At 40.3% G+C, this 65,576-nt stretch overlaps 1 protein-coding gene across 4 annotated transcripts; it reads right to left on the bottom strand.

Moving 5' to 3' along the window:
• Positions 1 to 26,417: 26,417 nt before the first annotated feature.
• On the bottom strand, positions 26,418 to 46,070 carry LOC108702612 (transcription factor AP-2 gamma). 4 transcript variants are annotated; one of them, XM_018238201.2, is made up of 7 exons: positions 45,916 to 46,070; positions 37,949 to 38,416; positions 36,887 to 36,938; positions 33,707 to 33,929; positions 31,688 to 31,806; positions 30,866 to 31,007; positions 26,418 to 27,038 (listed from the first exon to the last, which is right to left on the bottom strand). In XM_018238201.2, exons 1-7 carry the CDS (start codon positions 45,943 to 45,945, stop codon positions 26,756 to 26,758), a joined length of 1,317 nt encoding a protein of 438 aa, XP_018093690.1. In that variant the 5' UTR covers positions 45,946 to 46,070; the 3' UTR covers positions 26,418 to 26,755. The 4 variants fall into 4 exon arrangements, with proteins under 4 accessions (XP_018093690.1, XP_018093691.1, XP_018093687.1 ...); XM_018238202.2 differs by having other exon boundaries at positions 37,955 to 38,416; XM_018238198.2 differs by lacking the exon at positions 45,916 to 46,070 and adding an exon at positions 40,113 to 40,269.
• Positions 46,071 to 65,576: the final 19,506 nt, after the last annotated feature.

Below are 65,576 nucleotides of genomic sequence, written 5' to 3'. Positions count from 1 at the left end.
TAGTAATAATAATAATAATAATACACATGGATGAGCATATAAATACAGAGGACTGATGGAAACAGAACAGACAGATCACTGAGAAGTAGAGCAGATACACTGACACACAAACTCAAAGGCACAAAATAACGTGGTTCTTATAGAGATACTCAGATACGAGAGGATACATTTGATAAGTGATATACTGTGACACCTCCCAAACAATGTTCAGTTATAAAAAGTAGCCACTTTCCCGTCCCTTCTGCGCTCGGCTCAGTGACACTGACAGCTGTATTTCAGATGCCAATGGGCACATAAGCAGAGCCAGGCAGCCATAGATTGGAGCTGTCACCCCCAGAATGATTGGCATCCCCTGTAAGTTCCCTTTCACTCAAAGCTTTAGGATGTCAGGAGCTGTCAGAGCCAAACACACTGCCAGCGTGCCATGTAAATTCTCCTTGATGGCCGCCTCTCCACAGCCTTTTCTGTTATTCCTGTTTGGCTCGGCCTGTCGGCTCCACTTAGACACAGCCGAGGTACCTGGGGCAAAGCTGAGAGCCAAAGCCCTTTTTATTCTTAGTATTGGAATGTCTTGCCAGCTTCTACTAAGATCCCTGTTAATCCCTCCCTCCCCAAAATCTCCCAAGGTCTCCTACATATTTTGGTTGTGTTTGTGAACCAACAAATCTGTCCCTCCACTTCCTACATAACTTCAGTGGCTGGGGCTCAGCGTAGAACCCCCAAAATATACTGTAGCTCTATGGGTACAAGTTCATAAGTGACTAATACATGACTATGTTTAATTTTTAAACATTTTTACATGATTCTACCTTCAGAAATGTCAAACAAAATTCCAGGGCATTTTTTCAAACTATGATGCTTAATTATAGTGAGACTCTTGCACGCGGATTAGTAACCTGAACATTTCTGTCATCTGACAGTAAATAGGCTATTTTTCAAATATACACAAATTGTGTGCAACATGTAATAAGAGGAATACTGGTATAACCTGACATTTTCTACCCCAGCACTGTGTGGGTTTTCAACAATAATATAAATGACTGTATGAAATGTGAAATAGAAAAGTGTTTTATATGGACACGGATATACAATCTTCCCCCCAGCCCCAACTACTGTCACCCCATATCATATATGCACATAATGTAACTGTATAATATATAGGCACAGATATACCCCCATCTTTCCTCCAACCACTGTCACAGTGTAACCCCCATATCATATATGCACATAATGTAACTGTATAATATATAGGCACAGATATACCCCTATCTTTCCCCCAACCACTGTCACAGTGTAACCCCCATATCATATATGCATATAATGTAACTGTATAATATATAGGCACAGATATACCCCCATCTTTCCTCCAACCACTGTCACAGTGTAACCCCCATATCATATATGCACATAATGTAACTGTATAATATATAGGCACAGATATACCCCCATCTTTCCCCAACCACTGTCACAGTGTAACCCCCATATCATATATGCACATAATGTAACTGTATAATATATAGGCACAGATATACCCCTATCTTTCCCCCAACCACTGTCACAGTGTAACCCCCATATCATATATGCACATAATGTAACTGTATAATATATAGGCACAGATATACCCCCATCTTTCCTCCAACCACTGTCACAGTGTAACCCCCATATCATATATACACATAATGTAACTGTATAATATATAGGCACAGATATACCCCCCATCTTTCCTCCAACCACTGTCACAGTGTAACCCCCATATCATATATGCAAATAATGTAACTGAATAATATATAGGCACAGATATACCCCCATCTTTCCTCCAACCACTGTCACAGTGTAACCCCCATATCATATATGCACATAATGTAACTGTATAATATATAGGCACAGATATACCCCCATCTTTCCCCAACCACTGTCACAGTGTAACCCCCATATCATATATGCACATAATGTAACTGTATAATATATAGGCACAGATATACCCCCATCTTTTCCTCCAACCACTGTCACAATGTAACCCCCATATCATATATGCACATAATGTAACTGTATAATATATAGGCACAGATATACCCCCATCTTTCCTCCAACCACTGTCACAGTGTAACCCCCATATCATATATGCACATAATGTAACGTATAATATATAGGCCACAGATATACCCCCATCTTTCCCCAACCACTGTCACAATGTAACCCCCAATATCATATATGCACATAATGTAACTGTATAATATATTAGGCACAGATATACCCCCATCTTTCCTCCAACCACTTGTCACAGTGTAACCCCCATAATCATATATGCACATAATGTAACTGTATAATATATAGGCACAGATATACCCCCCATCTTTCCCTCCAACCACTGTCACAGTGTAACCCCCATATCATATATGCACATAATGTAACTGTATAATATATAGGCACAGATATACCCCCCATCTTTCCTCCAACCACTGTCACAGTGTAACCCCCATATCATATATGCACATAATGTAACTGTATAATATATAGGCACAGATATACCCCCATCTTTCCCCAACCACTGTCACAATGTAACCCCCATATCATATATGCACATAATGTAACTGTATAATATATAGGCACAGATATACCCCCATCTTTCCTCCAACCACTGTCACAGTGTAACCCCCATATCATATATGCACATAATGTAACTGTATAATATATAGGCACAGATATACCCCATCTTTCCCCAACCACTGTCACAGTGTAACCCCCATATCATATATGCACATAATGTAACTGTATAATATATAGGCACAGATATACCCCCCATCTTTCCTCCAACCACTGTCACAGTGTAACCCCCATATCATATATGCACATAATGTAACTGTATAATATATAGGCACAGATATACCCCCATCTTTCCCTAATCACTGTCACAGTGTAACCCCCATATCATATATGCACATAATGTAACTGTATAATATATAGGCACAGATATACCCCCATCTTTCCCCCAACCACTGTCACAGTGTAACCCCCATATCATATATGCACATAATGTAACTGTATAATATATAGGCACAGATATAGATACTGTAAGTGCTTTTTAACATTTTGGTGGAGGAATTAGGGAGCGTTTCATAACACGGCTGATGATTAATCACTTGCAGACAAGTACTCACAGCTGCATGGCTAATTCTTGTTTAAACCAAACGATAACTTAAGCACCTAACCCAATTATGATAATAAACACGCCGGCCACATACAGGCAGGGATCCAATACCATCATCTTAAATCCGTTGTCTTTCAACGGATCAACTCTGCTTTTTTTTTCATTCTTTTTTCATTTTTTTCAATGACTGAAAGCCACCGAACCTCATGTACAAAATAATTACTTTTTTTACTCAGTGATTCACAATTTATTCCCCTGAGTCTAGTTCATATTTGAGAATGAGGTTTGGGGGGGGGGAGAAAGGAAACATTGAAGGATACGTTTCCGACGTTGGTTTTACTGTCACTTTTGGGGAAAACACAGTCTCGGTATTTAGTGTCAGAGGTGGAAGAACTTCCAGCACATGGTCATTAACATTCTACACTGCAATTCGTATGCTTATTGCCTGCTGCAGCCTGTAATCATTTTTATGTTGATGAAAATCTGCATGTCTGTGGCCATCTTAAGAAACAGGTCAGTGGCACACGAGGCTACTGGAGGAGATTAGTCGCCCAGCGACAAATTGCCTCTTCTTCGGGCGACTAATCTCCCCTAAATGCCTTTGAAAAGCGGAAGCGATCCGAGTGCCATCCCGCAGCGATTTACATTCTAGCCGGCGGGGTGGCACTCAGATCGCTTAAGCTTTCCAAAGTCGCCTGAAGTTTCTTCGCAGTGTCGGACTGGCCCACTGGGATACCAGGAAAACTCCCGGTGGGCCCAGGTATAAGTGGGCCCTTCTGCTCACCCAATTATTTGCCTTGTATGTCTATACCACAGCCATTACCCATATTTCTAAAAGAGAAACAAGGAAATTGAGGGAAGAATGATAATATGTAAGGAGAAGTGAATAATAAAGAAAGAAAAGAAGAAAAGTGAAGAAGAAGAAAAAAAAAAGCAAAAATAATTTGGAGAGTGGGCCCGCACTCAAATGTTTTCTGGTGGGCTCCAGGCATCCCAGTCCGACACTGTTTCCTTGTGAGGCAACTTCAGGCGACTTCGGAAAACAAAGTAGCCTCATGTACGGCCACAGTTAGCGAATCTCCCAAGACAGCACAGATCAACTGATGGGTATAACTAATAATAACACTATGGCTTATGTGTGTGTGTATATATATAAATATATATATATATATATATATATATATATATATATATATATATATATATATATATATATATATATATATATATATATATATATATATATAAACATATATAATGTATAAGCTCTAAGTGTATTTAAATGGCCCTAAATATTGAAGATTTGTCATAGGAATCCTTACTTGCTGTAATGTTATGTCACATGGAGTTAGCCCCATAAAGAGCAGTATCTCATTGTGCTTTGTGTGCCGCTCCAAGCACAAACATAAAGCTCAATACACAATAAAACAAGAGCCGGCACGACTGTTTGCCATGCCAACGGCTTATAACACACACTAAACATTGTACCAAGTGTAACTGGGCTCAGTTCAGAATGAGAAAAGCTGAGAACGACGGTACAGTTGCCGTCATAATATATAGATAATGGGAAAACCAGAACCTGTGTCTGGCCCAAACCTGATGTAGATGCACAGGCTGCATTCCAAACTCTCCTGACCCACCCAGACCATCACTAGTGCAGATTGAAACGCATGTATATAAGGGTCCTGCAGGTTTGATTGATCAGATATTGAAGCACCATGCTACATGGCTAATTAGCGATTTAGTAAGATGTATTCTGTATGGCTACATGGACCTGAATCGATTGCTGGTATGATGATGGAAGAGTAGAGGTAAGGTGGCAAGTCAAGGTATCAGCTCCAGTTGAACTACAACTCGACATTTATAACTTCTATCCTTCTTATAAGCACATGTGCTGGCAACTAGATTTTCTCATGTGTCTTCCTGTAACAGAAGCCAAAAAGACAGGCAGACTCCAATATTAGCAGTAATAGCAGCACATCCACCTCTTCATGTTTAACTTCAGACTGACTTGGCTTCCTGTAGCCGTTGTGGCACATGCTTGCCTCCCTGTCTAGATAATTATCAGACATGAAGCTGAGCTGATTATTAGCACCACATGTGCTGAGACAACAGATCACAAAAAGACAGATTATTCGGCATTATTGATCATCTCGACCATTACGTGCAACCGGTTACATCAATGGCCTTCCAATTAATGCCTTTATATGGTCACAGAACTTCTAATATCCTTATCATTTACAGTAGGGGGTACATTATCCTTTATAATACACGAGTGATACTTCAAGTTCCATGTATAACTCAGCCTGCAGCCTTGTGCCTTTATATGGTCACAGAACAACCCCTCAGTGAGGTTCATTTATAAACACTGGGCAAATTTGCACCTGGGCAGTTTCCCACAGCAACCAATCAGATGTTTGCTTTCATTGTTCTCCTTGTAGCTGGCTGGAAAAATCTAATCACTGATTGGTCGCTATGGGTTACTGCCCAGGTGCAAATTTGCCCAGTGTTTATAAATGAGCCCCAGTGACTTCTAATATCCTTATCATTTACAGTAGGGGGTACATTATCCCTTATAATACATGAGTGATACTCAGAGTTCCCTGTATAACTCAGCCTGCAGCCTTATGCCTTTATATGGTCACAGAACCCCTCAGTGACTTCTAATATCCTTATCATTTACAGTAGGAGGTACATTATTCCTTATAATACATGAGTGATACTCAGAGCTCCCTGTATAACTCAGCCTGCAGCCTTGTGCCTTTATATGGTCACAGAGCAACCCCTCAGTGACTTCTAATATCCTTATCATTTACAGTAGGGGGTACATTATCCCTTTTAATTCATGAGTGATACTCAGAGTTCCCTGTATAACTCAGCCTGTAGCCTTGTGCCTTTATATGGGCACAGAACCCCTCAGTGACTTCTAATATCCTTATCATTTACAGTAGGGGGTACATTATCCCTTATAATACACGAGTGATACTCAGAGTTCCCTGTATAACTCAGCCTGCAGCCTTGTGCCTTTATATGGTCACAGAACAACCCCTCAGTGACTTCTAATATCCTTATCATTTACAGTAGGGGGTACAATCTATGCCTGGCGAAGTGTTGCGATGTGAGCAAAGCCATCACTGGCGAATTTTCGGAGGTTAGTGAGTTTGCCCCTATGTGTGTTTGGTTTTTATCTGTAGATTTCCGGAAAAGCAATACAAAAACTCTGTACCTGATTCCAGCTGCAAATATTAGTGGTTCCCCACAATGAGAAACAAATGGTAACGTCTCAGGGGTTCAGGCTCTACCTAACGAATATGCCGGGAAATGAGTTGAGCGAATATTAAATTGCATAATGCACCTGGTGTTTTATTATTTAATGCTGTCAGTCCCAATAGAAATCAATTTTGCTTGGGACACACGGAGGAGAATAAATTCTATGAATGCCACTTTAATGCTCTCTCTGCCGAGTGGGCGCCCATAATATCCACCTTTTTAAATAACTGACATTTAGTTTTGTTGTATGTCTTACTGAAATTCATTTAGCCATGTTTCAGGAGCCTAAATTATTCCCCAATAACTAAAAACGATATGATGACAGTCTCCGTTTAATCCACAGTCTTTTAGCGAGTGGGTGGTGGAATAGACACGTGTTTATCTCTCCTGGGCATAGTGATGCTCATCCCCAACCCTTGCCAAGCGCTGGGCACCTAGGGCTGCCACCTCCACAAACAGGAAACAAATATTTTGAATGTTTCTTTGTGATCCAGAAACAAGTTTCCCGATAAGTCCCATTTGTTGCATCATCTTATTGTTACAGAATTCAACAGCCAATCGGAGGGAGCGGAGAAATGTAACACAGTTGTACCACAGTTCCGTTTATTGTCCCTAAAACCTATGCAAATTAGGGGTGGGAAGGGGAAAATATTTTTTACTTCCTTGTTTTGTGACAAAAAGTCATGCGATTTCCCTCCCTGCCCCTAATTTACATATGCAAAATAGGATTCCGATTCGGTTCGGCCGGGCAGAAGGTTTCGGCCGAATCCGAAACCTGCTAAAAAAAGGCAGAATCCTGGATTCGGTGCATCCCTAATACTGACCCAATCTAAACAGCGAAATTTCTGTAAGGCTACACATTTATTGTTATAAATCATCTTTTTTTCATCTCCTATTTACATTCCAGTCTTTTATTCAAATCAATGCATGGTTGCTAGAGAAATTTGGACCCTAGCAACCAGATTGCTGACATTGCAAGCTGGAGAGCTGCTGAATTAAAAGCTAAATAGTTCGAAAAACACAAATAAATAATAAAAACAAAAAGGTAAAACCAAATTGACTCAGAATATCACTCTCTACATCATACTGAAAATTAAAGGGATACTGTCATGGGAAAAAAATGTTCGTTTTTCAAAATGCATCAGTTAATAGTGCTGCTCCAGCCCACTGCATTGAAATCAGTTTCTCAAAAGAGCAAACAGATTTTTTTATATTTAATTTTGAATTCTGACGTGGGCCTAGACATATTATTTGTTTTTCAGCTGCCCCCAGGCATGTGACTTATGCTCTGATAAACTTCAGTCACTCTTTACTGATGTACTGCAAGTTAGAGTGATATCACCCCCACGTCCCCCACCAGGAGCCTAACAACAGAACAATGGGAAGGTAACCAGATAGCAGCTCCCTAACACAAGATAACAGCTGCCTGGTAGATCTAAGAACAGCACTCAATAGTAAAAGCCAAGTCCCACTGTGACACATTCAGTTACATTGAGTAGGAGAAACAACAGCCTCCCAGAAAGCAGTTCCATCCTAAAGTGCTGGCTCTTTCTGAAAGCACATGACCAGGCAAAATGACCTGAGATGCACCTACACACCAATATTACAACTAAAAAATATACACTTGCTGGTTCAGGAATGACATTTTATATTGTAGAGTGAATTATTTGCAGTGCAAATAGTGTAATTTAGAAATAAAAATTGCATCATAAAAATCATGACAATCCCTTTAATTTAAAGGTGAACGACCCATTTAATAGGAAAGAAAAATGAACACTGTTGGGGTTGCCTGTGATCTAACAATGGAGCTTAGCTAAGGCAGAGCAAACAAAACACAGAACTTTTTTAAAAAAACAAAAAATCTATGAAACAAGAGCCTCTGCTGTAACATAACCAACAGCAGCACTAATCCTTTTTATTGATGGGGGCTGTGTTTCATTAAAAGCATGAGAAATTGTTTCTAATAAGCTCGCTCCTTACAGAGACACAATATTATGACACATGGATGCCCAATTTGCAACGTGTTGGGTTCCCTGGCTCATTACTGTGCCGGGGCCGCTGTGCAGTGAGTATTATACGAGATATAACCTGGATGTGTCTCAGCACAGGGGTAATTATGACTGTGAGAAGGAGCATATGGGAAGGCCAGGAGACATAACCCAGATGTAGGGAAATGCTGCTCTATTCTTGCAGAGGCTGCTTGGTGCCTTAGTTCTCAGGGATGGATATTACACATATAAATATATATATATATATATATATATATATATATATATATATATATATATATATATATATATATATATATATATATATATATATACAGATATTCAGATTGCTCTCAAGAAAGCCGTAGAGATAGGCATTGAGTAGAGCATGGATTTCTGATAACTAGGTCAGCGCTAAAGCTACCAAAGCATTACAATGTACACATGTTACTCTACACCCTCACGAATGAACGCACTTTAGATTGCGTGGATGGGTTTCATCTGCCACCTGTTACACAACAAAGTTGTATTGTTATATAACATGTGTCGGACTTTCATCATTAGAAAAACACCTTAAATCTGGGAAAGACCCTACTAGGCAGCAGTTCTCTCAGTGTAACTGAGCCTTTCTAATACAGAGTTAACCATCCCAGCTGTGTCTTGCAAGAATATATATTACCTAGGATCCCTGCCACAAAGCAAGGTGGGACTGCTGTTTTCTGCCAGAAAAGAAGTAGAGGGAGTCAGAAGTGCCAAAAAGCTTGTCTAGAGGATCAGAACTAGATTGTGATGAAATGTGCCAGTTATACTTCTTTGGTTGGACATGAATTCCCAGTTACCAGGCCTCAGCCCTGTGATACTCCCTGAGTGCCCTCTCCTGACATTTATCTTCCATTATTCTGGATAATTCTGCCGTCCTGTAATATTTGCCCAGTGCTGAAATGTAAGACAAAGATGGATGACTGACTCATGGTTCCTAGCAGCTGGGATGGATGGGGGACGGTGGAATTACAGCTTTGTGCCATGAACAGAGACAAAATTAACCATTTATACCTGATTCTGTATTTAAAGGTAAGTAAAACTTGGCAAATGCCTTGCTTGGGTATCACTACATAAGGCTGTATTACAGAAGCCCAATAATGGCTGTGTAGAGAAAAATCTGCTCAACTGGTCTTATCATCCAGGGCTTTAAAGGTGAAGGAAAGTTAGTGAGGCAGTTTATTACCTAAAGATTAGCCCCAATAGTACAAGCAAGAACGGTATATTTATTCTGTAGAAGGCTGTACCATACCCGCATAAACAGCTTTAGAAGCTCCCTGTTTGCTTAGGATAGCAGCTGCCATATTGGCTCTATGTGACGTCACTTCCTGCCTGAGTCTCTCCCTGCTCACTCATAGCTCTGGGCTCACATTACAGCAGGGAGGGGAGGAGGGAGAAGAAAGGAGGCGAAGAGAGGAGCAAACTGAGCATGCTCAAGCCCTAGCCCTGGAGGTTTAAACTGAAAGAAGGAAGGCTGATACAGAAGCCCATGTGTAAACAATGGAAGGAAATAAATTAGGTGTTTCTTTTGGCAGAGGACTCAGAGCATTCAATCCACAATTGCACCTGTGAGAGCAGCCAATTTCAATACATATTAATGAGGGGCAATTATGAGCAGCCTGTGAGCTAAGAATCGTCCCCTGTGCAATCGCCCTTGATCACAAGGCTATTTCCCTATTCTGGTTTATTATAAATGGATTATCACCAGACAGGTAGACTCTGAGAATCAATAATGAGAATGATGTGTAAAAGGCACAGAAGACAATGGGTCACAAAATAAAAAGATATGGAAATAATCTTCCATAGTTTCCCATGAAGTGTAATAAAAATATAGTTAATAGGCAAGGATATATTTCCAGTGTATAAGTTCCATAAATTGATTTTTTATCCCATGGGAGAGATTGAGGGGAGGGAGGAGGAGGCGAAGCACAAACAGAGCAAGGCGATGTCACAATGGAGGCACACAAGATGTCAGAACGTATCTGCTCTCCTTTCTCAGGACGCGCTCTTCCCTGAGCTGCAGGGCACGCTTACAATTCTCATATCTCTCCCTCAGCTGTTCCACTTGTTAGTTCTGCATAAATGCCCAATCACTGTACCCACAGGGCTTCGCCCTTAGCTGTGTCTGTTCAGCCTTTAGGCAGATGTCTTGGTGTTTGTGCAGATCTCATAGCGAGTGGCCAAATAACATTGGATTATCCACTGCAGCGAAGCTTTTATGGTAGAACATCTCTGTGTGAGAGACTCCCAGCGAGCTCTTGTTACGGGCCGTGGGTAATCAAGCAGCAACGGGCAGAGAAAAAGCACTGGCAACACACAGTATAAACCCATGGCACTGGTGTACAAACAATTTAAATCCATGGCACTGACATACACCGAATAGACAGATTAGATAGATAGATAGATAGATAGATAGATAGATAGATAGATAGATAGATAGATAGATAGATAGATGATAGATAGATAGATAGATAGATAGATAGATAGATAGATAGATAGATAGATAGATAGATAGATGATAGATAGATAGATAGATAGATAGATAATAGATAGATAGATAGATAGATAGATAGATAGATAGATAATAGATAGATAGATAGATAGATAGATAGATAGATAGATAGATAGATGATAGATAGATAGATAGATAGATAGATAGATAGATAGATAGATAGATAGATAGATAATAGATAGATAGATAGATAGATAGATAGATAGATAGATAGATAGATAGATAGATGATAGATAGATAGATAGATAGATAGAATATAAAGAATAGATAGATGATAGATGATAGACAGACAGACAGACAGACAGACAGACAGACAGATAGATAGATAGAGAATAGATAAATGGAGAGATAGATAGATAGATAGATAGATAGATAGATAGATAGATAGATAGATAGATAGATAGATAGATAGATAGAAATATAGATAGATAGATGATAGATTGATTGACCATGAATAAAAATGAGGATAGGAGACTGCGGTTGCTATGAGTCCCTTATCATGGCTACAGATTAATTGCTGAAACTTTGGCTTCATCTTTAAACAATTTGTTTGTCTAGGACCCGGTCCCTTTGAAGGCTAGCAAATTGCCTGCCTGATCGGAGCTGCCCAATGGATATTCTCCTCCCGATGACAATTCCTGACCTAATTTCTGTACAGTGGTGGCAATGCCTGTGAAACTGACTCAGAGCTGGAACATCTGCTGTGACGTGCAGCCTCGTTAGCTTTTCCCAGGCTAATAAAGCGCTTACAGTAACGGGGCCTCAGAATAAACCCGCAGTTGCAACACAGAGCATATGAGAGCGTTTAATGGCTCCCGTGGAGTTAACATGGGCAGGATGGGAAAACAATGTGGGAAACAGGAATATCTGCCTTGATGAGAAACCCCTGTTAATCAATTAGTGGAATTATGCATTCTTCTTAATAATATGATGCCATTTACTGTGTCCCATGGTAGAAGTGAATCAGTAAAGGCCAAATATACCTAGCTATAAAGAACACCTACCCATACCTCCCAACATTTTGGAAATAGAAAGATTTTTGACTACGCCCATTTTTGTGGCCACACCCCCTAATTACCATGTTCAAAATTTGGCAGGTTATGAAAGTTTGAACACATTTCTGTGATTTTTTTTTTCCAGTTATTCCAGTTTTGCTAATCACGGTAAATTGCCCTTTAAGCTGCAAGTCACAGTTTCCCCAAGAGACCTGCTTATCTTAAAACTGTTTCTTTGCTTATCGTAAATTGTTACTAAAGTATCTAAGTTTATCTGCCATGTATTCTGGGCTCTCTGCCGAAAGCCAATTAAGTTTCAGGAATCTTTTTGTGGCTGTTCAGTGCAGGAGATCAAAGAGAAAGTCGGGACATTTGAGTCACATTCCGGGACAGCAGGTTGAGCTGTCAAAATTGTGAATGTCCCGCGAAAAACGGGACAGTTGGGAGTTATGACCTAACTACTACAGGCTCCACCCACCTATCCAATGTTCTATTTGTATTTGTCACATGGTATGAGCCGGGCCTCCATCAGAAATCATGGGATCCCGTAGCTAACGTCCTCCAGAGGGCAGACTTTTGTGATTTCTGTTCCCCCTTTTTCTATGGGGTCCCTGGCTGGTGTACCCCTTTGTAGCTCCCTGGGTAGAAGGGACACCTCTTAAAAGTCATTACCTTGAACTTCTGGCCCTTTGAAGGGAGTTCAGCTATAGATAATAAACCAAACAACTCTAACTCGGCTCTATTCCTTATATACCATATAATGCTCTATAAATGATTAGAATTTAGCAAAAACTGCTCCGAAGATGTAGCGCATTACGCTCACCCTTTATCCACGATGACCCGGGTATATGTAAACGCCAGGTCCCATGTCTCTGGGTATCGCTAACCCTTTAAACAGGTTTGATTGTAGCCAAAGGAAATGCATTCACCGAATTGGACGAGTGGCCCAGGTGCATCGCCCCAAACCCGTAGCTAAAGGTGAGATGCACTTGAAGACGAGAAATCGGTTAAAAACATTTGAGAAATCCTGACGCGTTTCGATACGTAGTCATAGGCCTATGCCTATCACTCACTGATCCACTCATCTGACTATGGATCGTGGATACGAAACGCGTCAGGATTTTTCAAATGTTTTTAAACTTGCTGAAATAAAGATTTTTCGTTTTTACACATGAGTGGATCACTCAGTGCATGCCGATTTCTCGTCTCCAGCTATAGATAAATTCATTTTCCCTGGCATAGGGTGGTAAGTACAGAGCTTTGTTTCAATCTGCGGCCCATTGGCGGAGCAAGTGACTTACAAATTAGGGGGCAGGTATAGGTGGGATGTCGCCAAACGAGCGGATCTTTGCGTCTATGGCCACCTTTACTCTTGAATACAGTAGGCAGCGATGTATCCATGGGGCAGAGCCCTGCACCTATTTTTTTCCACTTTGCACCCTGCCCTGTGCATAGAAAATAACTCTACTGTGTTGGAGAAAAGAAGGGGCAGAAAGAATGCAGAGCTCAGAGACTATAAACAACCAGGCAGATACTGCATTCAGCAATTGCATTTACACCTAAGCGTCGTACAATCTCACCAAGCTGTGACTTGTTTCACTGCTCACATATTCACTTCAGCTTTGGGGTCTCAAATTGACTGGCTGGCCATGCTAGGGGGAATCCTGCCTTCCTGAATGGGAATTGGGACACCTGGGTGTATTCCTGTGAGAAGTGGCACGGCGGGGGGCACGGCTGAGCTGAGCTGCTGGCATATGGCTGTTTGTGTGAAAGAAGAGAATGAGCGAGGGATGGATGCTGTCCTGGTGGGGGGATTACATGCACTTTCATTAGCACTGGATTAAAGATGCCTGATTGCTAATCATTGGCTTTCCCTGTACTGGACAGTCATAGGATTAAGCCATTGCTCTGGGACAGAAAATGACTTTCATGTAAAACCGTATGTGAATCAAAGAGGCAGCCATGTTTAATGTTATATAGAAATATTGTTACACTTATAGATTTGCAGGAATTTCCTTCCGTACAGAGAAGTGTGAATAACGTTGGGAATGTAGCAATATTCTCATCTCGCAAACATTATTTGTCACTTTTAGGAACTAAGGCCTTGTTTATGATACACAGCTGGAAGTTAACCTTATACTATATAGGGAGCTTACATTATATTATACAGGGAACTTACCTTATGTTACACAGTAAGCTTAATGTACCATGTACAGGGAATTTACCTTATGTTGTACAGGAGGCTTACCTTATGCTTTATAGGGAGCTTACCTTATGTTGTACAGGGAGCTAAAGGTGGCCATACACAGGCCGATAAAAGCTGTCGACAGACCGAGTCGGCAGCTTATTGGCCCGTGTATGGGGGCCCCCGACGGGCTTCCCCGATCAAGATCTGGCCGAAAGTCGGGCAGATCTCGATCGGATGGGATTAAAAATCCCGTCGGATCGCGGCCACATCTGTTCGTTGATGTGGTCCCGCGATCCGACCGCCAGTTTGCGAACGCTAGGATCCGATCGTTGGGCCCTAGGGCCCACGATCCGATCAGCCCGATATTGCCCACCTTAAGGTGGGCATATCGGAGGGAGATCCGCTCGTTTGGCGACATCGCCAAACGAGCGGATCTATCCATGTATGGCCACCTTAACATTATGATGTACAGGGACCTTCCCTTATATTATATAGGGAGGTTACCTTATGTTATAGGGAGCTTACCTTATGTTATACAGGAGGCTTACCTTATGTTATATATGGACCTTCCCTTATATTATATAGGGAGCTTACCTTATGTTATAGGGAGCTTACCTTATGTTATACAGGAGGCTTACCTTATGTTATATATGGACCTTCCCTTATATTATACAGGAGGCTTACCTTATGCTATATAGGGAGCTTACCTTATGTTATACAGGAGGCTTACCTTATGTTATATAGGGACCTTCCCTTATGTTATTAGGGAGGATTACCTTATGTTATATATTAGGGAGCTTACCTAATGTTACAGAGCTGGGACCTTACTCTATGGAAATGTATATATATATATATATATATATATATATATATGTCTGTATATGTAAGAGCGTTGGAAGCATACCTTAGATTATACTGTAGCTCTGGGAACCTACCTTATGTACTGTATATGTAGGGGCACAGAGATCTTGCTTTATATATCTTTATGTCAAAGGGCACTTAAAGCATACCTAATACTATAGCTCTAGGAGCTTATCTTGTGTATATGTAGGGGCATTTGGAACTTGCCTTACATAAACCCATAAATCTTCCCTCGTATTAAAGTCCAAAAACCTTTAGAAACAGTCTGTGTGTTGAGACATGCTCCCTCTCGTTCTTCCTGCCGAGGATTAACGTGCCTTTAAGTGTAACAATCCACTTATTCTCACCCGTATTAGCGAACGCTCATGAGTCGTTTCCCAGTAAAGGGATTAGATCAACCTGTGTGTGTGTGTAACATATAAAGGGCCAGGGATTCTGATCCGATTATAGGCGGCAACATCTGCATAAAGTAATAACCAGAAATATTGTGTAAGCAGAGAACAGCCATATTGTGGGGTATTTGTTAATTAAAGGGGCAGCTGACAGCTATATGTACACACACACCTTAGATTAACACAAGCACTTCAATATCAATAGGCTCTACCTCTTCTTTATTTATATTACACGGAGAATATTACACAGCATATCCCCCACAGAGCTTACCATCCAAGGCTTGTATGTACTTGGGGTTTAGGAGGAAACCAAACATTTTTGTTGCATAAAAATCAGATGTTCTGCCAAACAGACCCTCCTGTAGTCTGTCAGCCCTCATAGGGGCCAATCACAGCTCTTATTTGGCATCACAAGAATTTTTTATTCTAGCGTTGCTCCCCAACTCCTTTTACAAGTGAATGTTGCTCACGGGTAAAAAAAAAAGGCTGGGGACCTCTGTTCTAGATCCTTGTTTTGTTTTTACTAGCAACTCCTCTCCTCCTCCACCTAATCAGAAGAGGAGAAATAATGAGTTCTGTACAAACAAAACCTTCCACCTTCTTCCAGTGTCAGGTTTACAAATAAGGATGAGTTCGTTATACGGTGGACCTGTCTCAAGATATTGATTAGCTCTAGTGATGGGCGAATTTTCGCGAAACGGCGCCGGCGTCTTCTTTTTGACGCCGGCGCCCGTTTTTGACGCCGGCGCCCGTTTTTCTCGACGCCGGCGCCCGTTTTTGGAATTTTTACCGCGAATTTTCGCGGGCGTTTCGCGAATTTATTCGCTCGTCGCGAATCGCGCCAATTCGCCGCGAATTCGTGCCTGGCGAATAAATTCGCCCATCACTAATTAGCTCCCCTCAGTAGCTTTAGAAGTAGTGATGGTCGAAAAACGATTTTGCGTTGAATTTCGCAGCCAGCTAAAAATCCGCCTGCGTTTAAACATTTTTGGACACGCGTCCAAAAAGTCACTCGCATCAAAATTGCACGTAAACACTATTTGGACGCCCATTGACTTTAACAACAGCGTCAAAATTGACGTGCGCAACTTTTCAGATGCACATCCAAAATTGGAGGTGGGCATCAATTTACATTTTCACTTTTTTCGCAAATTTTTAGCTGTTTCGCAAATTTTGCAGGAAATTCACACATTTTCAGGAGCCATTATTTAGTCTCAGCTGTCAATCAGCATTTGTTTGGTAGCACTTAGTAACTAATATATACCCATTGTTTTATCTATATCCGATGTGCCTGAAGTTTGCAGAATATAGGAAAGGCCTCATTTGGTTTCAATTACAATTGTGCATGATACAGACATTCTAAGAGCTTCATATACCAAATAACTGGTGAGACGGCTCTGCTGATTTAAGTGGGAATAACGTGGATAAAACATTTTAGTGAAATATATGTTGAACTCTATTGTCTCCCCAGGAGATGAATGAACTTTTCATATATTTGTACAAAACCATGTAAATAAATATTAGCTTTGCCCCACTGAGTCTTTGTACTTCTAATAAAGCGGGAGGGAGGGGACGGCACATAAGGGGAAACATTGCAGAATCATATTAATGGGAGCTGACAGATTTCCAGCACACACAACTACACGGGGCCCCAGTCCTGCCTGGAGCCATTAAAGTCCAAGATGAGATTGTCATTATCCAGCTCTGAATTGTCCCCCTGCCATTTGGCATTCGGTGGTCCTTGTGCTTTGCAGGGACAGAAGCTGCACCACATTATTTCTGCCAACTCCATCCTGATCCAAGTGGAACCAACTCGCTCTGTGTTTTCTATTTAGCAGCATAAAACTGTCATTCCCATCCCATCTGTTCCACTGAGAAATGTCCAAATATTTGTGCGGATGATGGCAAGGATTCTGCTGCACGGAGCAGACTCTTGGTTTCTATTTGTATTTACTGCTATTAGTTCTTGTCAATGTTCAACCTTTAAGTTCATTCTGAACTACAAATCCATAACTTTTTAGTAAGCTTTTGTCTGTTGGGCATTTCCTGCATCTGAGCTTAGGGGTTGTTCCTGCTGAATTGTGCTTAGTACAGGGGAATACCTATGCTGCCATAGTTTTATGGGATCTCTCTGTAAAGACTATAAGCAAACTTAGGGGCTGTTCCTGCTGAATTGTGCTTAGCACAGGGGAATACCTATACTGCCATAGTTTTATGGTATCTCTCTGTACAGGCTATGAGCAAAGTTAGGGGCTGTTCCTGCTGAATTGTGCTTAGTACAGAGGAATACCTATGCTGCCATAGTTTTATGGGATCTCTCTGTAAAGACTATAAGCAAACTTAGGGGCTGTTCCTGCTGAATTGTGCTTAGCACAGGGGAATACCTATACTGCCATAGTTTTATGGGATCTCTCTGTACAGGCTATGAGCAAACTTAGGGGGCTGTTCCTGCTGAATTGTGCTTAGCACAGGGGAATACCTATGCTGCTTTAGTTTTAAATGTACCTCTTTACAGGGTTGTATCTCTTTTCATAGGAAACATACAGCCTACAGAGTTACACTGCTATAGAGAGTCTCATGCCCCTAAATCGCTGCAGTCTATTTGTGCAATTTGCTTTAGGTTACAGGCAATGGTTGGAGGGGGTAAGGAAGGTTATGGCCAGCCTGCCTGAGCCAATGGCAGCTTAGCTAAGGCTGAAATTAGAAGCTGATCTAGTAACACTGCCCTAGAAGCTGGGAACACAAAGCAAGAGGAAGATAATTCTAGAGCCATTGTTAATATTTCCATTGAACAGATAAAAGGGGAAATATAAATCGTTGGTATCGTGGCCACAGAATTCATTGTTTACCCTGTAACAAAGATTTCTCTATGAGCACTGGGGGTCTCTCACTGTGAGTATATTGGAAGAGGACGAGGAAGAAGTTCATTACAATGAAAGAGAGGCGTCCTATGTCTTAATAGACACCAGCTGGGAAATTCTGCATGTCTCTCCAGCACATTCTCTCTGCTATTGGCCTTTCACTGGCACCAAGCACATTCACATTGCTCTGAAAGGACCAGGTATACATCCATGAGAGATGCCATTGTCATGAAATAGAGAATGTTTTACTTGTATTAATTACTCTTAAATTCTCTATACACTTTTAAATAAGGGTCACATAATTGGGTGACAGAGGTATTCCCCTGTACTAAGCACAATTCAGCAGGAACAGCCCCTAAGTTTGCTCATAGTCTGTACAGAGAGATCCCATAAAACTATGGCAGAATAGGTATTCCCCTGTACTAAGCACGATTCAGCAGGAACATTCCCTAAGTTTGCTCGTAGTCTGTACAGAGAGATACCATAAAACTATGACAGCATAGGTTTTCCCTGTACTAAGCACAATTCAGCAGGAACAGCCCCCTAAGTTTGCTCATAGCCTGTACAGAGAGATCCCATAAAACTTTGGCAGCATAGGTATTCTCCTGTACTAAGCACAATTCAGCAGGAACAGCCCCCTAAGTTTGCTCATAGTCTGTACAGAAAGATCCCATAAAACTATGGCAGCATAGGTATTCCCTGTACTAAGCACAATTCAGCAGGAGCAGCCCCTAAGTTTGCTCTTGGCCTGTACAGAGAGATCCCATAAAACTATGGCAGCATAGGTATTCCCCTGTACTAAGCACAATTCAGCAGGAACAGTCCCTAGGTTTGCTCATAGTCTGTACAGAGAGATACCATAAAACTATGGCAGCATAGGTATTCCCCTGTACTAAGCACAATTCAGCAGGAACAGCCTCCTAAGTTTGCTCATAGTCTGTACAGAGAGATCCATTAAAACTATGGCAGCATAGGTATTCCCCTGTACTAAGCACAATTCAGCAGGAACAGCCCACAGAGACTGCTACTTTTGTAGAAAACAGTGAGCAATATGTAGTAAATAAATCTGTTCCACCGCATGTTTCCTCGCGCCATAAACAAGCAACTGCACAGGCTGCACAGCATGAAAATAAGCAGAATCACATGACTTAACCGATCCTGGAGAAGAAGGCATAGCATCACGAAAGGAAGATAATAAAACTAATAATAACCATAAAAATGAATCAGCTTTCATATAGGAAACAGGCCAAACCTGAGCAGCAGTGTCAGTGTATAGAGCGGCCATGCAGTTGCTGTAATTAAGGCAGAGAACATGGGGCTTTAGGGCTGCCTCTGCTAAAGGAGACAAGATACAAAATTGAGGGATCTTCACTGTAAGGGAAGGTCGATGCACCAAACATCTTTCCAACAGGCAGTAAATAGTGCCATTTTCTCTCTCCCTTCTTCTCCTTGTGTCGGGAAGGTGCAGACAGGCATTTGATGGATACGTCGCTCACCTACAATTAAAATTTCTTTGCAAGTTTTTGCCTGCATCATATTTTCCTTTTTCTACTCTTCCCTTTAACTAATAACCCTGTGCGTTTGATGAGCAACAGACATGTGTGTAGGTTGTTGGCATGAAGTGAAATTAAAGCGAAATTCTTGGAAGGGATTTTAAAGCAGAGGGGTTTCCAATAAATTTTGAAGATCATGCCTGGCGAATATTGGGCGAATATTGTGTGATGTTATTAAGAATTTGTGCCCAAATGCCAATATGTACTGGTGCTCTTGTCCTGCTTGGGCTTGTAAGAATGTGTAAATTGTGCAGCCCACTATTGTCTCCCTCTGGTGTGTTATTCCCCAGCTCCTGACTCCTCCGGTGTCTCCTTAGTAAAGCGACATTTGTAAATTGTGGATCCTACTACTGTCTCCTGTCTGCTCTCTGCAAGGACAAAAGTTCAGCCCACTTTGAAATATTATTATTGAAGTTGGAGATGACAATGAAATGCAGAATAACACTCCTTAGAACACCTTAGGCAATGGCAATGGAAAGGGACATGCAGACAAGGACTTCGGAATGGGGGATGGTGTTTAGTGAAATTCGCAAAACAGTGGAAAATTAATCGGCGTCAAAATAGACGCCGGCAATTCCGGCTGCATTAAAGTCAATGGCATACGTTTAATTGTCGCCGGCAACAATTCAGACGCCGTCGGAATTGGCGCCGTAGAATTTTTGCTGCAAATTCGCAGGCAGTGAAAAGCGCAAATTCGCTTACGAATATGCGCCAGGCAAATAAATTTGCCCATCACTAATGGTAATAATAAGGCAATAGAGAACATTGAGAAGAGGTATGAAGTTGTAGAATTCTCTCCCTGAATAAGTTGTACTGGCAGATACATTTGATAGCTTTAAGAGGGGGTTGGATGGCTTTTTAGCAAGTGACAAAATACAGAGTTATTAAGAATAGTTCTTAGAAGTGTCGGACTGGCCCACCGTGACACCAGGAAAACTCCCGGTTGCCCCTCATGCTGCTAAACATTTGACCTATTTCATGGCCATTCCCTATTTCCATGAGAATAAAAGAGGCTAAATAGGTGGAATAATAGATTATAGTATGTAAAGAAAAGAGACTAGAAGAATAGAGGTTGAGTGGAATAATACATTATAGTATGTAAAGAAAAGAGACTAGAAGAATAGAGGTTGAGTGAAGAGAGGAAGAATAATAGTACTAAGAGTGAGCCCATTGTCTAATGTTTTTGGTGGGCCCCTGGTGTCCCAGTCCGACACTGGTTCTTAGAACAAATTGACCCAGGGACTGGTCCAATTGCTATTTTGGAGTCAGGAAATAATAAACAGATAACAGATACATTTCTCAGGGACAGTCTATGACAGCAGGAGATTAACCTTTAGATGGAGGTTGATCACATGGATAGAGGTGGAGAATCATGAGCCCTATTAAAGTTCTGTTGTGCCAAAAAGCCTCATAGAGGTGTTGATAGCATGGAGTGTGTCCCAGCTGAGTTATTGCCAGCTGAATGGCATAGAGGGCTGATTAGAGGGAGCAAGAAGGTAAAGACCATGTCCAAATAAGTCATTGAGAAGTCTAGTGGGGTTGGTTGCTTGGATGGCTGTGCCAGCTTGCCTAGAAGAACAGAGTCTGATAGAGGTGTAGATGGAATGGAAGTTGAGGAAAAGGTAAAAAAGGAGGTAGAAAACATGCTAAGCGGATCCCTGAGAATTTGACATAGCTGGAGGTATGTTGCTTGGATTGAGGGAGAGCAGCCTGATCCTCCTGAAAGGTCATGTACCATCTTGTCTAGAAGAACAAAGGTGGAGACAAATGGAGTGGGTCCCGGTTTAATTACTTGGTTACTTTTGGTAAAGAGTTATTCAAATGTGCCCTGGGAACTGGGGCACGATCCTGGTACTCCACTGCCCAATACTGACTGGCAGCATAGACTAATTATCTTATTGCCTTAGAGTTTAACAGTTCCAGGGGGATATTGATTAGGTTACTGTTAAACTAATTTGTTTATATATGTATGTATTTACTCGGGTAGACTTGAGAGGAACGGTGTGGGGACAGTTGAACTGGAGCCATATGTAACTAGTGTTTACTCTGACTGGTTTGGGGTCTGTGAGCCTGGGCTTGTGTGCTTGGAAAATGATTTTTTTTTTAACAATGTAGGTCCGGAGCTTATTGCGAAGACTACAGTTCCAGAGTTCAGAATCACAGTGAAGCGAGGTGGAGTTAATGGGGTCAGTATGCACTATTTTAATGTACTGTAATGTATTTTAATATGTTAATTGAATAAATTTGGATTTTTATGAACTGTTATAACTAACACGGGATATATTTTGGAGAAGAGATATTCAACTGTGCCCTGGGAACTGGGGCAAGATCCTGGTACTCTACTGACCAATACAGACTGGCAGCATAGACCCCCCAAATACCTTATTGACCCGGTTAAATTGCTGCCAGATAAAAGTCCAGGAGGATCAACTTGGGGCAGAGAGGTGGTGGAGAACATGCCAAGGAAAAGTCTGATGGGGAACATGTTGTTATATTGATTAAACTGTCCAGCAAATAAATTCTCAAGTGGGCACATTTGGGTAGAACATTTTGTGTGCTGCCGCCACTTTCATGGTCATCTCTTAATATTCTGCTGTGGAAGGTATAGAATTATTTGAGAACTCTGCCCATTCCACATAAATGATCCTTTATATTTTTTTTTTTTGCTATTGTCTTTCTAATCCTGTGCTTTTGCGTGTTTTGCTTTTCATAATGTTGCCATCTTTCAGCTCCTTTCTGATACAGGGCCATGCTAGGTTTCATCTTTTCTGCAAATATTTACAGAAGAATTTTTTTTTTCTCCTATCATTTCCTACTTCTACTCTTTGCACGACATTTGGGAGAGGATACAAATCTACACTCAGGCTGCGCTGCCCATTAACAAGACTTTTATGTTGAAAAGAAAACAATAAACTTGCTGGAAGACTAAAGAATTGTGTTATCTGGAAGATCTTTCCCTGGTTTATTGCTATAAAACAACATATTTCAATCTTTTGAGCCGACTTGAAAATATGTTCTCATAGTGTTAAGTTCACCTATGTCTCACAATAAGGTGAAAGATACACAGAAACACTGGTGTAAACATCATCCTGCTATAATTCCAGGGGTACCCAGGGCCCAAATAAACACTCAACCCAAATCTCCCCCTAACTGGCCTACAAGCTGGGCCCCCTTAGCTCATAACAAGGTTACAGATATATAGAAACATTGGGGTAACAGTCACCCTGCTATAGTTCCAGGGGTACCCAGGGCACAAATAAACACTCACCCCAAATCTCCCCCTAACTGACCTTCAGGCTGGGCCCCTTCAGCTCATAACAAGGTTACAGATATATAGAAACATTGGGGTAATCGTCACCCTGCTATAGTTCCAGGGGTACCCAGGGCACAAATAAGCACTCACCCCAAATCTCCCCCTAACTGACCTTCAGGCTGGGCCCCCTTAGCTCATAACAAGGTTACAGATATATAGAAACATTGGGGTAACAGTCACTCTGCTATAGTTCCAGGGGTACCCAGGGCACAAATAAGCACTCACCCCAAATCTCCCCCTAACTGGCCTTCAGACTGGGCCCCCTTAGCTCATAACAAGGTTACAGATATATAGAAACATTGGGGTAACAGTCACCCTGCTATAGTTCCAGGGGAACCGAGGGCACAAATAAGCACTCACCCCAAATCTTACCCTAACTGGCCTTCAGGCTGGGTGCAGTACATAATCAGGTGTCAGGAGCGTAGTCAGGATCAAGAGGCCGGATCAATACCAGTCAGACAGTGCAGTACAGAAATAGGAGCGTAGTCAGAATATACAGGCCCAGGCAATCTGGGGTTTCTGGCAAATGCCAAAGGGGCTGCTATAAGGTCCCATAGAAAGTCAGTATTTAGTGGGCTGGTGGGAGCTGTTTGGGCCTCTATGTGGGCTGATTGGGCCTCTGTGTACCTGAAATGCCAGGGCCTATTTTAATTCTCAGTTTGGACCTGTAACAGGCCAGAGTCAAAACCAGTAACAGGGTACAAAGGCAGGATCCAGAAGGGTGGTCCAACAGGCAAAGGTCGTTCAGGCCACAATACAACAAGGTTAAGGTTGCAATTGTTCCCATAAGTAAGAAATGTACTACATCAGCGGTTTCACTTTCTACTCCTTCTCTGCCTCCAATTCGACATGGCATTACGCTAAGCACACTCTATACATTTTGTAATCTGTAATAATAAAACATTACCTTATACACGTAAGGGACCGGTTATCCAGAACAGCCAGAATCTGGAGCTTTCTAAATAACGGATATTTCCATAATTTGGATCTTCATACCTCAAGTCTACTAGAAAATCATATAAACAATAAACCCAATAGGCTGGTTTTGCTTCCAGTAAGGATTAATTATATTTTAGTTGGAATCAACTGTTTTATTATTACAGAAAAAAAAAAAGAAATAATTCGTAAAAATGTAAATTATTCGTATGGAATGGAGTCATTCCACTCAGATTTCTGGATTACAGGTTTTCCGTATAACAGATCCCATATCTGTACTAAAATATCATTAATTTTTGGGAAGCAAAACAAATAATGATATATAGCTATTTTTTTTTTTTTTAAATCTATTTAAGGTATAGAGATACAAATTACAGAAACCCCAGGACCCAAGCATTCTGGAGAACAGGTTTTATATTTGTAGGATTCAGTACGGTAATGTTGAAAAACGTTATTTACTCCGTAATTGTATTTTTTCAAAACAAAATACTCAGACGGGACCATTTTTTCTGCATAGAATAGCATTTATTACAGGTTTATAATAAACTGTTTTATATGGGAGAAATTTACAAAAAAATTTTTTTTAAAAGAATGAAAAAAAAAAAAAAACCCCACAAAAGGCAGATTACATCAATTAGTATCTACAGCTGCAGTCTCCTCCCACAGGATTAATACACATATATCGCTTTTGACATGTTAGGAGGTTGAAAATTTTTTTTTTTCTTTTTATTAAATGCTATTTCGATGTACAAAAAACTTTAGGAAAAAAAAACAAAAAAAACTCCCCGTTAACCCATATTTCACCCTTATGTACAAAACCCTTTAAATTACATATAAATAAAAAAAAAATGTACATTTTTTTTTAAAAAAAAAATTTAATTGTTTTCCCTTATCTCTGGACCTAAAAACACTCACTAGTACAGAACTTGGTTTAGATGGTGTCCCTTCATGCAATGAGAGCGGAGACACACAGAACTTATATAGGTATTTTGTCTAAGTGAATGGCAGAATTTAGAGGCCAAATATCAAGTAGGATCATTATACATCTAGGAGAAGATCAAATTGAACCTATTAAGAACATTTCCTGGCCCTCGAATAGGACGTTAAGACTACAAAAGTTGTCAAAGAAAAAGTACATTTTGCAAATACTGAAAATTAACTCCTGGTCTCTGAAAATTAAAGAAAAAGGCTGAACAATCTAAAACTGCATTTTTACAGGGGGGTGGCGGAATTTGGTCACATTGTTTTAAGACATTCTCAAAATAGTGAATTAATTTTAACTCAGGGCCGAATTTATTAAAAAAAATAAATGGAAATTTTTTGCCATCTATGAAATTTGTACAATTTCGCCGTTGAGAAAAAATTAAACAATATGCTTAAATTGTTTTTCTTTTAATATGCAACTGCATCCGAACAATGGTTGCAGAAAAAAAAAATTACAGTATTTTCTTTAAAAAAAAAAAAAAAATGAATACGAATCCATATCTTAGACGGAGGGAAGGAGTGTTCCTAAAGAGAGGCCAAAAATAAAACGGATTTAAGAAAATCTCTTTAAAAGGGGTTGTTCACCTTCCAAACACTTTTTTTCAGTTAAATTGTTTCCCAGAAATAAAGACTTTTTTCAGTTACTTTCCCTTATTTATTTTTTACCATTTTTTCCAAGACTTAAGTTTAAAGTTTAACGTCCCTGTCTCTGGTGACTCAGTCCAGCAGCTCAGTAATTCAGGTGCAGATTCTGAACGGTTACAATTTTGCAACATTTAGTTGGTCCATTTCTCAGCAGCATCTCTGGAGTATTAGAGCTGATACAATAGTTGCTAACAGCTGCTTGCTCAGCAGGGACAAAGATAAGAAATGTATCAATTTAGAACAGTTTACAGGGTCGGCGACCCCCTCTCCCAGAGCGGCTTTAGAAGGTGAAAAATGATACTTTAGGGCAGAGACACACGCTCAGATTCGGGGAGATTAGTCGCCCAGCGACAAATCTTCCCGAACTGCCTCCCGCCGGCTAGAATGTAAATCTCCGGCAGGATGGCAATCAGTGCACTTTGTTTTCCAAAGTCGCCCGAAGTTGCCTCAGGAGGAAACTTCGGGCGACTTCGGAATACGAAGTGCTCAGAGTGCTACCCCTCCGGCAATTTACATTATAACCGGCGGGAGGCAGTTTGGGGAGATTAGTCTTATATTTCACATCTTGGCACTCATTTTTTTGCAAATACGTAAAAATCTTTTTTAAAAAAATTAGGAAAGCTGCTAAAAATAGCAGTCATAAAATTACATCTAATGGTACACATACTCTTTCACATCCCAGCATGCACACGCCGAAACATTTTTATTTTTAAAAAAAGTAGCTTCTTCAGGATAAGACTGGAACAAAAAGTCATTTAATTCCCCCGTGTTCCTCGTCATCACTGCAGACAACATAAGGGACTGAAGATGATCACCATGAAATGTGTGAAATTAGAGGTCTGTAGAAGGTGAAGGCGATAAGGATCCAAAATCCAGATGAGTCCTTTCTCAGAAAGCACACGTCACAGTGATGGAACTAACTAGCATGGGGCCATAGTAGGGTAAGAGGGAAGAATTTGTAGGATCCAAGTCTGTCTGCAGGTCCTGTGGTTCTGGCGTCAGGGAAGAACAGTTCCAGCCTCAAGACATTGGTTTTAAAAAAAATTAATGGAGGTGGTAAAACCAAGTTCTCATTTTCTATGCTTGTCCATCTTATCCAGGTTTTTGCTTTCACCTGGACTTTGCTCACCAGAGTTCATGTACATTTTGTCTGCTATCTTCAATGACTCGTTCAGGTAGTTTTGTACGGAGGTCATGGCCGCGCAGATGGCAGCGCTTCCAAAACCGTGCGATAATAGGCTAAAATGCGCCAAGCACCCTTGGATGCCGGGTTCAAGGATAGGGCTGGGTCTGCCGTTACCGATAGGAGTTCTGTCCTGTGTAAGAAGGTCGGTGAATTCTTTGCAGATTTGCCTATAAAATAAATAAAAAAACATTTACTATAGATACAGTAAAGTTCTGGCACAAATGCAACCAACAGATGAGGGTCTTATCCTTCATAATTGTCATTTGGGGGTGAATTATCCCTACCAACAAAAGAGTGAACCTTTTGGGCAACAACAGGCTGCATTTGGTAGCAAAGTCAACCATAGTATAAAGGGACAATATAAGATGCTGCTGACAGATTAAGTCGGCGGCTTATTGGGCAGTTTATGGGGCCCTTCAACCAAAATCGATATCTGGCCGGAAGTCAACCAGATGTCGATTGGGCAGGTTAACAAAAATCCAATTGGATCATGCACCGCACCAGGTTGTTGATGCAGTCCTCAATCTGACCTTCCTCTTGGTGATCCAATCATTGGGCCCTAGGGGTCCATGATCAGATCAACCCAATATTGCCGACCTCAAGGTAGAAAGAGAGAGAGATACTCTCATTGGTGGATTTCTGCAGGTCTGGTCACCTGTATTATGCTCACAGGCTTCCAGCTCAAGTTGATCTAAAATTTCTCCCAACATGAGATCCAAACCGTACACATCCCAGGCCATTATCATATTATATTTAAGTCTGGTGGTGGCATCATTCCTCAAATGCATAATGGAAAACACAAAATCCATTGTTCGCACAGTCTTCACAACTACGGATAACAGTATTACATCTGCTATTATTTTACACCTGAACCGTGTCAATGTAGGCCCCAGGGCAAGGAAGTTTATCTTAATAATATCAATATTTATTCATATGCCATCGATATTTTGACATTCAAATTCCTCTACAAATTTGCAGCAGATGAGTTGCAGTGAATCCATAGGCGGCCAGCAACTGACGGATTGTATTGTGCCCCAAGCAGTCTGACAAGCTCCAAGTACAGACCATCAGAAGTCAACAACAGAGTACAAATTCTTTAGCTTACAGAGAGGCGGGTTTCTCTCATCTAGAGAACATTAAGTGCAATTGCCTATTCATTTAAATAAGGATCGTTATGCTCAGGCAGTCTCATTAGCAAACATGATCCGGCTCAGTTAAGACATGCTTGAAAATCTCTCTCTAGTGGTTGGAGCATCATTGCTCAATGTTAAATTTCATTAGACAGTCATTAGCTTTGTTAAAGATTTCCATCAGAACAACAACAATGGAAAGCAAGGCTCTCGATGAGGCAAAGACTTTGCAGGATTTGAGAACGTATTATCAGGGCCGGGACTAGGGGTAGGCAGAAGAGTCAAGTCTCTAGGGCACAACAAAGTGGGTGCACCAAGAATTTATGGCTTCTTTCACCTACCCCTGGACTCTTGTTCCCTCACCTGCACTTCTCTATGAGTGACCTCCTCCCTCCATCCACACACCAGGGAGTGGGCTAAGTGGCCGGCCGGGTTGCCTAGGGCTCTCGGGCCAACCTGGCCCAGGCCGGCTTACTATCCCTTATCTCACAGTCCAGATCTGCTGCTGAGTGTGGCCCTGGACAGTAACCCATATTTGAAGCCTCTAAAATACAGTTCTGCAGAATGGTAAGATCCAAGCTACAGGGGCCCACCCTGAAGGCCAGTTAAGCTGTGATTTGGGGTGAGTTTATTTTGCCCTGCATACCCCTAGAACTACAGGGTAAACTGCAAAAGACAGGCTTGAACACCAAGATTCTGAGAAAGTCTAAAATTTGTTTTAGGTACACATCCAACACTTTACAGTCTAAATACAATGAAATATTTATGCCAACCAACCCAGACTATAAATGAAACTCATGCAAGTCAAAGAGGAGCTTTGAGGCGGGATGAGTCACATTTCTGTCATTTTTACTCTCATAAAAGACAGTTAAATAGCTAGGCCTTTGAACCGTAATTAGAGGAAATTGATAGAATGGAAGAAGATGGTACATGAAAGGACAACACATTGCTATTAGCAGGAAGACAAGAAACATTCCATTTCTCCTCTGAGGACAATACAATCTTGTAGAAGCAAGCAGATCACCAATATTTTACTTTGGGGACAGAGAATCTGTGCCATTACAAATATTGGGGGGACAGGGAATCTCTGGCATTACAAATATTGGGGGACATGGAATCTCTGGCACTACTAATGTTGCAGGACCAAAACTTCCAGGATTTATCTATGACTTGATCTGACAAAGATTCCAGGAAGCACAAACATATTCCAATCCCTGATCTTTCACTTTCAGAAACCTAAACCCTTAAGGGAAATTCTGGTCTAGTTAAGCGGTTGCGTAGCCAAATCTATGGTGGCACAGTAAGATATTAAGTCAGAAAACTTATTACTAACTTGCCAATTTATGACCAGTGTTGGGCAAATACAACAGAGCCTACAATGGGAAAGCCCTGCAATCTGTAGGCCATTGACTCGTGGTGGAACACTGAATGTAGTCAGTTCACTGGTAACAGTAGAGCTTAGATTTGCAAAGTCATAGGTTTAGGTGTGTGACAATAGAAGAAGCAGCCCTCATTTTGTCCCAAATGTAATCAGGAAAATGTAAATCTTTTTCATTATCTTTGGAGCTGCCCCCACATTACTTTAGTTTGGCAAAAAGTAAAAGATTATATCAGCTCAAAGTTGAAAATAAATGTAACTGTATCTCCAGTTTATGCCCTTTTAAATATTGCCCCCCCTTCTTTTACATTGAGTGGACATTGTAAATCCAACCCTGTTTTGATTTCAAACTTAATTTTACGCTTTATGGCGGCTACCAAGAGGGCCCTATTTCTGCTCTGGATTTCAGAGTCTACCCCTTCCCTAAAAGAAATCTTAGCATATCTAAACCAGTTATGCTGGCAAGAGGCCATAAAAATTAAATTTAGGGAACCACATATTAAAACGACATTTTCTGAAAATTGGTCACTTTACTTTGATCAAATAGACTCTAAACACAAAACTAAAATTCAGGAGCTGTTACAGATCTAACTATCCTAACGTCTAGGCAACAAAACTAACTCGGAATCTACATAATATTTAGTGTTATTATAACCATGCAAGGTTTAGATTTGTTTTAGTTGTATGTTGCTTTTGTTAGCTTATACAGTAGATCTAGTTACTAAACGTTATTGTATGGGTCAAGGGACTCATTACACTAATATAAGTCATTTATTATTTTTATGTTTTCAAAATGTTATTATGCCTTTGTGTTGTAAACAGCATGATGTATGCATGCAGTTAAATAGCTTAATCACACTCAATTTGTGCTGTGATAAGTAAATCTTGCTTGTTTTTGGAAAACTCAATAAAATTGTTGAAAAGAAAAAGAAGCAGCCCTGATAACTAAAGCGATGGGCGAATCTCACCCGTTTCCCCGAAAATTTACGAAACAGTGAAAAATTTGCCAGATGCATAGGGCAACATTTTTTTTTTTTATTACTTTTTTCACCCATTGGAATCTATGGGCATATTTTTTTGCAGCGAAAACTTTCTCATCGCTACTGATAACTGCTGGGTGGACCCAGGACTAGCGATGGGCGAATTTGTCAATGGGCGTCAATTATTTTGACGCGCGTCTATTTTGTCCATATGCATTAAAGTCAATGGACGTCTGAATAATTTTGACAATTTTTACACACGCGACTATTCGGACGTGTGGCCAAATTTTTTTTTTGACGCTGCAGATTTTTCTCTACAAACGAAACGTGAAAATTTTCTGCGAATTCACGCCTGCCGAATTTATTCGCCCATCACTACCCAGGACATATGGGGCACTGAACAACAAGCAGTTACAATATAAGTTTATGAAAAATGTCCCAATATCAATGTTTAGGGGTCCCACTTTCATCACTGCCTGGGATTGTCCTACTCATCAGGTTCTTACTTTGCGGCAAGGAGCATGTTCTTGCGATTCGCCATCTCGTTTCTTTCTATGTGCGGCCGACTTAAATACTCCGCCACGGCTTTCGAGGGGAATTCCGTCTCGCACACGTAGCCAAAGTCACGAGCAAGATGTATTGCTTCACCTGGGGAACAAATAATATTTTTACATATTTTTTTTTTTTTTATCCTTTAATTTTAGAAAATGGTAAGTAAGAGCCATAAAATACTTATTGTATCAAAATTAGAATCTAAAAACAAGACAAACACTAACTGGACATAGAGAAATCCCCTTTGCATGATATAGGCCGGCCGAGCAGCTGCGGAATAACGAGACGTCTTGTCCTCAGATGAAATGGAAGTGACTCATGGCACAGGGATTTTTATTGGTTAACTTTTTCCTTCCATACAAAGCGCAATCAAAGAAACTACCGTGATAAGTTCCTTGGCCGCAGCACTGTGCCATTTCTGTAAGGTCACTCATTAAATACGGTGATGTGAAAGGGACAAATACTAAAAATGTTCTTTGAAAGGGAATTGACACATTAACATATGAAGTCAAAAATAATATCCATAGAGCAAGCCCTTATTTATAGAGAGTTGTAGGAGCCGCCATATTGCTTCATCTCGGCAATGGTGGTCTATACATATACCAAATCTACCATTAGTGGTGCCAGTGCACTTTTCTGCCCAAGCAAAGACAAGCAGGTTACCCTCCGAAAAGTAAATGGATATGGTATACTAAATTTATGTTTTAGTTTCAAATCATTTTTTTAAGATTAAGTAGAAATTTTAGAATTTAAAAAAAAAAAAAAAACCAACCAACCTTCCACGAGTGAAGTAAGGAGCGTGACATTTGCCGCTTTTCTTCTGCCAGCTGGGAGATTCAGACCGATTTTCTCAAGTTTTTCCCTCAAAGACCGCCCACCATTTTTGGACTTTGCTCTGTGATCGTAGAAGGAAAATTGAATTACAACTCAGAAGAAACAGTTTTACATGGGTGTGACCCTCAAACAAGTCCCAGGTCAGTATCTGGTTAATCGTAAGGAAGAGAATTTCCCCACCCAATGTTACTAACGACATTCAGTTACTGAATTCTCCACGATAGTTTTTTTTCCCCCATACAGAGAATGGTTTGTTTTATTGGAAATTCATGGAGGCCCCGCCCACATAGGCACGGAAATCCCCTCCAATAAAAAAGGAGTGCCGTGTGCTCTCCAGACATTATAAAGGAATCCTCCATTCAGGTGGAAATAGGTCTATTTAGAAGAAACACAAACAGTTTTAGGAAGAAAAAGAAAAACACCAAAAGTGGCTTTATAGTTAAAAGGGGAACTCCGCCCAAAAACAGTTTTTTGTTACATAATAAAAAAAAAATGGTGGGTAGGAATTCTAGGCAACTTTCCATATATTTAAAATAGTCAATATTTTTTACATACAGCAAAATGCATGGATTCCTTTCTGCTTAAACAATGGAGCAGAAGCCAGTTCTCCTCCAGGTCCGTTAATTAGCTGGTGGCTGCTACACGGTCTGGTTTGTTTCTGCACTACTGGTTCTGACAATGTGGTCAAAGCTATTTGCCGATAGGTTGTTAGGGGTTCCAAATGAGCCCCAATGTGCATAAGCTCCTCAAACGTTGATTAAATCGTTGGCTACATGTGTCACCACCTTTGCTCTTACGAGCCATACTGAAAGCCTTAGCAATTAGCTGCTCAAAAATGGTGTGGGGGGGGTGGTAATTATCTGTCTTCAAACCTCCCACTCCCCTAAATTGGGCTGGCAACTGGAAGGTTACACAGGGCAACTAACTTGCTTGACACAACATTCCATCGTCTGGCAAATACCCGTCTACATGTCCTGCTGGTTATACAGGAACCATTGGTGGTCTCCAAACAGCAGCAGTTTTACTCTTAAACACCTCATTCCTTTCAGCCAAAAAAGTTCACCTCAAATGACAATGGGGTTGGTTGCGTTTTTTTTTTTCTTTTACAAAAACAGAGTCGTCTGGGCCCAGCCTCTTATGTCTCCAGCAGCTTTCACATGCATTACAATATGCTGTTTACATGTAAATTGGGAATTTTCGAGATGATACCGACAATGTAAATGGCACAAAGTCTCCCTACTGTTTATTTAGTTGTTATAGGACAACAAAAAGCTTTAAAGGTTTTAGAATATTTTTGAAAAGTTAAGGTGGGGAGAGCTTTATTTATGATCATAAATAAAGAGAATAAATTCACCTTACCAGCTCATAAACCTTCTACAGCAGGGGTCCCCAACCTTTTTTACCCGTGAGCCACATTCAAATGTAAAAAGAGTTGGGGAGCAACACAAGCATGAAAAAGTCCCTTGGGTGTCAAATAAGGGCTGTGATTGGTTATTTGGTAGCCCCTATGTGGACTGGCAGCCTACGGGAGGCTCTATTTGGCACAACATTTAGTTTTTATGCAACCAAAAGTTGCCTCCAAGTCTGGAATTCAAAAGAAACACCTGCTTTGAGGCCACTGAGACCAACATCCAAGGGGTTGGAGAGCAACATGTTACTCATGAGCTACTGGTTGGAGATCACGGTTCTACAGAATAAGGGAGGAATATAAAAAAAGGGCAGAACAATGGAAATTATAGTTGGTCAAGCCCTTAGGGATGAAAATTAAGTTTCTCAACCTATTATCTTTATAGTGAAGACTGTAGTTCAACGAAAAGGCTTTATCATCAGAGACTCCCCCTGAAACATTAAGTCATCAGGAGAAATGACGACTATAAGACCCAAATGGAATATGAAAGCTCCATGGTTTTCTTTAACTACATATACTAGGTCAAACTTCGTTCCATTTCTTTCTACGTTACCTTCTTAGAACTCCTCCAAGCAAAGAAGCATTCAAGCACTCTGGTGGCGAGAGCCGTCGCTGAACCTCTGCCACGGTCACTTTGTATTTTGAGGTGGAGCTCAAGAGGGAAAGTCTCCCCGGCACCGAAACAAAAACTTCATTAGGGTTAATGACCATCCCCAGTAGCGCGTCCTTTTGATAGGGCATGTGGAGTCCATTGTTTTTGCCAACAGAGATTGGACCTGTTGAAATAAATCCATTGTTAATGTTTATAAAGCTCTGCCTAGGGAGAAAACCATGCTTAATGGATTAACTTTAAATAATAGTAGATTATGGAAACTATTCAAATATTGTTAAAGGGGTGGTCACCTTTAAGTTAGTATGTTTAAGGGCAGAGACACACACTTCTATTTTGAGAGATAGTCGTCCAGCGACAAATTGCTTCTTCTTTGGGCTAAATAGGGATTGGCGAATTTGACCCATTTCGTTTTGCAAAAATTTGCCACCAGTGAAATGTTGCAGACGCCCATTAAAGTTTATGGGCATCAAAAAAATTGTTGCCCGGCGAAATTGTTTTGACGAGCGTATTTTTGGCGCACGACGCCATACTAGTCTATGGGCGTAATTTTTTAGGCAAAACAATTCGCCCATCCCTAGCTACTAATCTTCCCGAACGGCCTTCCCGTTGGGTAGAATGTAAATCGCCAGAAAACAAAGTGTTCCGAGTGCCATCCCTCTGGCGATTTACATTCTAGATGACAGGAAGGCAGTTAGGGGAGATTAGTCGCCCGAAGAAGAAGCGAATTTGTCACTGGGTGACTAATTTCCTGAAATAGCAGCGTGTGTCTCTGACCAAACAGTGGCCAAGTCTAAGAAACTTTTCAATTGGTCTTCCAATGTTTTGTTTTTTTTTTTATAATTTTTAATTATTTGTCTTTTTTCAAATGGGGGTCACTGACCCCCATCTTAAAAGCAAATGCTCTGCAAGGCAACAAATTAATTGTTCTTGCTACTTTTATTACTCATCTTTCTAATCAGACCCTCTCCTATTCATATTCCAGTCTGTTGTAAAAAAAAAAAAAAAAAAAAAAAAAAAAACATGCATGGTTGCTAGGGTAATTTGGAACCTGGCAACCAGACAGCTGAAATTGCAATCTGGAGAGCGTCTGAATAAAAAGCCAAAATTTAAAAACCACAAATAAAAAAAAATGAATATTGTCTCAAAATATCACTCTCTACTTCATACTAAAAGTTAACTCATAGGTGAACAACACCTTTAAGAAACTGTCTTTAATTATTCTAATACTCCTGTTGTGAACCCAACAGCCTTGGGAATAATGATTTCTCGGAAGATGGGTTAGATCCACAATATATTTGTGAAATGTCTATGCAATTTGTTTCAGGTATTTAGGATATAGTGGTTCCATGAAATTATGATAAAAAAAATGGACAAAAATACATCAAAAGGTAAAACATGGTAAATCCTTGATACTGGTTGGGTTTCTAGATCAGAATTTTCTATACACAACCTAAAATACATTTGTCCTGAAAACAGAAAAATGTATACTATAGAAAGTCCTATATATTAGCTATTAAGTTCCAATAGAAGGAAAATGCATTGTGTACAATAAGGGCAGAGACAGACGCGAAGATTTAGGGAGATTTAGTCGCCCGGTGTCTAATTGCCTCTTCTTCGGGCGACTAATCTCCCCGAAAAGCCTTACAGTCAACTAGAATCTAAATCGCCGGCGGGGTGGCACTCTGAGCACTTCGTTTTCTGAAGTCGCCCGATGTTTCCTCGTGAGTCAATTTTGGGCGACTTAGGAAAACGAAGCGCTCCGAGTGCCATCCTGCTGGCGATTTAGATTCTAGCCAGCAGGAAGGCTTTTCCCGAAGATGAGGCGATTAGTCACCGGGCGACTAAATCTCCCCGAATCTTTGCGCCTGTCTCTGCCCTAATAGGATGGGGGTAGTGGGGACACTTTACTAACAAGATGCAGTTCAATAAGGTTTCTCTAGTGGGAGAAAATAATCAAAGCTGATAAGTTTATCCAAGCACAAAATCTACACCATCTCAAACACAAGTCCCTGAGATACCGCGCTCTCTGTTCTCTAGAGCAGGGGTTTGTTTTGCTCTCTCCTCCCCCTTATTTAGGATCAAGAACAAGGCATTGAACCCAGGGGAGGATTCAGAAAGCCCCTTTATTAGGATCAAGCACAAGGCATTGAACAATGGGGAGGATTCCAAAAGCTCCAGTTAATCATAAAGTGGTTATTAGAAAGAAGGGGGAAATAATGTAAAGATGTCACAATGTTTAGAATTCCTCCCAAATGCACAGGGTATGGGCTTATGTTCGGCAAATTATTATTTGATGGTAAAAATGACAAAAAAAAAAAAATCGAAAAACAAGTGTTACAGTGATGACAACTTGTGTATAATTTAAATGAGAATTCTAAAAAGTTTTAAATTTCCTTAAAAAACGCAAACATTTTTAAGAAAGGTTTACTTTAAAGGGGAGGTCGTTGCCAGTCTAAGGGTTGATATAATTGTGCCGAATTCCAACAAATATACAAGTTATATTGCAGAGTTAAAATTAAAATTGGATTGGAAATTCTAATTATTCTTCCTTTTTTCCCCCATATACAAGAACAAAAACGCTATGCAACGTACCAACATGTTGATTAAAATAAAATTGAGGGGGAAGTGTTTTAAGAACATTAAATGCATAAATTTCAAATTTTTCTTTTTTTTTTAAAAAAAAAAAGGAAAATAGATTTGCGTTTTGCATTGTTTTCAGAAACGGTATTTATTCTGCAAAATTGCAATTTTATCCACGAAATTCTTTTAAACTTGACATAGTAATCAAGAGAGTTTATAGCAAAAGAGGGTCTGTTTTTACTCCGATATCAAGGGTTAAAAGATTTCGGAGGCTGAATTCGTAAACAGCTCCTTTTGCAGTTTAAAGGCAAACACACACACAAAAATCTCTAAACAAAAAAAGTCTTAAACATAATAGAAATGGATTATAGTTGGGCACACACTGTTCAACATATCCGACTGTGGATTAAAATGTTGATTTGAACGGAACTGCAATTACAGAAATTATTTAAAAATCAGGATAAAATGGAGGGTGTTCGTTTTTGAAAAGCAAACAATGCGGATTCATAGGACAAAAAATAAATAAACGAAAGGACAAACCTTTTTTAATGACTGTCTGGTCATGTATTATCAAGTTTTGATCTTCCATCGACTGTAGAAAAAAAAAAAAAAAACAATTTAAAAAGTGATCATTTAAAGGAACAATACTTTACAAAAAAAAAAAAAAAAGTATTCTGCGTTTCTTTTATAAATAACGGTTGAAACAAAAATTTCATTTTAAAATTGTTGTTGTCAGGCTATTAATTTCTAACATAATGTCCACCGGTTTTCTTTTAGTATCCGATGCGGATACTTTCCGTCTCTCAGGAGAGAGGTTAAACCAAGTTATTTAACCTATTTTCTTTACAAACAGATGCCCTACTTTCTCAGTGCAGAGCAGTTATACCCTGGAGGTACAATTAAAACAAAAGCAAAAATAGAAAACCCTGCTAAAAAAAACTAGTGAAACAGAAAAAAAGGCTTTTAGTAGATACTGTGTGTGAATAACCCTCATTTATAGTTTTTCCCCTAAAAATCTAAAAAAAAAATGACAGATCTAGTACAAATAATCCCAAATCCCCATGATTGTGTAGGCACTTCCCCAATTCAAGCATCAAATCGTTTTTATATTAAAACATCTTCGGTTTCACGAGGACCAGAAACGAATTCCGTACAGAAACATTTCAGTATTGGCAGCAGTAAACACAACTCCATATTTACACAACAGAATCATTTATGGAACAATTAGAACATTTGTTCTTCTGTATTTTAAATATATTGTACAACAATTATATTCTCTCTGGAACATCTGGTTTTTCACTAGAGGAACCTCAGTGTGATTTCACAAGCTGTACCAGGATTTAAAGGCATCTGTTTATTTTTCAGGTTAACCAAAGAAATACAAATTATTTAGTCCTTAAGGATCTTAAGGAGTATAATGGACTGATGAAGGTTTTAATTTTGGCTCTAGATAAATGATTGACAATAACTGTACACAAAGTCTTATTGGTCCTCATGTCAGTCTGTCTACCTGCCAATACCACAATCTAGCCCTTTGCAACAACCCCTTAATCTTATAAAACAGACACCAGCACCCCCCAATTATTATGAAAGAGACTTTACCACAACCTCGTCCATCTGTTGGCCAAGATCTGCAAGCCCCAGGTTATCCGCGAGATTTGAAGGATCCAAGCCATGTCCATGCTGCAGAAGAAGGTCAGATCTTCTGTAGGAGTCTCTGACTTGTCTCGATACCCCGGTATCCAGAGAAGATATGTGGTGGACAAGGCCGGGTCTGGAGTGATGGGAAATCCCAGTGTGATCTTGATTCTGTCTGCTGGGCCATGCCTGCTGTTGGTTAGTGGTCGATTGGTGGATATGGTTAATGGAAGAGAAGGGGTCTCCGAGGTGGGAATAGGGGTCAGTAGATTGAGAGTATTGCAGAGGCTGGTATGGAGGTGGAAAATATGGAGGTTGGAAGTCTGATGTCCCTGAATGCGACATAGGGGGAGCTGGGCTATACAGGTGTTGACTCACGGCCGACAAATGGGGCAACCTCGGGTTACCATTGCTTGATCCATTGTGCCTGTCCTGGAATTCAAAATAAAAACAAAAACAATTACATTTACAGTATTGTGACTGCACCAACACAAGCCTTAGGCATCAGAGGGTAGATGGAGCAATCTGAAAACACAACATTATATAGTGTCTACAGCAGTGATCCCCAACCAGTGGCTCGTGAGCAACATGTTGCTCTCCGACCCCTTGGATGTTGCTCCCAGTGGCCTCAAAGCAAGGGCTTATTATTTGAATTCCTGGTTTGGAGGCAAGTTTTATTTACACAAAAACCAAGTGTACTGCCAAACAGAGCCTCCTGTAGGCTACAATTTCCAATAGGGTCTACCAATAGCCAGTAATAGCCCATATTTGGCATTTCCAGGAACTTTTTGCATGTTTGTGTTGCATTTGAATGTGGCTCATGGGTAAAAAAAAAAAAAAAAGTTGGGGACCCCTGGTCTATTGGGCAATGGCAGTTACAGTCGGAAAGGGGTTGACTTTCTCTTTAAATCCAACAACTGTATTTTCTGCATTAACTCACCATCTCAGCACTTGCTCTATATTAAACATGATGTCTGGCCCCAAAGTAGAAAAGGGGAACTATTACAACATTACTATTATTACATTACTTTAGCTTCCTGAGCAAATGTCATCCTTCCACTCCCTTGATTTGGGGGAAATAAAATCAGTAATGCGCCATGTCGTAATATTAATATTTTTGAAAACTAAATAAAATACATAATTCTCCAAATATCTCCTAAAATACAGCATTCCAGAATCACAAATGGCCACTGTAAATATAAACTCCAGGGGACGAATGAATGCGGACTGGACCTAGTGATTAAACATTCCCATTGAGACAAGAGTCTCCGGAGCCCTAAGATCTCTGCCCGAAACAAGTAAATCTTTAGCTTTAAAACAGATTACAGCGTCATGGTTATTAAAATAACAGGGAGATATAATCAACAGAGAAAGGAGCCCTCGCAGCTACTCCTCTCTACTAAATGCCTCCTATTGATGCCAAATGACCAACTAATCTACAGGAGCCAAAAAGAATTCAAATACACAGACCGTGACCAAAGCAGGGAAGAAAAGGGCCTGGGGTGACAGCAAAATGGTACATCTCTAGGCACCCTTGATGTTTATTAAATAGGAGATTAATAGGGGTGCAGAAATTACACAAATAGTTCAACCAACAACTGAAAAAAAAAATATTTTAATGTCTCAAAACCTTAAAATTTAATCCAAATTTATTTTAGATTTTTTTTTTTTTCCTAAAGAAAGTGGCAAGGCTGATACGCTTTAACTCATTAGCAAGAATGACCAGTATAAGATGACGTGCACTAGCACCCACTAGCTGTCGGGTTAGGCCTGTGCAATCAAGGACTGGCTTCCCGATTCGGATTTTCCTTGGTTACAGTCAAGCCTTTGCTGCAGGGGCAATTGTTTTACAAATTATTGTTTACCCGGAAATCAAATTTTAAAAGCCACGCATTTCTCTTGTGCTAAATAAGGATGCGCCTTGGGTGCCTTTCAACCCAAAACACAAAAAAAATGGAGCTGCACAAAGACACAAAAAGAAGCCACGGGAATTCTGCTGCTGCTGCTTCCACCAATCCCATGCAAAGCAAAATCTATTCGAATCCCGGGCACTGCTGTGCTCAGTTTTTTTTTTGTTTTTTTTTTAAAGTGTGGCCCTATGCAAAGATTTTTGGGGGGCTGTGCTCACCTCGCATTCCTCTTCATATTTAACATTATCTGCAAGTTTCCACAGCATCCTGTCCTGAGTCCAACCAGCCCTAATATCCAGGGATAAATCCAAGTTCACTGTGCAAAAAAAAAAAAAAAATTCCCCCAGACCTCTCTCAGCTGTCAGACATGGAGACTCTCAGAGCTCTGATCCTTGAATGAGGATTTGCCAGTGATCTCCCTTAAACACCTATAATGGCTACAAACTCCTCCCCAGGGGCCGATGCTGTGCCTCTGTGAGTTTAATTATAAGAGAAAGCCTTCCTTACTGGAGCCAATCAGAACAAAGGGACTCTGCAAGGCACAAGCCACGCCCCCTGGTGTTTATTCTAGAAAAGTGATTTTTTTTTTTAAACTCTTCAGATCAGGTTTGAGAGCCCTGATAGTTCCACCACTAGCGAAATTTTATTTTTATATATATATATATATATATATATATATATATATATATATATATATATATATATATATATATATATATATATATATATATATATATATATATATATATATATAATATATATATATATATATATATATATATATATTATATATATATATATAAAAATAAAATACATATATTTTACCCAGGAATTTTTCCAGTGCCCATTTTTTTTTTGGGGGGGGGATTACTACTTAATTTAAATACTTAGAAATAAAGCTGCATAATTCCTGTACAATAAACTCCCTTTATGCTTTGAAAAGGTTTGCAAATCCCAATTATAAAAATGCATACAATAAATTTATAATACGGCAAATATATGCATATATAATAGAAATGATATAGTTCCTTATAATTTTTGAATACTAATAATAACGTTTAGCAATTAGCAGCTCTGGGTGACAAATAGCTACAACTACAATATAAGGTAAAGGATAAATCACCCTCTCCATTGATAAAAAAAAAAATCATTAGCAGGACTATAATCTTAAAGCCATTACCATCTGATCCAATCTAATGAGCAGTTTATAGAGAAATCTAGAAACCCCTGCAGTTTGTGCCGGGCCAAGAAGCCGCTGATTATAGGGAACAAACCTCTTGCGATTTTTAATTAACTGCCAGGAGTCATTTGGTTAATTGTCCAAACCCCTCCATTCCCACACTGGGATTAGCCGATTTAAGAAGAAAAAAAAAAAGTGGGAGATGCGGTTTAGGGCAGAGACACACATGGAGATTAGTCGCTCACAAATCGCCTCTTCTTCGGGCGACTAATCTCCCCGCAATGGCCCTCGGAACGCTTCCTTGTGAGGCAACTTTGGGCGACTTCGGCAAACAAAGAGCTCCGAGTGCCATTCCACTTGCGATTTAGATTCTAGCCGGCGGGAAGGCATTGTGGGGAGATTAGTCGCCCGAAGAAGAGGCAATTTGTCGCCGGCTGACATTCTCCATGTGTGTCTCTGTCCTAAAGGGGTGATGCAGCTTTTCAATTGGCTTTATTTTTTTATTTTTTTTTTACAGTTTTTGAATTTTTTGCCATCTTCTTTACGGCTTTCAAATGGGGGGGGGGGGTTACTGACCCTGTCTAAAAACAAATGTTCTGTAAGGCTACAAATGCATGGTTATTTTTTTTTTACTCCTCTTTCTATTCAGACCCTCCCCTATTAAAATGTCATATTCTCGATCAAGTCAATGCATGGTTGCTAGGGGAATCTGGACCCTAGCAGCCAGTTTGCCGACATTGCAAACTGAAGAGCTGAATTAAAAAGCGAAATAACTCAAAAACCACAAATAATAAAAACTGACTGCAAATTGTCTCCGAATATCACTCTCTACATCATATTAAAAGTAATCTCAAAGGTGAACCATCCCTTTGAATAAATGAATCAAAAGTGAACCGATTTTAGAAGGCGAAAGGGAAAAGCAGAGAGACAGTCGCAGCTGCAACTCGCTGATCTCGCAGATAGGTGGAAGCACCGACGCTTAGATTTCCCTACAGCCTGCAGCAATGCTGTATAAACTAAACCAGCTATAGATCACCTGCATTTTTATACAGCAAAACTTCAACTTTACATCCCCTGATTTTAAGTTTTCCCTCATTTTATATTGTTGTTGTGGCCCCACCTATAGATTATGCAGAATACATTTCCCTGATTTCACATTTTCCTGGATTTTACACATTTTCTGGTCCCCTGAAAAATCACATAGTTCTCGGTTCCCTTCCACCAATCCTACAGGGCGCATCCAATATACAGCTGAAAAATCCTTCCGAAAAAATGTTAAAAAAAAAAAAAAAACCCATTACATTAAATAATAGAAACATATACACAACAGTCTAATTATTGTCACAAATTAGATTTTTATTAAAGGCACCTCAAACGAAAAATTGTAAAGCCAAAATCATTTGTGCTTTTGCCATCATTTTTTTTAGGCTTTTTGTCACTAAGTGGGGTGGAGGTTTTAAAACCCAAATATTTGCATTATGCTGTGTATTTGCGAATTTCTCCCGTTTTGCTTCTGAAAAATCCACAAATTTCCTGCAAAGCGGCAAAAAATTTGGGAAACTCGAAAATGGACGCCTGCGTCAATTTTGACACGGCGTTAAAGTCAATGGCCATCCGACGTGTGCCAGTTTTGACTCGAGCGACATTTCTGACGCACGTCTAAAAAAATTTTTATGAGAGTTTAGCAAATTTATTGACCGGAGGCGAAACAAGTCAATTTGCGCCTGGCGAATATATTCACCCATCACTATTGGGTGTGTAATCCAGGTAATAAATATGAATTAGAGATATACCCATGTAAAAATGTCTCTTATTTTGGACTGATCTAAAAAAAAAAATTGGGGGGGGGGGGAGGTTGAATTTAATAACATGATGATACTTGGGGGAAAGAAAAACACCTTTTTTAGTATTTCCAACTTAGTGCTGATTCCATCAATGGCAAAGACTCTTAATCACCAGAGAATTCCACTCAGTTGCAGCTTAAGCTTCATTACCATTTTTGGTGGGGCACCACTATTTTTAAATTGCCCCTTCTGTTGTTTTCACCAAAGGGGAAAGGGGGGAAGAAAAGCCATTGAAATGCAGGTCTGTCCCTGTTTTCCTCTGCTTGTAACAGAAAGTGTTTGTGATTCTTTCCAAAGGGCTTTGGCGTCATTAAGACTGGGGAACATAAATATATTTAAAGTAGAACAGGGGAGAAGAAAAGTAGCTGAGAGCAGTGTCATTGATAATGGGGAGATTTCAGGCTGGGATCTGGTATTAGTTTAACTACATAAATCCAACGACTTTAGAAATATCTTTATATAAAAATATAGATATTGCGCCTGAAGCGTAAAAACGCAGCTAAACGCAGAAATAGAGATATATAATAATGGGGAGAGAGAGAGAGAGAAATGGAAAGAGAAATAGAGGTATATAATATTTGATAGAGAGAAAAAGATATATAATAATGGATAGAGAGAGAAATAGAGATATATAATATTTGATATATAATATTTGATAGAGAGAGAGAGAGAGAAATAGAGATATATAATAATGGATAAAGAGAGAGAAATAGAGATATATAATAATGGATAAAGAGAGAGAGAAATAGAGATATATATAATAATGGATAGAGAGAGAAAAATAGAGATATATAATAATGGATAGAGAGAGATTAGAGATATATAATAATGGATAGAAAGGGATATATAACCGCATGTGTTTAGCGAAGACTTTTCATGCTTGTGAATCTCTCTAGTTAAAATAAAATATGACCCAATATCTGTATAAGCGAGATGAAATCCAGGCCTTCTGCATGTATGTAATATATTAGCTGAAATACATTGTATAAATGGATCTATAATGACTGTGATATGGTTTTAAAAGGAACTAGAGATTTTATATAGCGCCCACATATTCCGCTGCGCTGCACAAAACACAAGCGAAGCCAGTGCCGCTAAATAAACGACAATTCTTGTAAAAAGAAGTTTGAACTAAAACTCGTATATTATTTGACATCACTTTTATTGCAGGTGGCAGTTTTTAAAATCACAGACCAGGGTCCCCCCCGAACCTCCAGACTCTGCTTTTTAAAATATTAGCAATCCATTTGTGCTGTTTAATAGAACAGAAGATATAAAAGACTCTGAAGTATTTATTGTTACATCAATTCACTCCACTTTCTATCTGCAATTGCACAAAGGGGTTTAGAATCACTAGATCATATCACAATATTTCTCTCTCTATATATCTCCCTCTCTCCTTCACCTATCTTTATATCTCTCTTTTCTCTCAATAATCAGTTGATAATTATTTGAATACGATCACGACACTACTACAGGATTACTCCTATTCATACAGAAAACTGCATGTGAATTAAGCCATTAAATACACACACTTTTAAAGTCGCATAAAATGCCTTAAGTTCCCCCTTTACGAAACAGCAGCGTTGAAGGGGTTACGGCAAAGCAGGAGAATTTAATTAAAAGAATATTTCGTTATTAAATAATCAGCCCAACAAACAGGAGGAGGACAGATGTGCTACAGCTAAATATAAATCTTGCCTTTTTTTTTTTATTGGGTTCTTCTGAAACTGCCATAGATCATATTCGTTTTGCTGGCAGAATGCGGTATATTCATAAAAAATTTAATCTGGGGGAGAGCCGAATTCATTGAACCCTCGGCAGGTGCGAACACAGGAGGGATAAAGGCGCAGATTCTCTTTTGTGTTGACTTTGTTCATTCTGTTGCTTTTATCGGTTCACCTCTATCCAATAAGGGATTATAATAAATACACTCAGATCTTCCTATTGTCTGGCAGCTGTTAGAATAATAAAAAGATATAAAATTCTCGCTTTTTTTTTTTTTAACCGACTTTTGTTCTTTCAATTGTGCAAAGCCCTCTGTTAAAGCCTTTAACTGCAAACTGACAATTGTAACTGATATATAGACAATGTTCTATTCATTAAATAAAACGAAAAATATCGAATAATCAAATTTTTTTTAACCTACAGGAATACTGAATGGGCAACATGATTTTGCGCAAGTGGCGCAGAACAGTACGAAATTAAATCCTTGGGATTTTCGTTCTAAATCTCCACGGGTGGGAATTAAAAATCCTTAATTCCACAGGTGAAAATCCTAAACGGTATCGGATTGTAGAGCCCTGGTTTTATTTATTATTTATGGTTTTGTAAAAGTCGCAAATTCTCCCTTTAGCCGCTCGCGCTGTTATTATTTTTGTTCTAGTCTTTTGAGTCAGATAATTGAAATTTAACGAAGACAAGAATGAGAAGTGGGTGTTTTTTCTAACGAAACCAGGTGGGACTAAGCGCAGAGATCACTCCACGAATGCGGATTCTAATTACAAAACGAAAAATACATGTGAATCGCTTACAGGAGAGGTTTCCCTTGATTAATGATTTAATTGTGGGGCCAAGGAAAAACGAAAAATTATGTATTATTTAAAACTAATAAAACGTTTGGCTGCTGTATATTGATTATAAATACTAGAGGAGTCTTCAATACACTCACAACCCCCATACAATTCAGTAGAAGTTTAGAAACCCTAAAAAACGCATCCATTCTCCCCGCTTATTACATGTGCGAAATATTAAACGCTGCCTGACAAGCAGATCATGTACATGGTATTTAATTAATTCTCCCCCAGAGATTAAATAGAGTTTCTAAACAAGTCCCAGCAAATAAGGGAGCCTGCCAAACTCTCTCTCTGGGAAGCAGCCGTTTGCTTATAGAGAATTGTTTTTGGCTGAGGAGAAGGCTGGCAAAATAAAAAAAAAAAACATACTTCATTCTCCAGGTGATTTAGAGGCAGAATTAGAAAATTAGAAGTCACATACCTGCCAGTCTGATCTCCCCAGCAGAGCCATCAGAAGAAGGATTCAGGGGATATTTTAACAAGAGCAGTTACACCACTAACTGTTACCTGGATCTGCTTTACACCTGGTTTACCTGCCTCAGGCTGTGCGCATGCGCATCCGACCTACCTGAGAAAGCATTTTTCCAGCCCTCAGCTCACACCGCCCTCTTTTTATCCAGATTCATCTGGCCCCTTCCCCTGACTCCCATACACCCAACTGTCTGACACATGAACCCCAAACACAGACACTAGGGGAGACAGAGGGACACACTGTATATTGGAATGAACTTTAGTGCAAAATCTGTAGTGTAAAATTAACAAAGATTTATTGTGCTTGTATTGGGCTGTTCCTGCAGAAATATCTCCCTGGGGCAAGATAATACCTTTATAAACTCTTTTAATAGAGAGGTTTATTAGTAAGAATTTCATATGGGGGGGGGGGGTAAATGGCACGTGGGACCCCTAGGCTACATACACACAGGCCCCATTTTTAGGCTACTGTTGGGTCCAGATGCAGATCTGTTGGCCACATTTTATCAACCTCACTGGATTTGCACAAATCCAGGTACAACAAGGGCATTGCCAGCCAACTTCTCCCAGCAGTTGAGCCCAATTGGACCCAGCAGCGCATATAAAAACAAATATTAACTGAAAATTAGAAATAATGATTGAAAAAAGCAAGATGGGCCCCTGATCACAACTATGCATTTATCCTCCCCTGCATATAGGGACATTTTCAGGTTCCTTTGTTGGTGAATAAATTCATGAAACTCCCGCAAAAATTCACCTGCGAAAATTCACCTGCGTCAAAAAATTTGGACGCGCATCCGAAAAGTCGCTCGAATCAAAATCTAACACTATTCAGGCGCCCATTAACTGTAACGCCAGCATTAAAATTGACGCAAGCGACTTTTCAGACGCTCGTCCAAAATTGACGAGGGCGTAAATTTTCGAGTTTCACAAATTTTTAATGAATTTTTCACAGTTTCACAAATTTAGTGGGAATTTCGCCCATCACTACTATCTATCATCTATCTATCTATCTATCTATCTATCTATCTATCTATCTATCTATCTATCTATTATCTATCTATCTATCTATCTATCTATCTATCTATCTATCTATCCAGGGCCGGATTTACATAGTGATCGCCCCTAGGCCCGCTGTCATTCGTCGTCCCCTCCCTTTTATTTGCTCAAATTTTCATCATCGGGACCGGAGCAATGGGGAAATTTTCAGAAGCTCTTGTGTTTTGCTATTCTCTTTGCTATTCCCATGTAAGTGCCATCAGACTGCTAACAGAGAGATCTCATTACAATGCATACCCCAATAAGTAGGGATATAGATCATCTGGCTCTTTGAAATGGAAGGACTACTCACAGTAAAGCTATTGCTTGGCCAGGACAATAAGACATTTCACTATTTTCCCCATATAATTTTAGTCCTTACACAGCAACTATGGCAGCTCCCACTCATTAAGGAATCACATATGATATAAATAGTGATCCCACGCTCTTTAACCCAAAGCAATTTGTTCTACTCATACTGTCTCCATCTTATTCTACTGTTTCTGTCTTCCCATACTGTCTCCATCTTCCCATACGGTCTCCATCTTCTTCTACTGTCTCTATCTTCCCATACTGTCTCTATCTTCCCCTACTGTCTCTATCTTCCCATACTGTCTCCATCTTCTCCTACTGTCTTCACCTTACCCAACTGTCTCCATCTTGCCCTACTGTCTCCATTTTGCTCTACTGTCTCTGTCTTGTTCTCCTGTCCCAATCTTGCCCTCCTGTCTGCATCCTTCACTACTGTTTACATCTTGCCCTCCTGTCCCCATTTTACCCTACTGTATTAATACAGCCCTACTGTCCATCTTGCCCTACTGTCTCCATCTTGCCCTACTGTCTCCATCTTGCCCTACTGTATCCATCTTGCCCTACTGTCTCCATCTTGCCCTACTGTCTTCATCTTCTCCTACAGTCTCCTTCTTGCCCTACTGTCTCCATCTTGTCTCCTTCTTGCTATACTGTCTCCATCTTCATCTACAGTCTCCTTCTTGCTATACTGTCTCCGTCTTCTTCTACAGTCTCCATCTTGCTCTACTGTCTCCATCTTCATCTACAGTCTCCATCTTTCTCTATTGTCTCCATCTTCATCTGCAGTCTCCATCTTGCTCTATTGTCTCCATCTTCGTCTACAGTCTCCATCTTCATCTACAGTCTCCATTTTGCTCTACAGTCTCCATCTTGCTCTGCTGCCTTCATCATGTCCTACAACTGTCATCTTGCTCTGATGCCTTTCTGTTAAGTGAATGTATCAAGGAAAACTATGTTGAATAATAGGATTTGCTAATTATTATTAATTATTAGCAGAAAATCTTAAACTGACTTCTGTGGAATGTTCTTTTGTGATTAATGCAGAAATCATCGTTCTGTCTCCCCCCGGAATCACTGCAGTTTTCCAAAATAGGCCCTGAAGGAACTAGAAATCTTGTTTTAAAACTACCATATGACTTTTGGGAAAACACATGAAACTCTGTCCAGAAAGTAACAGAGTTTGTCTTCTTTTTTTTCCTAAGGAACTTGATCTGTTTTGGTTATTTTAAATCTATTTATTCCGTTTTCTCTAATGATGCTACTTAACTGTTTCAGATTATTGATATGATACTGTATGGCAAAACGAAGGAATGTTCTGGGCACACAATAAGCTATACCCTCATACTGTACTGTCTAAGGGAATCAATATGGCACCTCCTTCCCATATGTATAAATAGAAATATACAGAGAAGGAATGTTCTGGGCACACAATAAGCTATACCCTCATACAGTACTGTCTAAGGGAAACAATATGGCACCTCCTTCCCATATGTATAAATACAAATATACAGAGAAGGAATGTTCTGGGCACACAATAAGCTATACCCTCATACTGTACTGTCTAAGGGAAACAATATGGCACCTCCTTCCCACATGTATAAATACAAATATACAGAGAAGGAATGTTCTGGGCACACAATAAGCTATACCCTCATACTGTACTGTCTAAGGGAAACAATATGGCACCTCCTTCCCATATGTATAAATACAAATATACAGAGAAGGAATGTTCTGGGCACACAATAAGCTATACCTTCATACTGTACTGTCTAAGGGAAACAATATGGCACCTCCTTCCCTTATGTATAAATACAAATATACAGAGAAGGAATGTTCTGGGCACACAATAAGCTATACCCTCATACAGTACTGTCTAAGGGAAACAATATGGCACCTCCTTCCCATATGTATAAATACAAATATACAGAGAAGGAATGTCCTGGGCACACAATAAGCTATACCCTCATACTGTACTGTCTAAGGGAAACAATATGGCACCTCCTTCCCTTATGTATAAATACAAATATACAGAGAAGGAATGTTCTGGGCACACAATAAGCTAAACCCTGATACTGTACTGTCTAAGGGAAACAATATGGCATCTCCTTCCCATATGTATAAATACAAATATACAGAGAAGGAATGTTCTGGGCACACAATAAGCTATACCCTCATACTGCACTGTCTGTTTAATGGAAAAACTTCTATACACCTATAAATGGGTATAGTTTGCATCATCTCAACACTGCTTCAAGGAGACAGATTTGTAGGTATAGACTCCCCCCCCCCCCCGTTGTCATTTACTGTTTCACTGTAGTCGGTATCATTTGCATTGGGTACAAAGCAGCAGGCCCTAATGTGTGACGGTGTCCCTCCCATCTATTACCCCTCTTGCAATTCACAGGTAGCAGGAGAAAATAAACTAGATCAGCATTGGCCCCTAGAGGTGTTCATTTGCAAATGTTAAGTAAATAGACTACTGTGCAGGGACCCCCTCAAAGAGGTTTGAACCACTGCCCCCCTCCCTCCCTTTTGTCTGTCACTCATGATCATCTCATGTCGGTGTGTTAATCCCATTTAACCCCTGCGATTCTCCAAGTCATTGAGGACATCTTAATTACCCCGAGGGTCGTCTTCTGTCACCAGACCCTCTATTTCATGCTGAGTTGAAAGCAACTGCTTCGCTGCAGCCCCTAAAGAGCATCTGGTTCAATTTAGCAGTGTGTATTTGTCGGCCATAAAACATTCAGGTACAAGTTAATAGAGTGAGCCAAGCTAGGGAACACTATAAAATCCACAGCCCCTAGGAACCAATGAACCACAGCTGTAAAAGTCCCTTCTTTGTCCTCTCCAAAAATAAAACATGTCTGGATCATGAGTGGGCCATAAAAATAAGGGCTGATTTCAAGCATATGATGCCTTTCAGTCTTGGAGGCTTGGATCCCATTGAACTTCGATAGATGCATGTGGTCAAACTGAGGGTTGATAACATAGATCTGAACGGAAGTAAAGGTGGCCATACATACAAAGATCCTCTCGTTTGCTAAGGTGGATCTCTCCCAGATATTACCACCTCGAGGTGGACGATATTGGGCTGATCCGATTGTGTGCCCTAGGACCCAATGATCGGATCACAATGAACAGAATACAGGCGGTTGGATAGAGGACCATATCAACTAATGGTGGCCATAGACGCACAGATAATATCGTAAAAAACAAATTTTCGTCCGATATTCTTTGCTGTATGGTGGAAAAAGAGCCGACCGATATCGGCAGAAGACTTGGATATCGGTCGGCTCGTCAATAGGGCTGGACGGAAAATTTCGATCGGGTGCCTTTAAAGGGACCCAAACATCGCCCATTGTTAGTGCTGAATCGTCAGATACAGGTAGAATTATATTGTTTCTTCCCGTATATCTACCTGTATATCTGACGATTCAGCTCTACACGTGTGTATTAAAACAAACGATCTTTCTTGGAAAGATCTTTTCCAAGAAAGATCGTAATTGTTACGTCTATGGCCACCTTAACCTACATGGTCCTCGATCCAACAGAATTTTTAAACCTGCCCAATTGACATCTGGCTGACTTTCAGGGAAGCCCATCGAAGGGCCCCATACACAGCCCAAGAAACTGCCGACTTAATCTGTCAGCAATTTATATAGGCCCCCTGTGTACGAGAACTGAGATTCTTGTTCCTTCTGGATATACAGTACTGGTGCCTCAAACATATGCTGGTGGGAAGCGTCAATGGATGAAAGTTGACCATACTTCAGCCTACAAGCCAGTTGGGCATATGCTGTACAGTTTCTCACTGTGTGGGTTCTCACATAGAATGCCAATGACCGTGGCTGAGCTGCAGCCCAACTGCCTCTCTTTTAGTAGGGAAGGCCTCTCGGTGAAACATAAGATTGCCTCTTGTTGGAAATCATAATTTTATTTTATGGCATCTATGACAAATGTTGATCCAGGGCTGGTTCATCTTCTTCTTTAAGCTCCTCCATTCTCAAGTTTGATAGACCTCCCTGCAAAAAATAGCTTCTGGGCCCCAGTGCTGCTGAATTATCTTCTTTCTTCTATTAGAGGCCAATGAGGTAGTTGGCCATTCTACCTCTCAATTTCACCATGGCACAATCTGCAGGGTATTCATAAGTTCTCCCTGTATTTAGGTGGACTTCCTCGGATGCTCTGGTTTCCTTCCATGGAGCAGAAACATATCAACTTGCCTTTAGGGTACTTGAGGGAAATTAGATTGCAAGCTCCAGGGTATGGGTTGATTTGACTGATTAAACATTATCTCTAGGTGCGTAAGCGCTGTATCAATAAAGAATAATAAATAAATAAGTCCGCTCTCCTGCTGTTTGTTGCCTTGTACGATCAAAGTTCCCCTTTCTCAATAACACTCCATAATTGGTAACAACTGAAGCGATAGACAAGGCAAACATGATTGAAACCATCACAGAAACACCTGCTCCCCCCCTCCTCCTACAACAAAAACATAATGAATTTTTAATACAAACGTTGGTAAATTCTTATGAATTTCAGAGGAAATGTAACAAAGCAACCAGTTAGGTTATTCATATAGACCAGTGCACAAAAACAAGGGGGAGCTTGACAGCACCGAAGTCGCGCCAAACCACTGAAGTCCAGAAGAGCCGAAGTCCTGAAGCTTCGACGCCGCGAAAAGACCCGAAATTGAAGTCCTGAAGCCGTGAAAAAACCTGAAGCCATGAAAGAAGTCGAAGTTGAAGTCCTGAAGCCACGAAAGGAGCCAAAGCTAAAGACGCAAAGCCACTATGGTATATCAATGTGTGTTTTTATTTTATTTTATTAAAGCCCTGGCCACCAATGTATTATTTTTATACGCTATAGGCCTCTGACACCAATTTAAAAAAAAAAAAAAAAATATTCTCTGGGGCCCCAATGTTTCTTTTTAACCTGTATTTTGTAGCCGTTATCAGTTAAGGGGGGGCATGGCCACTTTTATGGGGGCGCTGGCGCAAATGTTTGTTTTTTTTAACTTATAGGGGTGCCCTGGTTACCAATTTTTTTAACTTGTAGGGGGACCCTTGCGCCAATGTTTTTTTTATAAGGGGGCCCTGACCATCTGTGGTGTGGGGTGGGCAGGATCTGAAGTGGGGCTTGGGAGCTGAGGTGGGCGGGGTCCGGGGGGCCCAGAAAATGTTGTTCTACAGGTCCCGTGATTTCCAATAGTGACCCTGCTCATGAGCAACATGTTTCTCACCAACCCCTTGGATGTTAGTCCCAGTGGCCTCAAAGCATATACAGAGAAGGAATGTTCTGGGTATATCTAAGTTAAATCTTAATGTTCCCCTCCCAACAATTCTTTTACCATTACTTTAGCTGTAACTGTGCTGTGTTACTAACTGGTTTGGGTTTACATGTTAGAAGTCCATTTGTCCAATGCCAAACCTCATGGGTCAGTTGCATAATTCGTTTCTTCTCTGCTTCAGCAGATAGTTACCTTCTCTTCCAGACCCTGTTTATTGTTCAACTGTGAACTCATTTTGCATAATCGGCAGTTGGGTTACCTTATTTTTAAGACGTTATCTGAAGCGATATACAAGGCAAACATGATTGAAACCATCACAGAACCACCTGCTCCCCTCCTTCCTCTTACAACAAAAAGATAATGCATTTTTAATACAAACATTGGTAAATTCTTATGAATTTCAGAGGAAATGTAACAAAGCAACCAGTCAGGTTATTCATATAGACCAGTGTATAAAAACAAGAGAAGGTGTTTATATGTGAGGAGTAGTAAAAGTGCTGCTCAGCTTATTCTGATATCAAATTTGTAGCCATTCCTTGACCTGGGAATGCTCTGGGCACACAATAAGCTATACCCTCATATTGTACTGTCTAAGGGAAACAATATGGCACCTCCTTCCCATATGTATAAATACAAATATACAGAGAAGGAATGTTCTGGGCACACAATAAGCTATACCCTCATACTGTACTGTCTAAGAGAAACAATATGTCACCTCCTTCCCATATGTATAAATACAAATATACAGAGAAGGAATGTTCTGGGCACACAATAAGCGATACCCTCATACTGTACTGTCTAAGGGAAACAATATGGCACCTCCTTCCCATATGTATAAATACAAATATACAGAGAAGGAATGTTCTGGGCACACAATAAGCTATACCCTCATACTGTACTGTCTAAGGGAAACAATATGACACCTCCTTCCCATATGTATAAATACAAATATACAGAGAAGGAATGTTCTGGGCACACAATAAGCTATACCCTCATACTGTACTGTCTAAGGGAAACAATATGGCACCTCCTTCCCATATGTATAAATACAAATATACAGAGAAGGAATGTTCTGGGCACACAATAAGCTATACCCTCATACTGTACTGTCTAAGGGAAACAATATGACACCTCCTTCCCATATGTATAAATACAAATATACAGAGAAGGAATGTTCTGGGCACACAATAAGCTATACCCTAATATAGTACTGTCTAAGGCAGTGATCCCCAACCAGCGGCTCGTGAGTTGTACCAGGCCTAAAGAGGGGGGCTTGACAGCACAGAAGTCATGCCAAACCACTGAAGTCCAGAAGAGCCGAAGTCCTGAAGCTTTGAAGCCGCGAAAAGACCCGAAATTGAAGTCCTGAAGCCGTGAAAAGACCCAAAGCCATGAAAGAAGTCGAAGTTGAAGTCCTGAAGCCACGAAAGGAGCCAAAGCTAAAGACGCAAAGCCACTAGCTCAGTTCTACTGAACACCAATGTGTGTTTTTTAAAAATTTAAAACCTTGTTTGTTGTTCAACCGTGAACTCATTTTGCATAATCATCGGCAGTTGGGTTACCTTATTTTTAAGACGTTATCTGTTTAGTCCTGCTCGAATTTTTGCATAATCGGCTTCATCATTGCTTGGTGTGGGGAGAATTTTTGTGTATCCACATGACGGGGAAGCCAAGCATATTTCATAATGCAACCTGCCAGAAATGCAAAGAGAATCCTTATTATTTATGCTCATTGTGTCAGGACTTGTTATCCTATTCTTTCAATGTTAACTTCAATGCTTACCTTACCGGTAAAGTAATATGTACATTTGCAGGGGACAAAAATGTCTCAAGGTAGAATTGAGGCTTATAGAATTGGGAATTTAGACTGGTATCCTGTTCAAAGCCAAACTGACAGGTTGCTACGGGTTACTAGACCTGCTGCACATGTGACTATTATTACATTACCCCATGCCTACAAGATCATAACAAGAGTATTTTGCAGAATTCTATAATAAGTTTGGAAATGATCCGGCTCTAATTACAATATAAAGACAACATTTATCAAAGGTTTTATCCCTCGATAGCAGAGGTCCCCAACCTTTTTTTTTTTTACTCATGAGCCAAATTCAATTTTAAAAAAGAGTTTTGTAGCAACGCATGCATGAAAAAAGTCCATGGGGGTGCCAAATAAGGGCTGTGGTTAGTTCTTTGGTAGCCCCCTATGTGCATTGGCTCACTACAGAAGACTCTGTTTGGCAGTACACCTGATTTTTATGCAACCAAAACTTGCCTCCAAGCCAGGAATTCAATAATTAGCACCTGCTTTGAGACCACTGACAGCAACATTCAAGTGGTTAACCGCTGACCAACAAACATGTTGCTCGTGAGCCATTGGTTGGGGATCACTGCCCTATAGTATAAGATGTCTTCTCAGTTGTGTATTTGTGTTTAGTCATCAGAATAGTGACTGGGCCAAACAGCCATGTGCTATAAATGGACGATGGTCCGTCTAGATGGCATGGCTGGGATACTGAAGCTCCTCCACCCTTCCTGAGCATTTGCCTGGGACGTTTCCTCTAGGATGATGGTCCTGGCATCCATCTGGATGTCATGGATGGAGTCCTGAAGCTCCTCCACCCTTCCTGAGCATTTGCCTGAGAAGTTTCCTTTTGAAAGATGGTCCTGGCATCCATCTAGATGGCATGGCTGGGAACCTGAAGCTCCTCCACCATTTCCGAGAATTTGCCTTAAAAGTTTTCTCTTGTGTGTAATGACTTTGGAACATGACGTCCAAACAGGACAACAATTTCATGAACTATTTTTTTTAAACATGTCCACTTTACATACCTTTTCATTTTCTTAGAATCAGTAGTCACTAGAGAAAGAGAAATATTTTGAAGACTGGGCGTCATGGTCTAAGTCAGTGCTGTCCAACTATTTGCAATACAGTAGCCCAGTTATTCACTATACTACATGTTCAAAGGCAGCTAAACAGGTCAATAAAAGCAATCTGGGAGCCATAAGTATTCCTTAGAGGGCTGCAGGAATTCAATAATAAGCACCTGCTTTGAGACCACTGAGAGCAACATTCAAGTGGTTGCTGACCAACAAACATGTTGCTCATGAGCCATTGGTTGGGGATCACTGCCCTATAGTATAATATGTCTTCTCAGTTGTGTATTTGTGTTTAGTCATCAGAATAGTGACGGGGCCAAACAGCCATGGGCTATAAATGGACGATGGTCCGTCTTGATGGCATGGCTGGGATCCTGAAGCTCCTCCACCCTTCCTGAGCATTTGCCTGAGAAGTTTCCTTTTGAAAGATGGTCCTGGCATCCATCTAGATGGCATGGCTGGGAACCTGAAGCTCCTCCACCATTTCCGCGAATTTGCCTTAAAAGTTTTCTCTTGTGTGTAATGACTTTGGAACATGACGTCCAAACAGGACAACAATTTCACGAACCAACTGTTTTTTTTAAACATGTCCACTTTACATACCTCCTTGAAGCTCCTCTACCATTTCTGAGCATTTGCCTTAAAAGTTTTCTCTTGTGTGTAATGACTTTGGAACATGACGTCCAAACAGGACAACAATTTCATGTACTATTTTTTTTAAACATGTCCACTTTACATACCTTTTAGTTTTCTTAGAATCAGTAGTCACTAGAGAAAGAGAAATATTTTGAAGACTGGGCGTCATGGTCTAAGGCAGTGCTGTCAGCTATTTGCAAGACAGTAGCCCAGTTATTCACTATACTACATGTTCAAAGGCAGCTAAACAGGTCAATAAAAGCAATCTGGGAGCCATAAGTATTCCTTAGAGGGCTGCAGGAATTCAATAATAAGCATCTGCTTTGAGACCACTGAGAGCAACATTCAAGTGGTTGCTGACCAACAAACATGTTGCTCGTGAGCCATTGGTTGGGGATCACTGCCCTATAGTATAAGATGTCTTCTCAGTTGTGTATTTGTGTTTAGTCATCAGAATAGTGATGGGGCCAAACAGCCATGGGCTATAAATGGACGATGGTCCGTCTAGATGGCATGGCTGGGATCCTGAAGCTCCTCCACCCTTTCTGAGCATTTTCCTGAGACGTTTTCTCTAGGATGATGGTCCTGGCATCCATCTAGATGGCATGGCTGGAGTCCTGAAGCTCCTCCACCCTTCCTGAGCATTTGCCTGCGACGTTTCCTCTAGGATGATGGTCCTGGCATCCATCTGAATGTCATGGATGGAGTCCTGAAGCTCCTCCACCTTTCCTGAGCATTTGCCTGAGAAGTTTCCTTTTGAAAGATGGTCCTGGCATCCATCTAGATGGCATGGCTGGGAACCTGAAGCTCCTCCACCATTTCCCAGAATTTGCCTTAAAAGTTTTCTCTTGTGTGTAAAGACTTTGGAACATGACGTCCAACCAGGACAACAATTTCACGAACCAGCTATTTTTTTTTAAACATGTCCACTTTACATACCTCCTTGAAGCTCCTCTACCATATCTGAGCATTTGCCTTAAAAGTTTTCTCTTGTGTGTAATGACTTTGGAACATGACGTCCAAACAGGACAACAATTTCATGAACTATTTTTTTTAAACATGTCCACTTTACATACCTTTTCATTTTCTTCGAATCAGTAGTCACTAGAGAAAGAGAAATATTTTGAAGACTGGGCGTCATGGTCTAAGGCAGTGCTGTCCAACTATTTGCAATACAGTAGCCCAGTTATTCACTATACTACATGTTCAAAGGCAGCTAAACAGGTCAATAAAAGCAATCTGGGAGCCATAAGTATTCCTTAGAGGGCTCCATTCAGCCTGCAGTTCTTGAGGGCCCTTGTTTTAGTTTGATTGGTTGGCCCCTAACATTGAGGTACTGTCCTCTGTAGGCAGACAAAGTTGTTTCTTCAGTTCATCAATTCTATAATGGCCAATAACAATCATAGTCAGTCAACGGAAGACATAAGGAAACATCTGATTGTCCCTTTCAACCAAAAATACAGTAATGTTATTTAATTGTAACATCCCCACTATAAGAGTTACCATGTGTCATTTAAGGATGTGTTTTTCATATGCAGCTAATGAGAATGCAGATCCAGTCAGTGGGACAAGCTTCGTAGACTCATTGTAACAAGACTTCATTATCCTGAACAAACAGTGAGTGACTTTGGAGGCTTCGCTGTACATGTGTGTGAAAGCAAATAAAAGACGATGATGTGGGTGAGGAGGTAGAATTTGAAAATGGACAACATCAGGACTGGGCGAGTATTATGTAATTAATGAATAAATTAATTTTATAATATATGGATCATACCGTAGATTTTCTGGTCAGTCAATAGGTTAAAATGTTGTTCTTTGCCAGGGTTTAAGATTTCCTGAAAGAAATAATAGACATGCAAGCAGGTCTAACAGAATCATCAAATAGGGTTCTCCTGCTGGTTAAAGTCATATAGGCAGATAGTTCAGCAACAGCTGTGGAACCCGATCCCTGAACTCAAACCTTTAACTTCCATCTGCAATTATTTTACTATAGCCTCCTTATTTCCATAAATGTAACCTCTATGGTAATGATAATGCCCCAGGACAGACACATGGACCTTCCTGACTGTTATTAACTGTTATTGGGACATGTGTGTATCGTACTGCAGCCACAGGGCTGTAAAAAGTATTCTGGGCAATAGGCTGCTGCCAAGTTCACTAGGAGTCTTTTTCCACAGTAAATAGAACCACATGACAAACACAATGATCCAGTGGCAACACTGACCAGGCTCCCTGTCAACATTAATTCACTGCTGACATTTGCCACAACAGACCATCTCCTCATTTGTACTTTGTGAACTCCCAATTTTAGTCCATAGAGTTCGGACTGTTACTAAGAACATTCTTCTCTATTTCATTCCATAAAGAGAGAACCGACTGGGACCAGGTTTAATGTGCAAGATAAGATAAAGCTGCCATGGAAAACTGTTCTTGACTCTTGACATAAAAACTCAAAGCCAACAACAACTTGAATGAAGCCAACCTGACTTACTAGCTAACAGACATCCTAGATGGTATGTAGATGGTATGTAAAAATGCAAGACTCCAAGAGACCATTCTGATGTCTCCTGATTATGTGTATTTTGAAAAACCTGTTTTTCCTGATGCCATGTCTGACATGTGTCCTCATGCTTTAGATAGAAAGAAACCACCATTTATGCCTGCCACCTATTATTCAAAACTGGATAGGAACTTAGCTGTTTTTTCATTGTGCATTCTTCTCTTTAAAGAAAGCTGGACTATATCATACACGCCTCATAACAAGCTGGATAACTGAAAATGTGAATTGATCAGAACCACTCAGCTATACTCTATCATAACCATACCAACCTAAATGTCCGTAACTGTGATACTTTGTGTAGAACTAAGGGATGAAAGGGGTTGCCAATGTCCAACTTATATTGCCCTCAGAGATCTAAATTGATTTCTGATGGGCATCCTGGCATCACAATCTAATGTAATAATTTGCTTATCTCAGACACACACACACACATAGCTCTACTTCATGAGACTCTACCCATGACCTTTTAATACTATGTAAAGTAGATTAATGATCACATTGATTTTAATTGTCCTTATCTGGTGAGATCCACCTTAAGGAGAGGTCCCCAGACATGTAGATCTCTAGCTGATTTGGGAAAACATGAACTGGATCATACAGCTACTGAGCCCTGTCAGACAGGGACCTCATCAACCCACCAGGGTGGTCGTGCAGGGCCTCCTGAGAGCTCCATACACTGGATAATAAGCTGCCAACTTGGTCTGAAGAGGCTGAGTTGGCAACAATATTCAGCTGCTTACGGACAGTATCATTTCATAATCACTTTTCCTGTTTTTCCTGTGACAGATCATGTGACTGTCTTTACTTGATTTTAAAACAAGTGCAGTTTTTTATTTGCTTTAAGACCAGGCCTTTTTCTACATAAAGGTTTCCTAGGTGCAAGCTGAGGAAGCAGAAGCTGCCCTCTATAGCATTTGACCCCCATCCAAGACATGGCCTCTGCAGATATTTTGGTATGACTTCATCAGGGTCAAGGTATCATACAGTATATTGGCTAATTATTCTACAATTTGGTTACAAACATTTAAAACAGATATAAGAATATATTTTTACATGTTTTTCCCAGCATAATTAATTTTTAAGGCCTTCTTAGTAGTATGGACTTGAATGAAGGAGATGAGCTGCGAAGGCTCAGTTAAAACAAATCAAGTAGAGTTGTTAGTAAGAGGGAATGTCCTGGTCAGCTGATTGCTGATATAGAAGTTGACCTCAAATGGATGTCAGATCTGCCCAAGCCTAGAGGCAACCAGAAGTCTAAAAGTGAATGTGTTCCTGAGTGACAAGAGTTGGGTCATTTTACTGAATCAACATTTGCTTGTGCATAATTTGCAAGACATCCTGCTCATCTACTCGAAGAGGATCTCCCTCAGGCCTAGACCAAGCTGGTCACTTGCTCAGTATGGAAATGAAGGGATCCACCCTTTGTGTAAATTATTTCATAAATAAATGACAGAACTTCTGGTTGGTGTTTATTACATTTTTTTGTGGCAAAGTGCCATATCAGTAAAACTATACCTTTCAGAACTAAAGTGCTTTTTTATTGCTGAACAAGAGGGTGTACTGCTCCTTTAAAGGAAAACCTCAACCACGATCATCCATTAGGGTGGCAAAAATAGTCCATAGCCACTTACCAATAACCCAAATATATGGATAATTCTCAAGAAATGCTCCTGGAGATAAACCTAGACTGCAGCACATCCACATAAACATACATCCGAAGTACTGCACCGGCATAGAAAATTTCCTAGCTCCTTTACTTTACAGAAGGCCTATGCATGCATGAGCAGAATGGATATGAAGGGAAACTGGATGATGTAGGTGGAACCAATATGGCAGCCGCAAATATCACAGAATGGAGCATTTTCTTATTCTCATTCTCTTACTGAAAAATATGGGGGTTTTAACCAAAACATATGTAGTGACAGGGTTGGGCTAGGGTGGCCTACAGTTTGCAAATGTTTGGTGCGTTCATTTTCCTTTAAGATTCATGTTTGAATTTGTGAGAAAAAGACAAAAAAAAATGTATTTTTGGACTTTTTGGCTAAAAAAAGGTTAAAGTTACAGTATAAGAAGAAATTGTGGTATCACAAATTCAGCAATCATTGCAATTCATAAAATAAATAAAGGGTTTGTGGCATATGGGCATTTTCTGAATTTGCCAGTATCATTGGTCTGCAGGCTGGGCCTCCTCATCTCTATGCCCCCTTAGCTGGACCTCCTCATCTTTATGCCCCCTTAGCTGGGCCTCCTCATCTCTCTAACCCCTTAGCTGGACCTCCTCATCTCTATAACCCTTTAGCTGGACCTCCTCATCTCTGTGCCCCCTTAGCTTGGCCTCTTCATCTCTATGCCCCCTTAGCTGGACCTCCTCATCTCTATAACCCCTTAGCTAGACCTCCTAATCTCTATAACCCAGTGATCCCCAACCAGTAGCTCATGAGCAACATGTTGCTCTCCAACCCCTTGGATGTTGCTCCCAGTGGCCTCAAAGCAGGTGCTTATTTTTGAATTCCAGGCTTGGAGGCAAATTTTGTTGTATAAAAACCAGGTGCACTGCCAAACAGAGCCTCAATGTAGGTTAACAATCCACATAGGGCCTACCAAATGGCCAATCACAGCACTTATATGGCACCCAAGAACATTTTTCATGCTTGTGTTGCTCCCCAACCCATTTTACTTTTGAATGTTGCTCGCAGGTTCAAAAGGTTTGAGATCCCTGCTATAACCCCTTAGCTGGACCTAATCACCTCTATGCCACTTTAGCTGGACCTCCTCATCTCTATAACCCCTTAGCTGGACCTCCTCATCTCTGTGCCCTCTTAGCTTGGCCACCTCATCTCATCATCCACATTTTGGAATTTACTGCTCTAAACCTAAGGGAAGATGAAAAGTTTCACATATTTAATGAGAAATAAGCCACATATACTCATCCAAGCCACCAAACACCTCTTATATAGCAGAATGCAACACAGGGATATTTAGCCTTGTGCTCAGCATTAAATGGTATGATAGAAACTAAAGGTAATGCTGTCAGTAGTCCTTTGTATCTGTCCAGGTTCCTTTAGAAGTATCATCTGTGCGAGTCAAAGCTGTCATTCTTCAATCAATCACATGTACTCACAAGTAGCGGCGGCTCCATTTGGAAGCTGTGAAACAGGACACTCTTGTGAGTGGTATGTGCTGAGTATGCCAAAAGTAATAATTAGGTCAGAAAGATGCCTCTTCTGACGTGGACAAATAGAAAAAAACATTTTTTTTGAGTGATGTATTCAACTCTCCCAAAGAAGTTCACTGGGAGATTAATGCCATTAATGAAGTAAGGTATGTGTATTATTGTTCAAGAAACTGAGAATGTGCTTTCAAAAGACCATCCAAGACCAATCCACATATGAATTAACAATTGCAGGCCATCAACTGGACCCTACATATTCGTGAGCCCTCTGCAGTGTCTCTGCTTCGTTACAGGTATATGCACCAAAAAACATATATATACCCCCATTTCTCCTAGGTGCAATGAGCACATTGAGTAACAAACCTCAACAAGCTGAAGAATGAGCCGTTCCAAAACCTCCCCTTCCATAATCATGTCCATGTGACCCTAAAACACAATTGTTAAGGAAGATCTTGGTTCTTACATAGTCAGTAATGTCCAGTGAAATCTCTGTGGGGTTCTCAATTTAAGAACATTAGGAACACGTGTGTTCTTTACTCAATTCCAAGGTTTCTACTATCTGTGGGCTTCCACTAAAACTACATTGATGAAATTGGGCTTCACTTTTCATAGTCAGAAACCATGTTTTGCACTAAATTGTTCCACCAAGGGCAAAACCAGTCTTCAGCTGGGCTATAATCAGCATCAACCTTGGCTATAAAAAAGCTCCAACTTGAAGAAAAATTAGAAGTTTTATAGGGTTCTCTCCTGCACAAAAGTGGTCACTTCATCAGATATTAGTTTTTAGATACTACAAATACAATTTATGAATAGACTTTCTCCAGCTGGGTGCTTTGTTTGTTATCCTTAGCCAAAGACTCCAAGACTTGTGCAGGATCCCATTAAAGAACGCTTAAGACCTCCTGCCTAATGTCCATAGTGAGGTGACACCTGCTCCCGTTCAGGAGCTGATTTTACAGCAAAACAACACATATTTAAGCAAGCCGTTGTGATTACGGCTTCCAAGCTATGAAGCAATTTAATGAATTCAGTGAACAAATGTTTACGAATGTGACTTAAAAGCCTGTCTCCTTCAGCAAATCCTTGTGACCCCTCGCTGTGATGGAGCTACCGATGATTCCATACTTTTCAAATGACGTCAAATGAAGGGTCGTCGGCTTAAAAAAAAAACAACAAAACAAATGCCAGCAGGTGTGTTTTCTGTAGATGACTGACAAGCCAGGGACGTTCAACCAGTTTGCAAGATCCTTTTCTAGGTATTAGAGCAACATTATCCATATGAGAGATAGAAGTGGACATTTATCTACTCTTCTACTGAAAAAAAAGAACACTTTTCAGCTGACCAAGTGCTATCATGAGACCTTAAAGATAATCTGTATGGATCTTTTTACCCCCAAGCTATGAGGTGGTGGAGATAGTTGCATTAATAGAGACTTGGCCACAAAGTGGTTGGAAAGGGAGATGAATGATTAGTAAAAAGCTTTCTTTCTATTGGGCAGAATGACCATTGCCATGTTTGCAGGTATTCACTTTCCAGCTTTAGCCCCCAGGCACTTGAACTAATGTATTTAGTGGACAGTTTTCTCCCCAGTATTATTTAGCCAAACTGAACAGACATCTAAGAGTCTAGTTAGGTTCCCATAGACCCTGGTGCTAAATGATTGAGTAGGACCCCTTATTTAACACATTCATATACCTATTCCTCTCCATAATCCCCAGTTTCTTAATCCGGCCCCCCTCTTGTCACTTATATCTCCATCCTGTGCCATTTTGAAATGAGCCCTTCATATTACAGGTTCTAACTACACCCCCGCATTGATCCTGTATTGATTAGGACTTAGAACATATTTTAGCATCTTACAGCACAGTCATTTACATGATTAGAGGGATTAAAACAGATAAACTGTTGCAGATCAAGAAGACCCTTAAAACAGAGAGAACAGAAGAGGTTTTGAACTAAATAAACCTAAAAACCAAAGCAGACTTATAGACTAGGAAGGAGAACTTGTTTTTGCTGAAGTAGAAGGCCATATCTCCTCTACTTTGATCAAGTCCTGGAATAAATTGAAATCGCAATGATCTCTAGGGACGAAGAGGAAAGACCTGCAGGGCGCGACAATACTTGTATTTACGGTGGGAGTAACCCACATTGCTCCTATTTTGTTTGCCTTAGGGAAGTCTCCTTAGCCAATGATACCAACAATACTACTAGTAGTTATAAACAAAGCTGTTGACTTTGTTGTCTAAGCAGTGTTTTAACCGTTATGTATAAATGTAATTATATATTATAAGCCTTATTCATGACAAATGTGCTATATGTGCTATATTAAAATACTGTAGATGCAAATTAATACTTGTGTTATTCATTGAAGGTACGCCTGTGTTGTATCCAAGTGAACAACGCACTAATGTTGTGTCTGTTGCCAGTGCTAGTGATGAGCAAATCTCTTCTGTCTTTGCAGAAAAATTATCGAAAATTGCAAAACGGCAAAAAAATTGCAAAACTAATTTTTTTTTTTTGCGCACAACAATTTTTCTCTCTCACTCCAAAGGCATTAAAGGGATTCTGTCATGATATTTATGGTGTCGTTTTTATTTCTAAATGACACTGTTTACACTGCAAATAATTCACTCTACCATATAAAATTGAATTCCTGAACCAGCAAGTGTATTTTTTTATTTATAATATTGACGTGTAAGGGCATCTCAGGTCGTTTTGTCTGGTCATGTGCTTTCAGAAAGAGCCAGCACTTTAGGATGGAATTCTTTCTGGCAGGCTGCTGTTTCTCCTACTCAATGTAACTGAATGTGTCTCAGTGGGACCTGGATTTTACTATTGAGTGCTGTTCTTAGATCTACCAGGCAGCTGTTATCTTGTGATAGGGAAGGGGGGAAGGGAGGGGGTGATATCACTCAAACCTGCAGTACAGCAGTAAAGAGTAACTGTAGTTTATCAGAGCACAAGTGACAAGTCACATGACTTGGGGCAGCTGGGAAACTGACAATATGTTTGCGCTTTTGAGAAACTGATTTAAATTCAAAATTCTGCTGGAGCAGCACTATTAACTGATCTGGCTCTGTGACAATTTTGTCTCTGCATCAATTTTGTCATGGCAAAATTTTGTTGCAGTTTTGTGAAAAAAATTGCAGATGGTGAAATGCGAATCTACAGTATTTCTGCCGAAAAAATATGCTTATCACTAGCCAATAGATTGTTGCACCTTGATGCATTGAAAATTCTATCAGCATCTTGCACCCAATTGACAAAAAGGCACTCGAAAAAAGGCGATCATATTGATGCAAACAACCGCTGTTACAAATACTTGGAAGAAACTCTGCATTGTGGGACGTTGGGGGAAGGGGAAATTGCACTGCGGTCTCTAGGGCCTCTTGCAAAGCACTGTGTACACTTGTGGGGCTAATATCATTGAATGAATAGATAGAATAACTTCTATTAAATCAGGGCCGGAACTAGGGGTAGGCAGAAGAGGCTGCTGCCTAGGGTACAGCAATTGAGGGGCGCTGGGTAGCTACCTCTTCTGCCTTCCACTAGACCGGATGCACCTTCCACCCAGCTTGCGCGCTCCCCTACCAAGCACATACGTACGCAACGTCACTACGCACGAGCGCAAGCCACAGGAGTAGGAGGGGGGTGAGCTGGCAAGCTGGGTTGCCTAGGGTGCCCGGTCGGCCTGGCCCGCCTCTGTATTAAATATTCCAGGT

The sequence above is a fragment of the Xenopus laevis genome, chromosome 9_10S, assembly GCF_017654675.1.
Source record: "Xenopus laevis strain J_2021 chromosome 9_10S, Xenopus_laevis_v10.1, whole genome shotgun sequence".
NCBI classification, from domain to species: Eukaryota; Metazoa; Chordata; class Amphibia; order Anura; family Pipidae; genus Xenopus; species Xenopus laevis.
The sequence above is the reverse complement of the archived record's forward strand: the minus strand, read 5'-3'. Positions and strand labels throughout refer to the sequence as shown.

Coding starts and splice junctions, on each gene's coding strand:
- LOC108702612 (XM_018238198.2), bottom strand. CDS start 40,160: ATGCTGTGGAAACTTGCAGATAATGTTAAATATGAAGAGGAATGCGAG. Junction 38,417..40,112: donor AATATGAAGAGGAATGCGAG/GTGAGCACAGCC, acceptor TTTGAATTCCAG/GACAGGCACAATGGATCAAG. Junction 36,939..37,948: donor AACAGATGGACGAGGTTGTG/GTAAAGTCTCTT, acceptor TTTTTTCTACAG/TCGATGGAAGATCAAAACTT.